Source organism: Chelmon rostratus, chromosome 12, assembly GCF_017976325.1.
Source record: "Chelmon rostratus isolate fCheRos1 chromosome 12, fCheRos1.pri, whole genome shotgun sequence".
NCBI classification, from domain to species: Eukaryota; Metazoa; Chordata; class Actinopteri; order Chaetodontiformes; family Chaetodontidae; genus Chelmon; species Chelmon rostratus.
Genome location: NC_055669.1, coordinates 26,804,282 through 26,876,370, shown reverse-complemented (window position 1 = coordinate 26,876,370; position 72,089 = coordinate 26,804,282). Strand labels below are relative to the sequence as shown.

The following is a 72,089-nucleotide window of genomic DNA, read 5'->3' as shown; positions in this document are numbered from 1 at the left end:
TGGATGACTTGTTAACTTTGTGCTACTCTAGATGGCATTGCTGACTGGCCTCCAGGCCCACTGTAAGGAATCTGGGAGTTAAGTTTGATCAGAATATGTCCTTTAATTCCCACAGAAAACACATTTCAAGGACTGCCTTGTTTCACCTACACAACATTGTAAAAATCAGTGTTAGGGTTAGGGTCAGACAACATCGTATCTCAAAGAGCTCATAATACCCTATTACTCCAAAACAACACCATGTCCAAGAATGCAGGCTGACGAACTGTTCCTCAAAACTCCAAAAGCTGAACTGGAGCCAGAGCCTTCAGCTATCTAGCTCCTCTCCTGTGGAACCATCTTCCAGTCTCGGTCCACGAGGCAGACACTCTGTCTGTGTTGAAGAGTCGGCTTAAAACTTTCCTCTTTGATAAAGCTGACAGTGAGGGCTGGCTCAGGCTTGCCTTGGACCGTCCCCTGTTAATGCTGCTATAGGCTTTGATCACAAGACAACCACATGAGTCACAAACTGCAGCAACAACAAGCGTGTCCAAGCCGTGTTCAGCACTTTCAGAGTCCTCTGGAAACTCTTCTGCTGTCATTTTGTGGATCTGCAGCATGTTTTCTAAATGCTGCAAATGTGTTTCAAATCAATGATGTTTTCTTGATTTGAATGAGTTTTCTGAGGTTGCAGCACGTTGAGCTCTCTCAGCCACCGTACTTCTTCCCTGATGGAAATGATGTGATTTAGTGAATAACAGCACCACAGCACTGACAAACACACCATTTGTCAGAGTTGTGAGAGGAAGGAGGGAGGGATTCAGGGAGGAGCAAAACTGGGACTCAACAACAGAAGAGACACAAACTTTCACAGTGGTGTTTCATACAAAACACAGACAGATTCTCTTTATCTTTAAGATGCTGTCAGTCAACTTCAGTCTGTTTGTCACTTTGTTTCTGCTCACAATAAGAGGTAGGTGACATGATTAACATTAAAAGAGCTTCACTCATTCAAACCTTCACATCATAAAGTTACAGACTTATTTTTTCCTTTAGGTGTCAGCTGTGAAGACCTCAGTCCAGTCAACAATGAAGAGTCCAGTTTAGAAGACAGCACTGTTACTCTGTCCTACAAATACTCCAAACAAGCAGCTGTTGGTGATTATTTCTTCTGGTATCGACAATATCCAGGAAAACCACCAGAGTTCCTCATCTCTCACTCGGCAACAGGAAAAGTAACATCTAATCCAGTCTCCAGACTGACTGTGAAAGTGAGTGAGGATCAAACCCAAATGGATCTGCAGATCTCCTCTGCTGCAGTGACTGACTCTGCTCTGTACTACTGTGCTCTGCAGCCCACAGTGACAGGAAACAGCAAAACTCTGCACAAAAACCTCTGCAGCAAACACAACACAACACAATACTCCACAACGTCCACTAGAGGGAGTCACACACCATGAAGCCTTTTCGGTCTGAGCCAGCGTCACTGCACTGATGACAAATCCAACAAAGAAAAAAGAAGCAATACAGATTAGAGACAGAGCTACTGTGAACAGAGGAACAATTTATTGGTTGAGCTGAACTGACAAAATAACATCAAGAGGTGACTGGCCCCGCCCACTGAGCTTCAACTCAACCAATCACATGATTTCTTACTCATTCTCCTGCAGTGGAAGAACATTGCTGCTCTGCTGTCTGTTGGACTTTGACGACTCCAAAGACATGTTGCTTCACCTCTTTTTCCTCTTCTGTCACTTTATAGGTGAGTGTTACAACAGAACAGCAGCTGAAGTTTGCTTTCACCTGCTGCATTAACCACATACACACAACCTGTATTTCACAACGTTTCTCATTTCTTTGCTGGGACACAATGCACCTCACCTTTTCATCATCTTGGAACAATGAATGTTCATGGAACTGTAGCGTTTGTCTTTTACTGTCAGTGTCCATACAATCACACTGTACACTTGACATTTTCCACTGTCTTCTCCTCTCAGCCTCATGAACAATGTTCGTCTAATGGCTTCATTTTCTCCACTTTTTCCAGGACCAACAGCTGGAGACAAAATCTCTCCTGAACGAGATGAAGTCAGTGGAAGAGAAGGAGAATCTGTCACACTCACATGTCGATATGAGACAACTTACAGGTATATTGACCTTTACTGGTACAGACATCATTCTGACCTTCAGGCGCCTCAGTTTATACTCTGGAAAGGTGCAAGATCAAGGAGTGGTCAGAAATATATTCCTGATGATCGATATGACAGTCAAACATCAAGAGCATCAACTGAACTGACCATAAGAAAGCTAACCCTGGCAGACACAGCTCTCTACTACTGTGCTCTGGAAACACAGTGATACAAAGTGTAGAAGAGGCTGCACAAAAAGCTGAACACACATATCTGACGACTCTTCAAAGAGGAGGGAAGTGGGATTCAAACCACAGCTTCAAATCAGATGGATTCTGCTAATTCCTGTTTGATCAGAGTCACTGTGGTTACAGCTGCTCATCAAACACTGTGGGAGGATTCACATGAGCAGCAAATCAATGACAAACCAGCTGGATGATGCTTCAAACTCAAGAAACTGTGACAACAAAAAGCAAATGAAGACAGAAATAACTGGGGATCAAACACACTGAGACATCAAGTCTGGATTTACTCACAATTTGTATTTTCAGGCATTAAACATCCAGCCCACAACGTCCACTAGAGGGAGTCACACACTGCTCAACTTCAATGGGATGTGATGGTCGTGTCGATTCTTGCCAGTGGTGATAAAAACAACACAAAATAAAGCACTAAAGTTAAAACACACAGGGCCAGACTGACTAAGAAAATGTCTTTGCACAAATGTGCTGCTGTTTTCATTGAGTTTGCAGTCGTAATCTGTGTTTATTCAGCACCTCAGTTACTAAGACAGCAACTCATTATGCAGTCAGGTCCTGGACTGAGCCTCGGACAACCCTCCAATTATGACAAAATTTCCAACAAATGTCTCAGAGGATAAAATGATGAAGTGTTGATAGTTTATACCAAAAAGGTCAAAGGTCAACTTCACTGTGACATCATTATGTTCCACAAAAACACTTTTCTGGACATGACTCAACACCGTAACTCAGGAACAGAAGGTGTGAGAGACCATATTTTCACATTTGGTCAGACATTAAAATGGTGATACTAATCTTGGCTGTCCACCTTAAAACTGTGCTGATCGTACTAGGAACAGAGATCATATTTCTCTCATATCAGCCTCTCTGCACTGGCTCCCTGAAAAATCCACAATAGAATTTAAAATCAAAATTCAAAAAGCTTGAAATGGTCAAACACCATCTGATCTGAAAGACCTCATGGCACCCTCCTACCCCACTACAACACCGTGTCCCTGAATGCAGGCTGACTTCCAAAATTCCAAAAGTGTTCCAAAAGTGTTCAAAAACAGTACGAGAGTCAGAGCCTTCAGCTGTCAAGCTCCTCTCCTGTGGAACCATCTTCCAGTCTTGGTCCATGAGGAAGACACCCTCTCTGTGTTGAAGAGTCGGCTAAAAACTTTCCTATTTGACAAAGTAATAGTTAGGGCTGGCTCAGGCTTGCCTTGGACCAGCCTCTAGTTGTGCTGCTTTAGGCTTTGACTGCTGGGGGGCGTTCTATGATGCACTGAGCTCCTCTCTCCTCCTCTCTCTCTATCTCAATCAGTCCACATTCATGACCCATCAATACATGTATCAAACTTAGCTTCTTCCCTGGAGTCTTTGTGCATTCTCATCTCACAGGTTAACATGGATCGTAGCTGAATGTGTGTTATGCATCGTGCTTGAGCCGACTATCGTTGTCCTGCTTGACTGCAACTGTTATTATTATTACTCATTTTGCAAGTATAATGACATATATATTATTGTTATTATGTAAATATAAATGTCTTTATATTATATTTAGATATTTTTATATTATATCATTATATTTCTATTATATTTTTTAACTTGAACACACAAACTTGTTTTTTGAATCTGCGTGGTCTTTCGAGGTCAGTGAACGCTGCAGATCACACTGAGCACAACAAAATAACAGAAAAACAGTGAACAGATGACACATAGAACAACGTCAGTAACTTCATGAGTCACAAACTGCAGCAACAACAAGCATGTCCAAGCCGTGTTCATTGTTAAAAAGAAAAAAAAAAAAAAACAGGGTTAGGGTCAGACTGGATCTTCCAGTCTCGGTCCACGAGGCAGACACTCTCTCTGTGTTGAAGAGTCGGCTTAAAACTTTCCTTTTTCTGAGGTTGCAGCACGTTGAGCTCTCTCAGCCACCGTACTTCTTCCCTGATGGAAATGATGTGATTTAGTGAATAACAGCACCACAGCACTGACAAACACACCATTTGTCAGAGTTGTGAGAGGAAGGAGGGAGGGATTCAGGGAGGAGCAAAACTGGGACTCAACAACAGAAGAGACACAAACTTTCACAGTGGTGTTTCATACAAAACACAGACAGATTCTCTTTATCTTTAAGATGCTGTCAGTCAACTTCAGTCTGTTTGTCACTTTGTTTCTGCTCACAATAAGAGGTAGGTGACATGATTAACATTAAAAGAGCTTCACTGATTCAAACCTTCACATCATAAAGTTACAGACTTATTTTTTCCTTTAGGTGTCAGCTGTGAAGACCTCAGTCCAGTCAACAATGAAGAGTCCAGTTTAGAAGACAGCACTGTTACTCTGTCCTACAAATACTCCAAACAAGCAGCTGTTGGTGATTCTTTCTTCTGGTATCGACAATATCCAGGAAAACCACCAGAGTTCCTCATCTCTCACTACGGAACAGGAACAGTAATATCTAATCCAGTCTCCAGACTGACTGTGAAAGTGAGTGAGGATCAAACCCAAATGGATCTGCAGATCTCCTCTGCTGCAGTGACTGACTCTGCTCTGTACTACTGTGCTGTGAGGCCCACAGTGACAGCAAACCCACAGTCTCTGTACAAAAACACAAGCTGACACACTGACGAGCTGCTGGAAGCCTTTTTTCCACACTGTTCCACTCAACTTTTTACCTCCACTAGAGGGCCACATTATCAAGCAGGCGCTGCACTACTTCTGCACTGTGTTCAACCATCTGTCAATAATAACTGCTGCTGTGAAGAGAACCATTCTCACTCTGAATGCTGAACATCAGCTACTTTCTCCTCTTCATTTCAGCCTCGTTGTACACATGGAACATTGGCTGTGGATTATTCTTGCTGCTCTTTGCTTTGGTGAGAAATAAAACACATCATGTTTCCTTTGAAAACTCTTCAACATATTTCTGAGCTGCACATTCACACATTTTAATGTTCATTGTAGAAAAAGCAGAACAGATTGTTTCTGTCAGCACTTGTTACCTTGTAGAAATCACTGAAATGGTTCAATCTGATCACGGTCAGTGAACGTCACAACTATTCTACATGTCTGTGTGTCTGACTCTGACCAGGTAACTTTAATCAATCATCTTCATTGATTCATGTCTTCCTCTGCATGTTCTCTTCTTCCTCAGAGTGTAAAGGAGAAGACAGAGTGATCCAGCCAACAGCAGATGTCATTGCTACTGAAGGAGACACAGTTACACTGGACTGTACATTTGAGACCAGTTCTACAATTCCCTATCTGTTCTGGTACAAACAAGAAGAAAATGGTTTCCCAAAGTACATGCTGAGACGTTTCTCAACAACAGCAGAAAATGCTGCAGAGTTCCAGAAAGACAGATTTAATGCTGCAATCAAGAATAAGTCAGTTCCTCTGAAGATCCAGAAGCTTCAGCTGTCTGACTCTGCTGTGTACTACTGTGCTCTGCAGCCCACAGTGACAGGAAACAGCAAAACTCTGCACAAAAACCTCTGCAGCAAACACAACACAATACTCCACAACGTCCACTAGAGGGAGTCACACACTGCTCAATTTCAACGGGATGTGATGATACAGCCTGGAATCACTGTCCTCTCAGACATGATTATGATGGATAGCTGAGTTGAGTTCAACAAATAAATCTGACCTTGAGCATTATCCTGCTTGTACCATGGTCACCTGCCCCCCCAAACAGAATCTATTTAGAATTTCTTGAGTTGAGTTTCACAAGCCATAAATCAGTTTCCTTGGTAACACCTGATGCCTGGAACAATCTTAACAATCCCATGTAGTCTCACAGCTGCAGACACCGCATCCCCAGGCCCTCCTCCTCATTTCTGGAGATTTCAACCACACTTCCCTGTCTTCAACTCTCCCCACCTTCACCCAGTATGTCAAATGCCACACCAGAGACAACAAAACACTGGACTAACTTCTGCAAACACAAAGGATGCTTTCAGCTCCTTTCCCTTCCCATCAACCTCTGCATATCTGACTTCAGATATAACATAGACAGCTGCCACATCCAAAAGTTCTCCAATGATACAGACATCAACGCAAGCAAGACAAGGGAGATAGTGATAGATGTCTGCAGGAAGGGGTCACAGATCCCACCAGTGAGCATCCAGGTTTGGACATTGACATCGTGGGAGAGTACAAACACCTGGGTGTCCACCTCAACAATAAACTGGACTGGACTACCAATACAGATGCCCTGTACAGGACGGGCCAAAGTCATCTGCATCTGCTAAGAAAGGTCCTTTGGAGTTTGTAGGACACTGTTGAAACATTTTATGACTCTGTGGTTGCATCTGCAGTCTTTTACGCAGTGGTCTGCTGGGGCTGTGGAAGCTCTGATAGGTACAGAAAGAGACTTAACAAACTGGTCAGGAGAGCTGGATCTGTCCTGGACTGCCCTCTGGACACCAGTAGATAGATAGATAGATAGAAAGATAGATAGATAGATAGATATACTTTATTTATCCCAAGCTGGGAAATTGCAGTGCAGCAGCAGCATTACACACAGTGAAATAAGTGAAAATAAGACTATAAAGAACAAACTATACATAATAAAAATATAAAAGTAGCGAGCAGTAAAACGATTATATACATAACAATAATAATAAAATAGCCAAATAGTAAACAGTAGTAAAAGTATTGCACGAAAGAAATATAAAATGCAAATGAATATCAAATAAGAATATCAAAAGCGAATGGCAGTGAAAATAAAGTGTACCGTGACTGTAAGAACAAACTATATATCATAAAATATCGAAATAACAAGCAGTAAAAAATTATATACATAATAATAAAATATCAAAAGCAAACAGTAGTGGTAAGAAGTATTGTATTATTATTATTATCTTCAGCTGTTATTCTACAGTGTAATGGCATGTGGCAGGACAGATTTCCTGTATCTGTCCCTTCGACAGCGGAGCTGCAGCAGCCTGTGGGAGAAGCTGCTCCGCTGTCTGTCCACTGTGTGATGGAGAGGGTGCTGATCATTGTCCATGATGGATAGCAGTTTATTCAGCGTCCTCCTCTCCACCACAGTCTCAAAAGACTCAAGTCTGAGTCCGAGTACAGAGCCGGCCTTCTTGATGATCTTATCAAGTCTGTTGGTGTCGCTGGCTCTGATGCTGCTGCCCCAACATACAACAGCAGAGAAGATGGCGCTGGCAACAACAGACTGGTAGAAGATCTCCAACATTTTGCTGCACAAGTGGAAGGATCTCAGTTTCCTCAGGAAGTAGAGTCTGCTCATCCCCTTCTTGTACACAGTCTCTGTGTTGGATTTCCAGTCCAGTCTGTTGTCGATCACCACTCCAAGGTATTTGTAGTCCTCCACCTCCTCCACCACCTCCCCTTTGATCCGTAGTGGCTGTGAAGGCGTCTTCTTCCTCCTGAAGTCGATCACCATCTCTCTGGTCTTGCTGATGTTCAGCCTCAGGTGGTTCTGTTCGGACCACTCGACAAAGTTGTCTATCAGTGTCCTGTACTCCCCCTCCTCTCCCTCTCTTATACACCCGACAACAGCTGAGTCATCAGAGAACTTCTGCAGGTGACATGACTCAGAGTTGTATTTAAAGTCAGTGGTGTATAAGGTGAAGAGGAAGGGAGAAAGCACAGTCCCCTGCGGAGCTCCTGTATCACTGACCACCACATCAGACAGCCCGCTGCCCAGACGGACAAACTGTGGCCGGTAGGTGAGAGGAGGATGTTAGCCAAGCTGACATCCATCATTGACAACCCCTCCCACCCCCTGCATGACACAGTGGTGGCCCTTAGCAGCTCCTTCAGTACAGACTGCTGCATCCACCCTGTAAGAAGGAACACTACTGCAGGTCGTTCATTCCAACAGCCATTAGGTTATTTAACTCAGGCATTGTATAATGTAGCACTGTGTTCACACATATACTGTTTTTCTTTGCACTACTGTAAACATCCTTTTACCTCATACATGCTCCAACCTGTGCAATATTATATTCCTTCTTCCTTAAATATTACACTAGGCATACATTGTTTTATTTCCCCTGTGACACATATATATATATTTGTAACTGAATTTGTCCATAACAACCACGTGCAAGTGTTGTTTCAATCCTTGTGCAATTTTTCAGTATTTATCGAGGTCTTTCCATTTGCCAATATAATTTATATAGTCTTTTGTATAAAATGTACATATAGTCAACTTCTTATTTTGTATTTTTTCTTTTCCATTGCCATTGCTGTTGCTCGTTTTATTGATGCTGCCTGTAACACCAAATATATAAATAAATAATAAAGTTGATCTAATGACTCGGCAGCAGGAGATATTTGTAGTCCACTCAGCTCACAGAACCTTTGGCTCAGCTGCTAGCTTAAAAGCTAACGTTATGCTGTCAAGATCCAAAGTCAATAACATTGCGTACGGTTGACAAACAGTAAATATAATTTGACAGTATGTTTAAGAACAAGACTAGCCGGCTATCCGGCCTCGTCATGGTCCCCAAATCAATATCCAGACGCTCAGGAACAGCTGATGGGCCACGTGTCCGCTACAGTCTGAAGCAGCCAGTTGAACAGCAAATGAGATGTGAGATGATCGTTGATGTGATACAAAGGATCAGTTAGTTTAGGGGGCAGCATACTTTATGGTTACTCAATATAGATACAGGCTGAATAGAACAGTGAACAGACAGTGTCACTGGAACTACGTAGGTATAAGGTATCAACGGACACCCTTCCATGAACTGGTTGCATCTCAGACTCAGGCTTTGATTGATTTTGTTCTTTTCTGTATAAAAGAAATTTCTCTGTAGTTTTCTCAGCCTGTGATGTTTTGTGGTGAACCACAGGGTTTAATCCTGGGTCCTCTCATGTTCAAATTACTTGTTTCTTTCATCATTGAAATTGTGTCAGTTGGTTTAATATATGTGAAGTGTTGCTGTTCCAGACCTTACTACAACTGACTGAGTCTAGAACTGAGATCATAACCAGGAGGAAGAGTCACAGAGAGAAGTGAAAATACAGATCGAAGAGGAGACGGAGAGATTGAGGGAGGAGCTGAGCTGTTTCTCAACTATAGAAGAGAGAGAAACTTCCATATTCAGCAGAGTTCAACACACAGACCACAAACATTACTTTTATTCAACATGCTGTCACTGCATCACTGTGTGTTTTCTCTACTGTTTCTTTCCATTCTAACAGGTATGTTAGATCATGCAGCATGAAAAAGCTTCAGTCACATGTTTGTTGGATGTGATTCATTCAGTCACACTTTGACAACATGGTATAACAGAGTTATCTCTTTGTTTAGGTGTCAGCTGTGAAGACCTCAGTCCAGTCAACAATGAAGAGTCCAGTTTAGAAGACAGCACTGTTACTCTGTCCTACAAATACTCCAAACAAGCTACTGGTGGTGATGAGTTTTACTGGTATCGACAATATCCAGGAAAACCACCAGAGTTCCTCATCTTTCACATGGGAACACAACGTGCAACAAACTCCAGACTGACTGTGAAAGTGAGTGAGGATCAAACCCAAATGGATCTGCAGATCTCCTCTGCTGCAGTGACTGACTCTGCTCTGTACTACTGTGCTGTGAGGCCCACAGTGACAGCAAACCCACAGTCTCTGTACAAAAACACAAGCTGACACACTGACGAGCTGCTGGAAGCCTTTTTTCCACACTGTTCCACTCAACTTTTTACCTCCACTAGAGGGCCACATTATCAAGCAGGCGCTGCACTACTTCTGCACTGTGTTCAACCATCTGTCAATAATAACTGCTGCTGTGAAGAGAACCATTCTCACTCTGAATGCTGAACATCAGCTACTTTCTCCTCTTCATTTCAGCCTCGTTGTACACATGGAACATTGGCTGTGGATTATTCTTGCTGCTCTTTGCTTTGGTGAGAAATAAAACACATCATGTGTCCTTTGAAAACTCTTCAACATATTTCTGAGCTGCACATTCACACATTTTAATGTTCATTGTAGAAAAAGCAGAACAGATTGTTTCTGTCAGCACTTGTTACCTTGTAGAAATCACTGAAATGGTTCAATCTGATCACGGTCAGTGAACGTCACAACTATTCTACATGTCTGTGTGTCTGACTCTGACCAGGCAACTTTAATCAATCATCTTCATTGATTCATGTCTTCCTCTGCATGTTCTCTTCTTCCTCAGAGTGTAAAGGAGAAGACAGAGTGATCCAGCCAACAGCAGATGTCATTGCTACTGAAGGAGACACAGTTACACTGGACTGTACATTTGAGACCAGTTACCCAAGTCCATCTTTGTTCTGGTACAAACAAGAACAAAATGGTTTCCCAAAGTACATGTTGAAACGTTTCTCAACAACAGCAGAAAATGCTGCAGAGTTCCAGAAAGACAGATTTGATGCTGCAATCAAGAATAAGTCAGTTCCTCTGAAGATCCAGAAGCTTCAGCTGTCTGACTCTGCTGTGTACTACTGTGCTCTGCAGCCCACAGTGACAGGAAACAGCAAAACTCTGCACAAAAACCTCTGCAGCAAACACAACACAATACTCCACAACGTCCACTAGAGGGAGTCACACACTGCTCAACTTCAATGGGATGTGATGATCCAGTGTTGAATCTTTTCACTCATGAGACACAGCTGTGATGATGAGCTTCACAAATGAAGACCAGTCTCCTCCTACTGACTGCAGAAGTGTTTCATGAGAACTGTTTGTTTCCAGCTGTGAACATCAGACCAACAACTCACAGAACTCATTCAGACTGAACGTTCACTGACAACTTTTCACCTCTGCAAAGATGGAAACACTCACTGCAATTTTGTTCTTCTCAACTCTCATAGGTTTGTATGTTTTTGACTAGAAAACCAGAAATATAAAGATATTTTAAAGCAATAAAGATCCTGAATGAATAAGTTCATAATTTAACAATTAGAATTCCAGATGTGATGACTTCATCACTAATAACTGATCACTAAACTGTTCACAGCTTCATTTGTTTTCACTGAACAACGTTGATGTGTGATGTTTTTCAAATGATGGATTTCTCACTTTGGGACAGAACTCTCAATATAACATGTCGTTTCCCTCAGTAGGTTCCACCATGGAAGATGACATCACTGCCAGCAGAGCTGAAGAGTTTTCATCAGAGGGCCGGAGTGTTACTCTGTCCTGTAGCTATTCAATTAAAGGTGAAAATCTCCAGTGGTATCGACAACATCCTGGATCAGCTCCTCAGTTCCTTCTCCTGATCACTGATACAAAAGAGCCGTCAGTGGTGAAAGCAACACCTCCAAACCCTCGACTGACTGCTCAACTGAATGAGGAGAGAAATCGAGTCGATCTGCAGATCTCCTCTGCTGCAGTGACTGACTCTGCTGTGTACTACTGTGCTGTGAGGCCCACAGTGACAGGAAACAGCAAAACTCTGCACAAAAACCTCTGCAGCAAACACAACACAATACTCCACAACGTCCACTAGAGGGAGTCACACACTGTTCAACTTCAATGGGATGTGATGGTCGTGGCCAGTGGTGATAAAAACAACACAAAATGAAGCACTAAAGTTAAAACACACAGGGCCAGACTGGCTAAGAAAATGTCTTTGCACAAATGTGCTGCTGTTTTCATTGAGTTTGCAGTCGTAATCTGTGTTTATTCAGCACCTCAGTTACTAAGACAGCAACTCATTATGTAGTCAGGTCCTGGACTGAGCCTCGGACAACCCTCCAATTATGACAAAATATCCAACAAATGTCTCAGAGGATAAAATGATGAAGTGTTGATAGTTTATATCCAAAAGGTCTAAGGGCAGCAGTATTCTCAGTATTACCATGTGCAATTCGTGTAAAACGTGTTCATTTGTTGCAGTATATTTCTATGGCTATTTTTCCACACTTATTGGGGGAATGCATATTTTTTCATTCTTTTATATCATTGCTTGTATAATATGTTAATATATATCATCAACTTTTATATTTGTATTTTGTTTTTGTTTTTTTTTATTTCTCGTTGCCTTTTTTCTTTCCAACTGTTATTACACGCTGCTGTAATACTCAAATTTCCCAGCTGGGGATTGATGAAGTTGATGGAGCCATCTTCCAGTCTCGGTCCACGAGGCAGACGCTCTCTCTGTGTTGAATAGTTGGCTTAAAACTTTCCTCTTTGATCAAGCTGACAGTTAGGGCTGGCTCAGGCTAGGCTTGCCTTGGACCGTCCCCTATTTATGCTGCTGTAGGCTTTGATCACAAGACAACCACATGCCCCAACCTGATTGTCTCCACCTGTTCCTTGTTACCTCGTGTACAGTACAGGCCAAAAGTTTGGACACACCTTCTCATTCAATGTGTTTTCTTTATTTTCATGACTATTTACATTGTAGATTCTCACTGAAGGAATTGAAACTATGAATGAACACATGTGGAGTTATGTATTTAACAAAAAAAGGTGAAATAACTGAAAACATATTTTATATTGTAGTTTCTTCAAAATAGCCGCCCTTTGCTTTGATTACTGCTTTGCACACTCTTGACATTCTCTGATGAGCTTCAAGAGGTAGTCACCTGAAATGGTTTTCCAACAGTCTTGAAGGAGTTCCCAGAGGTGTTTAGCACTTGTTGGCCCCTAAGTTTGGGCGCATGCGCACGCAGCGACCGGCAGTGGAAAAGTTGGTGTCTCTGTTCGAGTCTTTTATGTTTGTTTTTAATGTCCTGAATGTGTTTATGTCAACCCAGTGGGTGCCTTTGTGAGTGAGAGGACTTGCCTAACGCAAATCTGACATGGATCTCTTTTATTTTGCCCTGTTGGAGCTTTTATCGTTAGTGAGCTATGTCAGCAGGGCTGTCATCCCACGACATGTATACTCTCGTGACATGTTGCTGCAAATGAACTGTGCAAGCACTCAAATGGCGGATGTCATATCACGGTTGCCGGTAGCGTTTATACGGAGGGACCAGGATTACCCTACAAGCGGCGTGAGGAAGAGAAGGAAGCGAGGGAAACGAGGAGGTGTCAAACTGCGCCTAAGGAGGCAGCAGCTCAGCAGGACTCCTCTGCCCTCGGTTATCATGGCAAATGTCCAGTCCCTTAGGAATAAAGGGGATGAGCTTCAGAGGAACGTTCGTTTCCAAAAGGATTTTAAGGACTGCTGCGTCCTGGCGTTCACAGAAACATGGCTCAGTGAGCATGACCAGGACTCTGATCTCTTCCTGGATGGCTTCGGAACCCCGTACCGACTCGACCGCGATGCTGAGGTGACGGGGAAAGCACAAGGAGGCGGGGTATGTGTGTACATGAATAACCGATACTGCAGCTCTGTCACTATCAGAGAGCAGATATGTGCACCAGACGTTGAACTCCTGTCTGTGTCGCTGCGCCCGTTTTATTTACCCCGCGAGTTTCCTCAGATATTCATAACGACTGTTTACATTCACCCCAAGGCAAACGCCGCCTCTGCCTCCCGTACCATACATGACGTCATACAGAAACTGCAGACTATGTCTCCAGAGGCTCCAAACTTTATACTGGGTGATTTTAATCATGTCTCTTTGGAAAAGACCCTAACAAACTTTTATCAATATGTCTCCTGTCCAATCAGACGTGGTAAGACACTGGATCTGTGTTATGGGTCTATTAAGGATGCTTTTAAATCTCTCCCTCTCCCCCCTCTGGGCTCTGCAGATCACAACTGCGTGCATCTTCTCCCCACTTATAAGACTGTTCTAAAGAGGGAGAAAGTCCAAACCAAGACTGAAAATATGGACAAATGATGCTGTGTGTTCCCTGCAGGGGTGCTTTGATTGTACAGACTGGGGAATGTTTGAGGAATCATGTAAGGACTTAGACGAACTGACTGATGTTGTATGTTCATATGCAGCTTTCTGCAGAGATATGCTCATACCCAGTAAGAGTGTGAAAATATACCCTAACAATAAGCCATGGGTAAACAAATCTGTTAAGTCCTACATAAAGAAAAAGAGACAAGCATTTCAACAAGGAGTATCATCAGACCTACAGACAGCCACCAAAGAGCTGAAAGTCGAAATCTTAAAGGCAAAGCAAAGCTATAAAACCACACTGGAGAACAAAATGGCTTCAAACAACCTTGGCTCAGCCTGGTCCAGTATGAAAATGATCACTGGCCTCCAGAATACCAGAAGTAGCAGCACCAGTATCACGTTAAATGGCTTCAGCTCAGATACCGATCTTGCCAATGCTCTTAATGGCTTTTATAATCGTTTTAACAGGTCAGATTTTAGCAAAGAAATACAGACACTGAGCATTGAATTGTGTGACAACCAGCATTTCTCTGTAACACAGGAGGATGTTGAAAAAGCCTTTTATGGCACAAAGATGAACAAAAGTCGGGGACCAGACAATGTCTGTGGACGGTTACTGAAAACCTGTGCAAAAGAACTAAGTCCTGTTTTCCACAGAACTTTTAACAGATCCTTGGAAAAGCAGCATGTCCCCAGGATCTGGAAGGATGCTGTTGTTGTCCCAGTCCCCAAATCCAGTCGCCCCACGACACTGAATGATTTTAGGCCGGTGGCTCTGACTTCAATAATTATGAAAGTCTTTGAAAAACTAGTTTGTCTAGAAATTCTCAAAAACACAAAGAATGCAATCGATCAATTGCTGTTCGCCTACAGGCCGAAAAGGGGAATAGAGGATGCCACACTCACTTTCCTTAACTTGCTTTTCAAACACCTTGAAGGGAGTGGGTGTCACACACGTCTTTTATTCATTGACTTCTCCTCTGCTTTGAACACAATTCAACTGCACATTTTAACACAGAGACTTTTAGAGCATTTTAACTTGAGCAATAACCTTGTGGGCTGGATTTTAGATTTTTTAACAAACAGGACACAGAGGGTCAGAGTTAATGGCTTTTTATCTGACAAGGTGTGCTCCTCCACTGGCTCACCACAAGGGTGCGTGCTCTCACCCTTGTTATTTATACTGTACACTAATATGTGTCAGAGCACTTTCAAGAACCGTTTCATTTTGAAATACGCAGATGATTCGGTTATTGTTAGCCTGCTCCAAGGAACAGAAAACAGTCACGGCCCTGTCGTTGACAACTTTGTCAAGTGGTGTGAGGACTCACACCTACAGGTCAATGAAGCCAAGACAAAAGACATGGCCATTGATCTTGCCAAAAAAATGCCAATACACCTGAACTCATCACAATCAAGGGACAAGCCATTGAGCAAGTGCAATCTTATAAGTATCTTGGGACTATCATCGACTCCACTTTGAATTTTAAATTAAACTGTGAAGCTGTGAGCAGGAAGGGACACCAGCGTCTATTCTGTCTGCGGAAGTTGTCCCGCTTCCACGTTGATAGGACCATGATGACACTTTTTTATCGTGCTTTTATTGAGTCGGTTTTAACTTTTTCACTTGTGTCATGGTTTGGAAACCTGCCTGTAAAAGAAAGGAACTCACTAAACCAGATTATTAAATGGTCTGATTGGCTCATTGGGGAGTCACAGCTGTGCCTACCGTCGCTGTACACTCGGCAGGTACAGCGACTGGCCAGCTCCATCTCCACTGACGACTCCCATCCCCTGGCAAGTGAGTTCCAGCTGCTACCATCAAAAAGGAGATTAGTCCCGAGAGTTAGGACCACTCGCAGCAGGAACAGCTTTGTTCCTGCTGCGGTTTCTCTTTTAAATAGGAGGTCTGTCCTATTTTAATGTGGTCTTAACTTGCTTACTTATTTATTTACTTATTTCTGTTTTACTGTCCCTTGGATCATGCTCTTATGTTTTCTTAGCATGCTCTTAACAGGTCTTATATTGGCATTTTTAGTGATATTTAATGACTTTTATTTATTTTATTTATTTTAGTCTTTTAACCATGATCAGTGAGCTGCTGGGAGTACATGTCAATGTCTGCTGTTAATCTGTCTTCTATATGTGTCCTGCTCCTAAATGTTGTGCATAATGTTTGAGATGCCCTCTCCAGACTGCAAAACAAATCTACCTTCGGGTATCAATAAAGTTACCTTGACCTTGACCTTGCCTTCACTCTGCGGTCCAGCTCACCTCAAACCATCTCGATTGGGTTCAGGTCCAGTGACTGTGGAGGCCAGGTCATCTGCCGCAGCGCTCCATCACTCTCCTTCTTGGTCAAATAGCAAATAGCAATTAACAGTTGTTCTAGAGATGGGTCTGCTGCTAGAACTCTGTGTGGTCTTCATCTGGTCTCTGATCTGAGCTGCTGTTAACTTGGGTTTTCTGAGGCTGGTGACTCAGATGAACTCATCCTCAGAAGCAGAGGTGACTCTTGGTCTTCCTTTCCTGGGTCAGTCCTCATGTGTGCCGGTTTCGTTGTTGTGCTTGATGGTTTTTGCGACTCCACTTGGGGACACATTTAAAGTTTTTGCAAGTTTTCCAGACTGACTGACCTTCATTTCTTAGAGTAATGATAGCCACTCGTTTTTCTTTAGTTAGCTGATTGGCTCTTGCCATAATATGAATTTTAACATATTATGGCAAGAGCAGTCCAATAGGGCTGTCAGCTGTGTATTAACCTGACTTCTGCACAACACAACCGATGGTCCCAACCCCATTGATAAAGCAAGAAAACCCACTAATTAACCCTGACAAGGCACACCTGTGAAGTGAAAACCATTTCAGGTGACGACCTCTTGAGCTCATCGAGAGAATGCCAAGAGTGTGCAAAGCAGTAATCAGAGCAAAGGGGGGCTATTTTGAAGAAACTACAATATAAAACATGTTTTCAGTTATTTCACCTTTTGTTGTTAAGTACATAACTCCACATGTGTTCATTCATAGTTTTAATGCCTTCAGTGAGAATCTACAATGTAAATAGTCATGAAAATAAAGAAAACACATTGAATGAGAAGGTGTGTCCAAACTTTTGGCCTGTACTCTATATATTGTCTGCGTTTCCCCTGTGCTGTGCCAGATTGTCTTGTGTACTTCGTGGTCCTTGTCAGTCCAGCCTTGCTGCCTTGCTAAACCCAGTCCTTGTTACTTTTTCGTTCATTTTTTGTAGGCATAGAATTTAACCGTAGCGTCACTGAACACCTTTTGTTATATTTTTGTAATTGAGGGATTTTTGTTTTCTACTTTTCTACTTTGTGCATGTTAATGATTCCTCTGTGTATGCTAACGTTAGTCACGTTAGAGTTCCTCAAAGTTCTGTGGTTGGACTGATTCTGTTCACCCTGTTTATGCTTCCTTGAGGCAATTTGTGAGTACATCTTGACAGGATATCTTTTCTGGCAACATAAGTTCTTTTGTCGCAAAATATTTTTTTGACAGTTGTTTTGCATAAAATGTACATATACATACAGTAGATAACTTTTATTTTGTATTCTGTTGTTATTTCTATGACTATTGCCTTCTGCCTGTAACACCCAAATTTGCCGTGCTGGGGATGAATACAGATTTATCTTATCTGACCATAGGAAAAACAAAACTTCAAGCATGTCTGAAGGACATAAAGACCTGGACAACCTTTAACAATCTGCTACTAAACTGAGACAAAACTGAAGTGACAGTAGAGGTGTTTAACTGAAGAAACGTACAATTTGATGACATAAGTACTCTGGATGGCATTGTGTTGGCCTCCAGCTTCACTGTCAGGAATCTGGAAGTTTTGTTTCACCAGGACATGTCCTTTAACACAGAAAACACATTTCAAGGACTGCCCATTTCACCTATGTCACATTGTAAAAAATCAGACACATCCTGTCTCAAAACAATGAAGAGAGACTAGTCCAAACATGTGTTTCTTCCATGCTGGATTATTGCAAGTTCTTATTATCAGGCTGCCTCAATAAGTCACTGAAGACTCTCCATCTGATCCAGAACACTGCAGCACGTGTTCTGACAAACACTGGGAACAGAGATCATATTTCTCTCTAAAATCAAAACTCAAAAAGCTTGAAATGGTCAAACACCATCTGATCTGAAAGAACTCATTGTACCCTCCTACCCCGCTACAACACCGTGTCCCAGAATGCAGGCTGACTTATGGTTCCAAAAGTATTCAAAAAATAGTACGAGAGTCAGAGCCTTCAGCTGTCAAGAGGCAGACACCGTCTCTGTGTTTAAGAGTTGGCTTAAAACTTTCCTATTTGACAAAGGTTACAGACAGGGCTGGCTCAAGCTTGCTTTGGACCAGCCTCTAGTTGTGCTGCTGTAGGCTTTCTATGATGCACTGAGCTCCTCTCTCCTCCTCTCTCTCTCTCAATCAGTCCACGTTCATGTCCCATTAATACATGTTTCAAACTTAGCTTCTTCCCTGGAGTCGTTGTGCATTCTCATCTCACAGGTTAACATGGATCATAGCTGCATGTGTGTTATGCATCATGCTTGAGCCGACTATCGTTGTCCTGCTTGACTGCAACTGTTATTATTATTACTCATTTTGCAAGTGTAATGACATATATATTATTGTTATTACGCAAAAATAAATGTCTTTATATTATATTTATACATATTTGAAATTATATCATTATATTTTTATTATATTTTTTAACTTGAAAACACAAACTTGTTTTTTGAATCTGCGTGGTCTTTGGAGGTCAGTGAACGCTGCAGATCACACTGAGCACAACAAAATAACAAATAACAAAATAACAAACAAAATAACAATAACAAAAAAACAGTGAACAGATGATACATAGAACAACGTCAGTAACTTCATGAGTCATAAACTGCAGGAACAACAAACGTGTCCAAGCCTGATTCATTGTAAAAAAAAAAAAAAACAGGGTTAGGGTCAGACTGGATCTTGCAGTCTCAGTCCACGAGGCAGACACTCTCTCTGTGTTGAAGAGTCAGATTAAAACTTTCCTCTTTGATAAAGCTGACAGTTAGGGCTGGCTCAGGCTTGCCTTGGACCGTCCCCTGTTAATGCTGCTGTAGGCTTAGATCACAAGACAACCACATGAGTCACAAACTGCAGCAACAACAAGCGTGTCCAAGCCGTGTTCAGCACTTTCAGAGTCCTCTGGAAAAACTTCTGCTGTCATTTTGTGGATCTACAGCATGTTTTCTAAATGCTGCAAATGTGTTTCAAATCAATGATGTTTTCTTGATTTGAATGAGTTTTCTGAGGTTGCAGCACGTTGAGCTCTCTCAGCCACCGTACTTCTTCCCTGATGGAAATGATGTGATTTAGTGAATAACAGCACCACAGCACTGACAAACACACCATTTGTCAGAGTTGTGAGAGGAAGGAGGGAGGGATTCAGGGAGGAGCAAAACTGGGACTCAACAACAGAAGAGACACAAACTTTCACAGTGGTGTTTCATACAAAACACAGACAGATTCTCTTTATCTTTAAGATGCTGTCAGTCAACTTCAGTCTGTTTGTCACTTTGTTTCTGCTCACAATAAGAGGTAGGTGACATGATTAACATTAAAAGAGCTTCACTGATTCAAACCTTCACATCATAAAGTTACAGACTTATTTTTTCCTTTAGGTGTCAGCTGTGAAGACCTCAGTCCAGTCAACAATGAAGAGTCCAGTTTAGAAGACAGCACTGTTACTCTGTCCTACAAATACTCCAAACAAGCAACTGGAACTGATTATTTCTACTGGTATCGACAATATCCAGGAAAACCACCAGAGTTCCTCATCTCTCACTACGGAACAGGAACAGTAATATCTAATCCAGTCCCCAGACTGACTGTGAAAGTGAGTGAGGATCAAACCCAAATGGATCTGCAGATCTACTCTGCTGCAGTGACTGACTCTGCTCTGTACTACTGTGCTGTGAGGCCCACAGTGACAGCAAACCCACAGTCTCTGTACAAAAACACAAGCTGACACACTGACGAGCTGCTGGCAGCCTTTTTTCCACACTGTTCCACTCAACTTTTTACCTCCACTAGAGGGCCACATTATCAAGCAGGCGCTGCACTACTTCTGCACTGTGTTCAACCATCTGTCAATAATAACTGCTGCTGTGAAGAGAACCATTCTCACTCTGAATGCTGAACATCAGCTACTTTCTCCTCTTCATTTCAGCCTCGTTGTACACATGGAACATTGGCTGTGGATTATTCTTGCTGCTCTTTGCTTTGGTGAGAAATAAAACACATCATGTTTCCTTTGAAAACTCTTCAACATATTTCTGAGCTGCACATTCACACATTTTAATGTTCATTGTAGAAAAAGCAGAACAGATTGTTTCTGTCAGCACTTGTTACCTTGTACAAATAACTGAAATGGTTCAATCTGATCACGGTCAGTGAACGTCACAACTATTCTACATGTCTGTGTGTCTGACTCTGACCAGGTAACTTTAATCAATCATCTTCATTGATTCATGTCTTCCTCTGCATGTTCTCTTCTTCCTCAGAGTGTAAAGGAGAAGACAGAGTGATCCAGCCAACAGCAGATGTCATTGCTACTGAAGGAGGCACAGTTATACTAGACTGTACATTTGAGAGCACTTACACCACCACACCAACTTTGTTCTGGTACAAACAAGAAGAAAATGGTTTCCCAAAGTACATGTTGAAATGTTTCTCAACAACAGCAGAAAATGCTGCAGAGTTCCCGAAAGACAGATTTAATGCTGCAATCAAGAATAAGTCAGTTCCTCTGAAGATCCAGAAGCTTCAGCTGTCTGACTCTGCTGTGTACTACTGTGCTCTGCAGCCCACAGTGACAGGAAACAGCAAAACTCTGCACAAAAACCTCTGCAGCAAACACAACACAATACTCCACAACGTCCACTAGAGGGAGTCACACACTGCTCAATTTCAACGGGATGTGATGATACAGCCTGGAATCACTGTCCTCTCAGACATGATTATGATGGATAGCTGAGTTGAGTTCAACAAATAAATCTGACCTTGAGCATTATCCTGCTTGTACCATGGTCACCTGCCCCCCAAAACAGAATCTATTTAGAATTTCTTGAGTTGAGTTTCACAAGCCATAAATCAGTTTCCTTGGTAACACCTGATAGTCTGACTGATGCCTGGAACAATCTTTACAATCCCATGTAGTCTCACAGCTGCAGACACCGCATCCCCAGGCCCTCCTCCTCATCTCTGGAGATTTCATCCACACTTCCCTGTCTTCAACTCTCCCCACCTTCACCCAGTATGTCAAATGCCACACCAGAGACAATAAAAAACTGGACTTACTTCTGCAAACACGAAGGATGCTTTCAGCTCCATTCCCTTCCCATCAACCTCTGCATATCTGACTTCACATATAACATAGACAGCTGCCACATCCAAAAGTTCTCCAATGATACAGACATCAACGCAAGCAAGACAAGGGAGATAGTGATAGACGTCTGCAGGAAGGGGTCACAGGTGACCAGTGAGCATCCAGGTTTGGACATTGACATCGTGGGGGAGTACAAACACCTGGGTGTCCACCTCAACAATAAACTGGACTGGACTACCAATACAGATGCCCTGTACAGGAAGGGCCAAAGTCATCTGCATCTGCTAAGAAAGGTCCTTTGGAGTTTGTAGGACACTGTTGAAACATTTTATGACTCTGTGGTTGCATCTGCAGTCTTTTACGCAGTGGTCTGCTGGGGCTGTGGAAGCTCTGATAGGGACAGAAAGAGACTTAACAAACTGGTCAGGAGAGCTGGATCTGTCCTGGACTGCCCTCTGGACACCAGTAGGTGAGAGGAGGATGTTAGCCAAGCTGACATCCATCATGGACAACCCCTCCCACCCCCTGCATGACACAGTGGTGGCCCTTAGCAGCTCCTTCAGCAACAGACTGCTGCATCCACCCTGTAAGAAGGAACGCTACTGCAGGTCGTTCATTCCAACAGCCATTAGGTTATTTAACTCAGGCATTGTATAATGTAGCACTGTGTTCACACATATACTGTTTTTCTTTGCACCACTGTAAACATCCTTTTACCTCATACATGCTACAACCTGTGCAATTTTATATTCCTTCTTCCTTAAATATTACACTAGGCATACATCGTTTTATTTCCCCTGTGACACATATATATATTTCAATCCTTGCGCAATTTCTCAATATTTATCGAGTTCTTTCCATTTGCCAATATAATTTATATAGTCTTTTGTATAAAATGTACATATAGTCAACTTCTTATTTTGTATTTTTTCTTTTCCATTGCCATTGCTGTTGCTCGTTTTATTGATGCTGCCTGTAACACCAAAATTCCCTAGCTGGGGCTTAATAAAGTTGATCTTATCTTGTCTAATGACTCGGCAGCAGGAGATATTTGTAGTCCACTCAGCTCACAGAACCTTTGGCTCATCTGCTAGCTTAAAAGCTAACGTTATGCTATCAAGATCCAAAGTCAATAACATTACGTACGGCTGACAAACAGTAAATATAATTTGACAGTGTGTTTAAGAACAAGACTAGCTGGCTATCCGGCCTCGTCACGGTCCCCAAATTAATATCAAGACGGTCAGGAACAGCTGATGGGTCACGTGTCCGCCACAGCCTGAAGCAGCCAGTTGAACAGCGAATGAGATGTGAGATGATCGTTGATGTGATACAAAGGATCAGTTAGTTTAGGGGGCAGCGTACTTTATGGTTACTCAATATAGATACAGGCTGAATAGAACGGTGAACAGACAGTGTCACTGGAACTACGTAGGTATAAGGTATCAACGGACACCCTGCCATGAACTGGTTGCATCTCAGACTCAGGCTTTGATTGATTTTGTTCTTTTCTGTATAAAAGAAGTTTCTCTGTAGTTTTCTCTGCCTGTGATGTTTTGTGGTGAACCACAGGGTTTAATCCTGGGTCCTCTCATGTTCAAATTACTTGTTTCTTTCATCATTGAAATTGTGTCAGTTGGTTTAATATATGTGAAGTGTTGCTGTTCCAGACCTTCCTACAACTGACTGAGTCCAGAACTTAGATCATAAACAGGAGTAACAGAGAGAAGTGAAAATGCAGATCGAAGAGGAGACGGAGAGATTGAGGGAGGAGCTGAGCTGTTTCTCAACTATAGAAGAGAGAGAAACTTCCATATTCAGCAGAGTTCAACACACAGACCACAAACATTACCTTTATTCAACATGCTGTCACTGCATCACTGTGTGTTTTCTCTACTGTTTCTTTCCATTCTAACAGGTATGTTAGATCACGCAGCATGAAAAAGCTTCAGTCACATGTTTGTTGGATGTGATTCATTCAGTCACACTTTGACAACATGGTATAACAGAGTTATCTCTTTGTTTAGGTGTCAGCTGTGAAGACCTCAGTCCAGTCAACAATGAAGAGTCCAGTTTAGAAGACAGCACTGTTACTCTGTCCTACAAATACTCCAAAGCAACTGGAACTGATTATTTCTTCTGGTATCGACAATATCCAGGACAACCACCAGAGTTCCTCATCTTTCACTCAGGAACAGGAACAGTAATGTCTAATTCAGTCTCCAGACTGACTGTGAAAGTGAGTGAGGATCAAACCCAAATGGATCTGCAGATCTCCTCTGCTGCAGTGACTGACTCTGCTCTGTACTACTGTGCTGTGCAGCCCACAGTGACAGGAAACAGCAAAACTCTGCACAAAAACCTCTGCGGCAAACACAACACAATACTCCACAACGTCCACTAGAGGGAGTCACACATCATGAAGCCTTTTCGGTCTGAGCCAGCGTCACTGCACTGATGACAAATCCAACAAAGAAAAAAGAAGCAATACAGATTAGAGACAGAGCTACTGTGAACAGAGGAACAATTTATTGGTTGAGCTGAACTGACAAAATAACATCAAGAGGTGACTGGCCCCGCCCACTGAGCTTCAACTCAACCAATCACATGATTTCTTACTCATTCTCCTGCAGTGGAAGAACATTGCTGCTCTGCTGTCTGTTGGACTTTGACCACTCCAAAGACATGTTGCTTCAGCTCTTTTTCCTCTTCTGTCACTTTATAGGTGAGTGTTACAACAGAACAGCAGCTGAAGTTTGCTTTCACCTGCTGCATTAACCACATACACACAACCTGTATTTCACAACGTTTCTCATTTCTTTGCTGGGACACAATGCACCTCACCTTTTCATCATCTTGGAACAATGAATGTTCATGGAACTGTAGCGTTTGTCTTTTACTGTCAGTGTCCATACAATCACACTGTACACTTGACATTTTCCACTGTCTTCTCCTCTCAGCCTCATGAACAATGTTCGTCTAATGGCTTCATTTTCTCCACTTTTTCCAGGACCAACAGCTGGAGACAAGATCTCTCCTGAACGAGATGAAGTCAGTGGAAGAGAAGGAGAATCTGTCACACTCACATGTCGGTATGAGACAGCTGAGACCATTATTGTGCTTTACTGGTACAGACATCATTCTGACCTTCAGGCGCCTCAGTTTATACTCTGGAAAGGTGCGAAAGGATACACATCGAAATATATTCCTGATGATCGATATGACAGTCGAACATCAACAGACTCAACTGAACTGACCATAAGAAAGCTAACCCTGGCAGACACAGCTCTCTACTACTGTGCTCTGGAAACACAGTGATACAAAGTGTAGAAGAGGCTGCACAAAAAGCTGAACACACATATCTGACAACTCTTCAAAGAGGAGGGAAGTGGGATTCAAACCACAGCTTCAAATCAGATGGATTCTGCTAATTCCTGTTTGATCAGAGTCACTGTGGTTACAGCTGCTCATCAAACACTGTGGGAGGATTCACATGAGCAGCAAATCAATGACAAACCAGCTGGATGATGCTTCAAACTCAAGAAACTGTGACAACAAAAAGCAAATGAAGACAGAAATAACTGGGGATCAAACACACTGAGACATCAACTCTGGATTTACTCACAATTTGTATTTTCAGGCAATAAAATTTACAGCATACGTCCAGCCCACAACGTCCACTAGAGGGAGTCACACACTGTTCAACTTCCATGGGATGTGATGGTCGTGTCGATTCTTGCCAGTGGTGATAAAAACAACACAAAATGAAGCACTAAAGTTAAAACACACAGGGCCAGACTGATGAAGAAAATGTCTTTGCACAAATGTGCTGCTGTTTTCATTGAGTTTGCAGTCGTAATCTGTGTTTATTCAGCACCTCAGTTACTCAGGCAGCAACTCATTATGCATTCAGGTCCTGGACTGAGCCTCAGACAACCCCCCAATTATGACAAAATTTCCGACAAATGTCTCAGAGGATAAAATGATGAAGTGTTGATAGTTTATATCCAAAAGGTCAAAGGTCAACTTCACTGCAGCACAACAATGTTCTGCAAAAAAAAAAATATTCTGACCATTACTCAGGAACAGAAGGGGAGATTGTGACCATATTTCACATTTGGTCAGATTCTGAAATGGTGACACTAATCTTAGCTGTCCACCTTAAAACTGTGCTGATTGTATCGGCTATGGCAGTTGTGGTTCTTGGAAGGAAGCTGGATCTTCTCACCCTGTTTGATGAACCCAAACCATTAACCTGTCTCTCAGACACCATCCCTGTAAATGACCTAAATGGTGACGTTTGTTCAATTTATTCATGTTTTCTTGTGATCTTTGTTGATTTGTCTCATTTGGTTAAGTTCTAAAAATTGATGCTTTTATTTTGAAGGTGGAATGCGGTAGGAAGTACAAAAGATGTATATGACGGAAAACATGTGCAAGTGCTTCTTCCAAATGAGGGAAAACGTCACGCTTTTGTTTACTTAGCACCTGGTTGAAAAGGGCACAAGGTTTGTCTGTGTTTGTGTCATTTGTGCAGCTTTGAGTCACGTTATAATGCCTTTTCTGAGAAGTTGTTCAGAGTTTATATCAGGGGTCACCAACCAGGTGCCCGCGGGCACCAGGTCCCCCAGCAGCATTCACATCAGTCGCCCGTAAGCCAGTTCTAAAAATAGCACTAATCACGAATTAGCTCTGTCTAAAATTTTATTTAATTGTGTTGCTATTCTTTTTGAATTACATTTACAGTGATGTGATTTAAAAACGAGTACATAAAAATGTAAAAAACATGTATATCACAAAAAAAGTTTAATATAAGAACTCTGACGTAGTACGGGTCGGAGGTCAGTCTAGTGCGCGTGACAAACCAGCTTTGCTGAGATGAGCTCGTGAGCGCTGCAAAGATGAGGAGAAGAACGCGTTTTCTACCCACAAAAACAGCAGAAAAAAGGAAGAAAACTTCTCATTTTCACAGTGAATGGGAGGAAGAGTTCTTTTTTACTAACATGAAAGAAAACTGTGTGTGTCTCACTTGCGGTGCGACTGTGGCGACGGCTGAGCGGCACAATGTGGAGAGACACTAATAATATAAAATTAAAGGTACACTGTGTAACTTTGTTATTTCAGAAGTGTATTATCAAAGTGGTAGCCCTTTGCATTACTCAGTGCCCTTGAAGTAGCTCTTGGTTTCAAAAAGGTTGGTGACCCCTGGTTTATATTGAGTAGGCTCGTAAGTGTAGGCTTGCTAAATTGCTATATTAGCCATGATACATTGAGATTTGTTGTCATTGCTCTTCTTTGGTTGAATTTGGTTATATGTGCTTGCTTACATCATAGTACTCTATCAGAGATTAGCAGTAATTGTCAGAACAGGTTAAAAAAGGGTCATTTCATGATTTTACTTAAATAGCAAGGTTAATTCATTTTTCAGATTTCAGCTTTAAATTAAAGTAAAATGCATTTGAATTGTGGTTAAATATTGGATGATTGTAAGGCTCAAAGGGACGGAAGTAAGACATTCATATTTTAAAATGAGAATGGTAAAGTAATATTTCTGTTGTGTTTATTTACTTCCTAGCTCTTATGGTGTGTTCAGAACAAGTTTTGGAGCAACAGTTATAATTAAAGATGTTGTGAACCATCAGTTGGAGAGTAAGACCATCATTCAACCGGGGATGCTACAATCCCAACTAGGCTGTAACAAGACGTTTCTGTATTCTTTGCCAACAACTGTTGTTCTAAACAGGCTACGGACCACAGTCCTTTAAAGTAGCTTTAATTACAAATGACCTCCTAATTACATCAGACGAAGGACTTGTCTTGTTCCAGTTTCGTTCTGCATTCCACACCACTGACCATCACATCTTATTACAGAGACTGGGACACTCGAATCTAGTTTGTACATGTAAGCCATGATTCCTCTGTGCATGCTAACGGTAGTCACAGAATTCCTCAAGGTTCTGTGCTTGGACTGATTCTATTCACCCAGTATAAGCTTCCTTGAGGCAATATTATCAGGAAACACTCCAGAAACCTTCAATGCTATGCAGATGACACCCACATATATTTATCAATGAAGCCAGATGAAGCCAAGCACTAAACAAAACTTCAAGCTTGTCTTATGGACACAAAGACCTGGATGACCGTTAACTTTGTGCTACTGTAGATGGCATTGCTGACTGGCCTCCAGGTCCACTGTAAGGAATCTGTGAGTTAAGTTTGATCAGAATATGTCCTTTAATTCCCACAGAAAACACATTTCAAGGACTGCCTTGTTTCACCTACACAACATTGTAAAAATCAGAGTTAGGGTTAGGGTCAGACACCATCGTATCTCAAAGAGCTCATAACACCCTATTACTCCACAACAACACCGTGTCTCAGAATGCAGGCTTACGAACTGTTCCTCAAACCTCCAAAAGCAGAACTGGAGCCAGAGCCTTCAGCTATCGAGCTCCTCTCCTGTGGAACCATCCTCCAGTCTTGGTCCACAAGGCAGACACTCTCTCTGTGTTGAAGAGTTGGCTTAAAACTTTCCTCTTTGATAAAGCTGACAGTTAGGGCTGGCTCAGGCTTGCCTTGGACCGTCCCCTGTTAATGCTGCTATAGCCTTAGATCACAAGACAACCACATGAGTCACAAACTGAAGCAACAACAAGCGTGTCCAAGCCGTGTTCAGCACTTTCAGAGTCCTCTGGAAACTCTTCTGCTGTCATTTTGTGGATCTGCAGCATGTTTTCTAAATGCTGCAAATGTGTTTCAAATCAATGATGTTTTCTTGATTTGAATGAGTTTTCTGAGGTTGCAGCACGTTGAGCTCTCTCAGCCACCGTACTTCTTCCCTGATGGAAATGATGTGATTTAGTGAATAACAGCACCACAGCACTGACAAACACACCATTTGTCAGAGTTGTGAGAGGAAGGAGGGAGGGATTCAGGGAGGAGCAAAACTGGGACTCAACAACAGAAGAGACACAAACTTTCACAGTGGTGTTTCATACAAAACACAGACAGATTCTCTTTATCTTTAAGATGCTGTCAGTCAACTTCAGTCTGTTTGTCACGTTGTTTCTGCTCACAATAAGAGGTAGGTGACATGATTAACATTAAAAGAGCTTCACTGATTCAAACCTTCACATCAAAAAGTTACAGACTTATTTTTTCCTTTAGGTGTCAGCTGTGAAGACCTCAGTCCAGTCAACAATGAAGAGTCCAGTTTAGAAGACAGCACTGTTACTCTGTCCTACAAATACTCCAAACAAGCAACTGGTAGTGATCAGTTTTTCTGGTATCGACAATATCCAGAAAAACCACCAGAGTTCCTCATCTTTCACTTGGGAACACAACGTGCAACAAACTCCAGACTGACTGTGAAAGTGAGTGAGGATCAAACCCAAATGGATCTGCAGATCTCCTCTGCTGCAGTGACTGACTCTGCTCTGTACTACTGTGCTGTGAGGCCCACAGTGACAGGAAACAGCAAAACTCTGCACAAAAACCTCTGCAGCAAACACAACACAATACTCCTTAATGTCCACTAGAGGGAGTCACACACCATGAAGCCTTTTTCGGTCTGAGCCAGCGTCACTGCACTGATGACAAATCCAACAAGGAAAAAAGAAGCAATACAGATTAGAGACAGAGCTACTGTGAACAGAGGAACAATTTATTGGTTGAGCTGAACTGACAAAATAACATCAAGAGGTGACTGGCCCCGCCCACTGAGCCTGAACTCAACCAATCACATGATTTCTTACTCATTCTCCTGCAGTGGAAGAACATTGCTGCTCTGCTGTCTGTTGGACTTTGACGACTCCAAAGACATGTTGCTTCACCTCTTTTTCCTCTTCTGTCACTTTATAGGTGAGTGTTACAACAGAACAGCAGCTGAAGTTTGCTTTCACCTGCTGCATTAACCACATACACACAACCTGTATTTCACAACGTTTCTCATTTCTTTGCTGGGACACAATGCACCTCACCTTTTCATCATCTTGGAACAATGAATGTTCATGGAACTGTAGCGTTTGTCTTTTACTGTCAGTGTCCATACAATCACACTGTACACTTGACATTTTCCACTGTCTTCTCCTCTCAGCCTCATGAACAATGTTCGTCTAATGGCTTCATTTTCTCCACTTTTTCCAGGACCAACAGCTGGAGACAAAATCTCTCCTGAACGAGATGAAGTCAGTGGAAGAGAAGGAGAATCTGTCACACTCACATGTCAATATGAGACAACATCAGAGTATGTTTACCTTAACTGGTACAGACATCATTCTGACCTTCAGGCGCCTCAGTTTATACTCTGGAAAGGTGCAAGATCAAGTCGTTATGAGAAATATATTCCTGATGATCGATATGACAGTCAAACATCAACAGCATCAACTGAACTGACCATAAGAAAGCTAACCCTGGCAGACACAGCTCTCTACTACTGTGCTCTGGAAACACAGTGATACAAAGTGTAGAAGAGGCTGCACAAAAAGCTGAACACACATATCTGACGACTCTTCAAAGAGGAGGGAAGTGGGATTCAAACCACAGCTTCAAATCAGATGGATTCTGCTAATTCCTGTTTGATCAGAGTCACTGTGGTTACAGCTGCTCATCAAACACTGTGGGAGGATTCACATGAGCAGCAAATCAATGACAAACCAGCTGGATGATGCTTCAAACTCAAGACCACTTTAAGACGACTGGACCATAAAGAGTTTTGTGAGTCTTGTTGTTGTTCCAGAGACATGATGTGTCTCTTCAACTTTTTCTCCCTTGATCACTCAGTTGTCTCTTTCTGTCTGCTCCAGCGCCGGCTCGAACCATTCTGGTGTCACAGGGGAGATTAGCTTTGATTTGAATTGAGAGTCAGAGAATGGTCAACAATATACCTCTTCTTTTTCCACCAACTGGTTTTTATATAATAAAATAATAAAAATGTTTATGTCATCGTCTTCGTTCAGGTTTGTGAGCAGTTCAAATATATATCTTTCTAAACAAAACTGACAGCATCAGGTCAAAGAGCAGTGGCCTAAAGCTATTGAGTCTTGAGGACCCTCCTGCTTCCAACAATGTCCACCCAGTCACAGGCATGAAGCCCACTCACAGTCAGCTTGATATCATTTCAACAGAGCTCCTAAAACAGTGATCTGAAGCAGTTGTCCCAGCACACTGATGACTGTAAACAGTTCTCTCACCACAGGTACAGTCCTATTTTAAGCATGCCATAGCTCAGCCACTCCTCAAGAAGTCTGATCTTGACCCAACTAGTCCACATGAGTCCAGGCCAATCTTGAAATTCTCCATCTTATCGAAGGTTTAATAAAAGGCTCCTTTTAATCAGATTCTGTCTTTGTTAAACCAACACAATATTCTTGAGAAATTCCGGTCAGGGTTCCATGAACGCCACAGCACAGAAGCAGCTCTCCTCAGAGTCATAAATGACCTCCTCTGTGCTGTGGATGCCAGTACACCTCAATTCTTCCAGATCTCAGTGCAGCTTCTGACACTGTCGACCACACGATTCTCCTCGATGGCTTGACGCCCCGGGTCGGCATCCCTTGATTGGTTCCATTCTTCCATTTCAAACAGAGGTGTCACTGTTTGCATTGGCAGCTCGTCCTCCACGCCTGCAAAGAGTTCATGTGGGGTTCTGTAGGGTTCAGTTCTAGGTACAATTCTTCAATGTCTTTATATGCTCCCATGCAGAAGAATCATCCAAACTCATGACACAACACTCTTTTCAATGTGATGCAGATATTAGTCAGATCAACCAGCCCCTCAATCCCCAAAACCAAGCAAAATACTAAAGACTGGTTGGTTCAGAATTTCCTCCAGTCAAATGAGAACTGCACAAAACCTCACTCACCTTTCAAATCTGAAACTGTGGTATGGAGAAGATCCCGCCTGTTCCCTGTGTTGAGCATCAGCATCCCTTGAGCACATCCTGCCAGGATGCACTACAAGTCTTACCCAAGGGCGCTATACTTGGAGACATAACCAAGTACTCAGAAAAATGGCATCTACACTGGAACAGAAGCGAATCACCACAAATCAGCTTCCACAAACAGCAAAGGGAAAGGTCCACTTCCTACAGTTTGTACCACCAGGCCAAACTCTAGAGCACCAAACAACACCAAAGGAGCCAGCATCCTGCAGTGCCTGGGACGCTGGGTACATCGTTGAGCCCTCTGGAGACGTTGTGGGTTTCAATCAACGAAACGTCGATGAAGCAGGGTACCCACCTGTTGACCCCAATGAAATACATACCCTCCCTTTCACCACTTCACACCGACTGCTATGTTCAAGAGTTACCTACTGACCAAGGGATTAAAACATCGAGTCCTATTAGCTTTACTGCCTACATCAGACTAAATGTAAAGAACCAGGAAGCTATATTTGATGCCGGCTGAACCTGAAGACCCAGTTTGATTCTCAAGTTTTTCATTGTGTTTAATCTGTTTTTATTCACATTTGATTGCTTGAGTTTTAAATTATGTTTGAACTTGTTTCTATTTTAATCGTGTTTTACGTCCACAACTTCTGTGATGCACATACACTACACTTGTTGCTCTTGTTTTTAGCTGCAGGTTATTTCAGATGAAACTGTGGGTAACAATGAGACAAATTTTAAAATGGAGTCAAACTCGCTGTATGTGATTACATACTTGGTCCATAAAGCTGACTCAGTTCAGTTCAGATCTTTATTGTCCCACAAGAACAAAGGATGTGACTGCTGCATTGTGGGAGTGTTTGCTGTATCATGGAACACTGACGCCTCAACACTCACGGTGGTAAACTGGTGCTATCCTTGCTAACGACGAGCTCTCAATAGAATATCCCATTTGGAGCCATCGACATGTCCAAGCAGGTTGTGAATAGGCTTCATATTGCACCCCATTATCTGCAGAAGCTCTGGACAGGCGGACCAACTGACAGTCTCTATAATATGACACTGACACCATATTAAACAACACAACAACTCATTGTTGAGTCCAACGACAGAGTGGAGGTTTTTCTGGTGAGTTACATTGAAACCAAGATGAAGTTACAAAAAATCAGGAGGTGTAAATGTGACAATGATCACAGAAATATCAAAAGTTGGGACAGGATTCTTTGTTAAAATATTCACACACGACACAATACTCCACATCGTCCACTAGAGGGAGTGACACACTGTTCAACTTCAATGGGATGTGATGATGCCGTCTGGAACCACTGAAAAATGAAGAAATTAAACCACTGGCAACTCATTCACTCACAATTACATTTAACAAGGTAACCATGGCAACATGCGACAAATTATTTTTTCAAATCTTATTGATATGAAACATTTTCATCAGACCTGAAACAGGAAACATTGAGGAAGGATTTTAACTTTTACATATAATAAAGCACAATGTTCTTTTGACCAAAATTCAGTTGTTCATGGAATTTATCTTTTGGAATGAAGATTAATTCACGTACTGACAGAATAACTGAAATAAAATATGAAAGAGGTGTCAGTTAGCAGGAATCAATGGACAAAACAGAGGACGGACGAGTCCATTAACTCCTGATGAAGGATTATCCTGCTTTTACCATGGTCACCTGCCCCTCAAAAATAAAACAAGAAGACCATTAATTTAGATTTTCATGAGTTCTCAAATCAAAATCTTAAGTTTTTCACAAGCCATAATTTAGTTTCCATGGTATCCATTTCCATCATTGTGATCCCATAATGTTGTGTATGGAAACAGAGACATTTGTAGTCCAATCAAGTATTCACCCATGTCCATGAACTGGTTGCATCTCAGACTCGGGCTTTGCTTTATACCAAAAAGGTCAAAGGTCAACTTCACTGTGACATCATTATGTTCCACAAAAACACTTTTCTGGACATGACTCAACACCGTAACTCAGGAACAGAAGGGGAGATTGTGACCATATTTCACATTTGGTCAGATACTGAAATGGTGACACTAATCTTGGCTGTCCACCTTAAAACTGTGCTGATTGTATCGGTGATGACAGTTGTGGTTCTTGGAAGGGAGCTGGATCTTCTGACCCTGTTTGATGAACCCAAACCATTTACCTGTCTCTCAGACACCATCCCCAATAGGCTGTTCAAAGACGTTTTTGTCTTCTTTGGCATTTCTTTACTTGATATGATCAACCTGTTGTTGTCAACAGGCTACGGACCACAGTCCTTTAAAGCAGCTTTCATTACAAATGACCTCATAATTACATCAGACGAAGGACTTGTCTTGTTCCAGCTTCGTTCTGCATTCCACACCACTGACCATCACATCTTATTACAGAGACTGGGACACTCGATTCCAGTTTGTACATGTTAGCCATGATTCCTCTGTGCATGCTAACATTAGTCACAGAGTTCCTCAAGGTTCTGTGCTTGGACTGATTCTATTCACCCAACACAAGCTTCCTTGAGGCAATTTTGTCAGGAAACACTTCAGAAACCTTCATTGCTATGCAGATGACACCCACATATATTTATCAATGAAGCCAGATGAAGCCAAGCACTAAACAAAACTTCAAGCTTGTCTTATGGACACAAAGACCTGGATGACCGTTAACTTTGTGCTACTCTAGATGGCATTGCTGACTGGCCTCCAGGCCCACTGTAAGGAATCTGGGAGTTAAGTTTGATCAGAATATGTCCTTTAATTCCCACAGAAAACACATTTCAAGGACTGCCTTGTTTCACCTACACAACATTGTAAAAATCAGTGTTAGGGTTAGGGTCAGACACCATCACATCTCAAAGAGCTCAAAATACCCTATTACCCCACGACAACACTGTGTCCCAAAATGCAGGCTTACGAACTGTTCATCAAACCTCCAAAAGCAGAACTGGAGCAAGAGACTTCAGCTATACAGCTCCTCTCCAGTGGAACCATCTTCCAGTCTCGGTCCACGAGGCAGACACCCTCTCTGTGTTGAAGAGTCGGCTTAAAACTTTCCTCTTTGATAAAGCTGACAGTGAGGGCTGGCTCAGGCTTGCCTTGGACCGTCCCCTGTTAATGCTGCTATAGGCTTTGATCACAAGACAACCACATGAGTCACAAACTGCAGCAACAACAAGTGTGTCCAAGCCGTGTTCAGCACTTTCAGAGTCCTCTGGAAACACTTCTGCTGTCATTTTGTGGATCTGCAGCATGTTTTCTAAATGCTGCAAATGTGTTTCAAATCAATGATGTTTTCTTGATTTGAATGAGTTTTCTGAGGTTGCAGCACGTTGAGCTCTCTCAGCCACCGTACTTCTTCTCTGATGGAAATGATGTGATTTAGTGAATAACAGCACCACAGCACTGACAAACACACCATTTGTCAGAGTTGTGAGAGGAAGGAGGGAGGGATTCAGGGAGGAGCAAACTGGGACTCAACAACAGAAGAGACACAAACTTTCAAAGTGGTGTTTCATACAAAACACAGACAGATTCTCTTTATCTTTAAGATGCTGTCAGTCAACTTCAGTCTGTTTGTCACTTTGTTTCTGCTCACAATAAGAGGTAGGTGACATGATTAACATTAAAAGAGCTTCACTGATTCAAACCTTCACATCATAAAGTTACAGACTTATTTTTTTCCTTTAGGTGTCAGCTGTGAAGACCTCAGTCCAGTCAACAATGAAGAGTCCAGTTTAGAAGACAGCACTGTTACTCTGTCCTACAAATACTCCAAACAAGCAACAAGTGGTGATTATTTCTACTGGTATCGACAATATCCAGGAAACCCACCAGAGTTTCTCATCTCTCACTCGGCAACAGGAAAAGTATCTAATCCGGTCTCCAGACTGACTGTGAAAGTGAGTGAGGATCAAACCCAAATGGATCTGAAGATCTCCTCATCTGCACTGACTGACTCTGCTCTGTACTACTGTGCTGTGCAGCCCACAGTGACAGGAAACACCAAAACTCTGCACAAAAACCTCTGCAGCAATCAAAACACAATACTCCACATCGTCCACTAGAGGGAGTCACACACTGTTCAACTTCAATGGGATGTGATGATGCAGTCTGGAACCATTGAAAGATGAAGAAATTAAACCACTGACAACTCATTCACTCACAATTACATTTCACCAAGGTAACCATGGCAACATGTGACAAATTATTTTTTCAAATCTTATTGACATGACACATTTTCATCAGACCTGAAACAGGACACATTGAGGAAGGATTTTAACTTTTAGATATATTAAAGCACAATGTTCTTTTGACCAAAATTCAGTTGTTCATGGAATTTATCTTTTGGAATGAAGATTAATTCACGTACTGACAGAATAACTGAAATAGAATATGAAAGAGGTGTCAGTTATCAGGAATCAATGGACAACACAGAGGACGGACGAGGCCATTAACTCCAGTTGAAGGACACCTGGTTGGGCATTATCCTGCTTTTCCTCACCCGCCCCTCAAAAATAAGACAAGAAGACCATTAATTTTGACTTTCATGAGTTATCAAATCAAAATCTTCAGTTTTTCACAAGCTAAAACTCACTTTCCATGGTTTCCATTTCCATCTTTGTGATCCCATAATGTTCTTACACAATGGAAACAGAGATATTTGTAGTCCAATCAAGTATTCACCCATGTCCATGAACTGGTTGCATCTCAGACTCGGGCTTTGACTGATTTTGTTCTTTTCTGTATAAAAGAAGTTTCTCTGTAGTTTTCTCAGCCTGTGATGTTTTGTGGTGAACCACAGGGTTCAATCCTGGGTCCTCTCATGTTCTTTTTTTTTTTTAAATATTTTTATTAGGAGGAAGGCACATTAGAGCAGAAACCAATGTCATAATTACATTGAATATCACATCACGCCTGCATCACAGTTTAAAATGTTGATACAATAGAAACACTGTGCATCAAGAGGAATGAAAAGCAAGGCACAGAGTCCGCCTCCTAGAAAGTTTTCTTTTTTTGTATTTGCGGCCTAACAGGAACATGGGGCAGCAAACAAAAAATGTACAAGTAAAAATAATGATAGTGATAAAAAAATATAATAATAATAAAATAAAAACAACAAAAAACAAATAAATAATAATAATGATAAAGATAAGAAGAAAAGGAAGGAAAGGAGGTTGGGGTCCATCAATCAGGAGGCATAGACTGCAGAGAGTGAAAGAATGTGGAAAAGGGAAGCCACTTGTTATAAAATTTATCAGAATTCCCTTTCAAGGAATATCTGATCTTCTCCAGCTTTAGAAAAGACATGATGTCATTGAACCACTGAGTGCTGGAGGGAGCTTTGATTGACTTCCAGTGAAGAAGAAGATGGTGCCAGTAAGGAGGTAAAGGCTAAAATATCTAATTGGTTAGAGGTAAACCGGTTGTGGTCTTCAGGGAACCCGAATATAGCGACATGGGGGGAGACTGTTATGGTCATTGAAAATATTTTTGACATGGTATCAAAATAATTCTGCCAGAAACGAGAAAGTAATGAACAAGAATAAAACATATGAGTTAAGTTACAAGGTGAAGCATGGCATTTGTCACAATTATCTGCGATGCTGGGATAGATTTGTGACAATCTAGTTTTGGAATAATGGACTCTAAACAATACTTTAAACTGTATAAGTGTGAGACAAGCACAGGCTGAGCTAGTGTGAATTTTCTTAAGAGCAGTGTCCCACCAGTCATCTCCCAAATGTAGACCCAGTTCTTGTTCCCAAGCAATCTTGACTTTGGTAATTGGTGAACAATCAAAAAACAGGATTTCATTATAAACTTTGGAGATGAGTGACTTCTGAAGTGGATCGCGAGTTAGAAGTTCCTCCCACTGTAAATTTGGAGGTAGAGATGGAAAAGCTGGAAACAAAGCATTGGCACAGTGTCTAATTTTAAAGTAACGGAAGAGATGGGAGGGTGGGAGATGAAATTTTCTTGAGAGATCTGTAAAGCTGCAAAAACTGCCATCCTTGTAAAAGTCTTTAAAACATTTCAGGCCCTTATTATGCCATGCAAAAAAGGTTGAATCTGTAAATGCAGGTTGAAATAAATGATTCCTCAATAAAGGAGCTAATGTAGATGCTGACTTAAATTTGAAGTGCTTCCTAAATTGATACCAAGTTTTAAGCGTGGAATGAACCACTTGGTTACTTGTAAAGCCAGAGAGGTTGGATGGAATAGAAGAGGTAAGCAAAGCAGTTAGGGAGGATGAATCACATGACTGCGACTCTAAATCACACCATGGCAGATCAACTGATTTGAACCAAAATGAAATCTTGTGAATATGTGCTGCCCAGTAATACAGTTGAAAATTTGGGAGTGACAATCCACCATTAAATTTACATCTCTGAAGTGTGGATTTGCAGATCCTGGGTGCCTTTCCACACCATAGGAAGTGAGAAGTAGTCTGATCAATTGTTTTAAAGAACTGCTTTGGGAGGAAAAGTGGGAGACAGTGGAACAAAAATAGAAATCTAGGCAAAATATTCATTTTGATTGCATTAATTCTTCCAATTAATGGGAGAGGTAAGCTTCCCCATCTTTGGAGGTCAGATTTAATATTAGACATTAAAGGCAGGAAATTAGCAGAAAAAAGAGAGTTTAGCGTTCTGGTTACGTTGATCCCTAGATACCTAAAGCCAGACAGACTAAATTTAAAAGGGATGTCAGATTGTTTGAGTAGTAATGCTGAAGCATTGACAGGGTAGCATTCAGTTTTAGAGATGTTTACTTTGTAGCCTGAGAATGATCCAAATCTCTGAAAAGTAGATAAAATTATTGTTTGTTTTCAGAGGCTAAATCTTTGAATCTCTTAGGGAGAGATGAAAGGACAGAATTGTATGTGGGAGATAGGTGGTGTCTCTGACCTCCCCCTCTGTTCAGAGATGTTTTTAAAAAAAAAAAAAAAAAAACCTTCTCTGAAAGACAGGTCCTCTCCTGCTTTACTAAGTCCTCAAATGTGACACAAATGGACAAATGGAAGAAGAACGGTGTGAAGGACCGAACCTGGACATCCAGAAAACATTTCTCTGAAGCAGAGCTGCTCTGGATCAACCAATCATCTCACTGGTTGAACTGAACTTTGGTCGGCAGAGAGGCTCGAAAAAGCTGCTCTCTGGCCCCGCCCACTGACATTCAACTCAACCAATGAGATGATTTCTATCTCCAGAGCAGAAAGGTTTGAGGAACTAAAAGCACAGTCAGCTTGATGTTGAGGAGAAGGGCTGTGCAGCAGAGAGGCGCTTTAGTTTTACATTCTCCTGCAGTGGAAGAACATTGCTGCTCTGCTGTCTCTTTGACTTTAACAACTCCAAAGACATGTTGCTTCACCTCTTTTTACTTTGCTCTCACTTTATAGGTGAGTGTTACAACACAGATCAAAGTCTCATTTAACCTGCTGTATTAACCAGATATTTGCTCTACATTTCAGAACTGCAGCTTTATCTGTGTAAGATAACAATTTCCATGATAGAAAATACTTTTGCTTCATTGAATGCATCTGAAAAAGGTCAAAGATGACAGAAAAAGTCCAGAACCTCCTCTGAGTCTCTTCATGTGAGAATCTCTTGCAGACTAACTGACATGAATAAAACTCATTTTGCAGCCCTGAGTTCCATGAACAGCATAAAGCCAGAAAGGACTGAAGAACATGTTGCAGAGGGAAGAAACATCAACCTGGCCTGTAAATATGAGGGTGTTATCTCCAATATCCAGTGGTACCGACAATACCAGAGATCCAGACCAGAGTTCCTGCTCTCCATCACAGAGGGAGGATCGATCCATCCAACTGGTTCTGGTTTCTCAGCTCACATCAACAAAACAGAGAAACGTGTAGATGTGGAGATCATCTCAGCTAAAGTGACTGACTCTGCTGTGTACTACTGTGCTCTGCAGCCCACAGTGACAGGAAACAGCAAAACTCTGCACAAAAACCTCTGCAGCAAACACAACACAATACTCCACACGTCCACTAGAGGGAGTCACACACTGTTCAACTTCAATGGGACGTGATGGTGATGTCGATTCTTGCCAGTGGTGATAAAAACAACACAAAATGAAGCACTAAAGTTAAAACACACAGGGCCAGACTGACTAAGAAAATGTCTTTGCACAAATGTGCTGCTGTTTTCATTGAGTTTGCAGTCGTAATCTGTGTTTATTCAGCACCTCAGTAACTAAGACAGCAACTCATTATGCAGTCAGGTCCTGGACTGAGCCTCGGACAACCCTCCAATGACGATAAATTTCCGACAAATGTCTCAGAGGACAAAATGATGAAGTGTTGATAGTTTATATCCAAAGGGTCAAAGGTCAACTTCACTGCAGCACAACAATGTTCTGCAAAAAAACCTTTTCTGACCATTACTCAACACCGTAACTCAGGAACAGAAGGGGAGATTGTGACCATATTTCACATTTGGTCAGATACTGAAATGGTGACACTAATCTTGGCTGTCCACCTTAAAACTGTGCTGATTGTATCGGTGATGGCAGTTGTGGTTCTTTGAAGGAAGCTGGATCTTCTGACCCTGTTTGATGAACCCAAACCATTTACCTGTCTCTCAGACACCATCCCAACTTGGCTGTTCAAAAACATTTCTGTCTTCTTCGGCACTTCTTTACTTGATATGATCAACCTGTTGTTGTCAACAGGCTACGGACCACAGTCCTTTAAAGCAGCTTTCATTACAAATGACCTCATAATTACATCAGACGAAGGACTTGTCTTGTTCCAGCTTCGTTCTGCATTCCACACCACTGACCATCACATCTTATTACAGAGACTGGGACACTCGATTCCAGTTTGTACATGTTAGCCATGATTCCTCTGTGCATGCTAACGTTAGTCACAGAGTTCCTCAAGGTTCTGTGCTTGGACTGACTCTATTCACCCAGTATAAGCTTCCTTGAGGCAATGTTATCAGGAAACACCCCAGAAACCGTCATTGCTATGCAGATGACACCCACATATATTTACCAATGAAGCCAGATGAAGCCAAGCACTTAACGAAACTTCAAGCTTGTCTTATGGACACAAAGACCTGGATGACCGTTAACTTTGTGCTACTCTAGATGGCATTGCTGACTGGCCTCCAGGCCCACTGTAAGGAATCTGGGAGTTAAGTTTGATCAGAATATGTCCTTTAATTCCCACAGAAAACACATTTCAAGGACTGCCTTGTTTCACCTACACAACATTGTAAAAATCAGTGTTAGGGTTAGGGTCAGACAACATCGTATGTCAAAGAGCTCATAACACCCTATTACCCCACAACAACACTGTGTCCCAGAATGCAGGCTGACGAACTGTTTCTCAAACCTCCAAAAGCAGAACTGGAGCCAGAGCCTTGAGCTATCTAGCTCCTCTCCTGTGGAACCATCTTCCAGTCTCGGTCCACGAGGCAGACACTCTCTCTTTGTTGAAGAGTCGGCTTAAAACGTTCCTCTTTGATAAAGCTGACAGTTAGGGCTGGCTCAGGCTTGCCTTGGACCGTCCCCTATTAAAGCTGCTATAGGCTTAGATCACAAGACAACCACATGAGTCACAAACTGCAGCAACAACAAGCGTGTCCAAGCCGTGTTCAGCACTTTCAGAGTCCTCTGGAAACACTTCTGCTGTCATTTTGTGGATCTGCAGCATGTTTTCTAAATGCTGCAAATGTGTTTCAAATCAATGATGTTTTCTTGATTTGAATGAGTTTTCTGAGGTTGCAGCACGTTGAGCTCTCTCAGCCACCGTACTTCTTCCCTGATGGAAATGATGTGATTTAGTGAATAACAGCACCACAGCACTGACAAACACACCATTTGTCAGAGTTGTGAGAGGAAGGAGGGAGGGATTCAGGGAGGAGCAAAACTGGGACTCAACAACAGAAGAGACACAAACTTTCACAGTGGTGTTTCATACAAAACACAGACAGATTCTCTTTATCTTTAAGATGCTGTCAGTCAACTTCAGTCTGTTTGTCACTTTGTTTCTGCTCACAATAAGAGGTAGGTGACATGATTAACATTAAAAGAGCTTCACTCATTCAAACCTTCACATCATAAAGTTACAGACTTATTTTTTCCTTTAGGTGTCAGCTGTGAAGACCTCAGTCCAGTCAACAATGAAGAGTCCAGTTTAGAAGACAGCACTGTTACTCTGTCCTACAAATACTCCAAACAAGCAACTGGTAGTGATGAGTTTTACTGGTATCGACAATATCCAGGAAAACCACCAGAGTTCCTCATCTTTCACTTGGGAACACAACGTGCAACAAACTCCAGACTGACTGTGAAAGTGAGTGAGGATCAAACCCAAATGGATCTGCAGATCTCCTCTGCTGCAGTGACTGACTCTGCTCTGTACTACTGTGCTGTGAGGCCCACAGTGACAGGAAACAGCAAAACTCTGCACAAAAACCTCTGCAGCAAACACAACTCAATACTCCACAACGTCCACTAGAGGGAGTCACACACTGTTCAACTTCAATGAGATGGGATGGTTGATGACATGATGAATGATGAATAAAAGCCTAATGGCTTCACCTTTAATGCTGGAGACAGTCGTCCATCCGAAAGTCCCATTCTCATCAACACCATAACTCCAGAACACCTTCAGGGATTTTCTTCACATTTGGCACAAACGTCCACTTGGACTCAAGGACGAACTTATTACAATTTGGTGGTGGAAGGTCAAAGGTCAAAGTCACCATGACCTCACAAAAGATATTACTGCCCATTACCAAAGAATTCATGCACAACTTCTGAAAAAAATCCAACAAATGTCTCAGAGGATGAAATGATGAAGTGTTGATGTTTATACCAAAAGGGTCAAAGGTCAACTTCACTGTGACAAAAACACTTTTCTGGCCATTACTCAACACCATAACTCAGGAACAGAAGGGGAGATGGAGACCATTTTTTCACATTTCAGACATTGAAATGGTGACACTAATCTCTGCTTTCCACCTTAAAACTGTGTTGATTGAATTAGTGATGGCAGTTGTGGTTCTTTGAAGGAAGCTGGATCTTCTGACCCTGTTTGATGAACAAAAACCATCAATTTTTCTCTTCATTGGCACTTCTTTACTAGATATGATCAACCTGTCGTTGTCAATAGGCTACGTCCCACAGTCCTTCACAGTTGCTGATATTAAACCTCTTCTGAAAAAGCACAGTGTTGATCCAGGGGCTTTAGACAACTATAGACTTATATCTGACCTCCCCTTTCTCTACGAAATGCTTGACAGAGCAGTCACCAATCAGTTGTTATTGACTTTGTACAGTACAATTGTTTATTTGAGGACTTCCAGTCAGGACTTAGACTGTATCATAGCACAGAGACAGCACTTGTCAAACTAACCAATGAACTTGTCTCTGTACTTGTTGTTCCAGCTTCGTGCTGCATTCCACATCATTGACCATCACATCCTACAACAGAGACTGGAAACTTAATTGGTATTAAAGGAACTGCACTGAGATGGTTTAAGTTCAACTCTTCAGATTCCAGTTTGTGCATGTTAATGATTCCTCTGTGTATGCTAACGTTAGTCACGTTAGAGTTCCTCAAGGTTCTGTGGTTGGACTGATTCTGTTCACCCTGTTTATGCTTCCTTGAGGCAATTTGTCAGTACATTTTGACAGGATATCTTTTTTGGCAACATAAGTTCTTTTGTCGCAAAATATTTTTTTGACAGTTGTTTTGCATAAAATGTACATATACATACAGTAGACAACTTTTATTTTGTATTCTGTTGTTATTTCTATGACTATTGCCTTCTGCCTGTAACACCCAAATTTGCCGTGCTGGGGATGAATACAGATTTATCTTATCTGACCATAGGAAAAACAAAACTTCAAGCATATCTGAAGGACATAAAGACCTGGACAACCTTTAACAATCTGCTACTAAACTGAGACAAAACTGAAGTGACAGTAGAGGTGTTTAACTGAAGAAACGTACAATTTGATGACATAAATACTCTGGATGGCATTGTGTTGGCCTCCAGCTTCACTGTCAGGAATCTGGAAGTTTTGTTTCACCAGGACATGTCCTTTAACACAGAAAACACATTTCAAGGACTGCCCATTTCACCTATGTCACATTGTAAAAAATCAGACACATCCTGTCTCAAAACAATGAAGAGAGACTAGTCCAAACATTTGTTTCTTCCATGCTGGATTATTGCAAGTTCTTATTATCAGGCTGCCTCAATAAGTCACTGAAGACTCTCCATCTGATCCAGAAAACTGCAGCACGTGTTCTGACAAACACTGGGAACAGAGATCATATTTCTCTCTAAAATCAAAACTCAAAAAGCTTGAAATGGTCAAACACCATCTGATTTGAAAGAACTCATTGTACCCTCCTACCCCGCTACAACACCGTGTCCCAGAATGCAGGCTGACTTATGGTTCCAAAAGTATTCAAAAAAAGTACGAGAGTCAGAGCCATCAGCTGTCTAGAGGCAGACACCGTCTCTGTGTTGAAGAGTCGGCTAAAAACTTTTCTCTTTGACAAAGTTACAGTTAGGGCTGGCTCAGGCTTGCTTTGGACCAGCCTCTAGTTGTGCTGCTGTAAGCTTTGACTGCTGGGGGCTTTCTATGATGCACTGAGCTCCTCTCTCCTCCTCTCTCTCTCTCAATCAGTCCACATTCATGACCCATCAATACATGTTTCAAACTTAGCTTCTTCCCTGGAGTCTTTGTGCATTCTCATCTCACAGGTTAACATGGATCGTAGCTGCATGTGTGTTATGCATCATGCTTGAGCCGACGATCGTTGTCCTGCTTGACTGCAACTGTTATTATTATTACTCATTTTGCAAGTGTAATAACATACATATTTTTGTTATTACGTAAATATAAATGTCTTTATATTATATTTATACATATTTGAAATTATATTATTATATTTTTATTATATTTTTTAACTTGAAAACCCAAACTTGTTTTTTGAATCTGCGTGGTCTTTCGAGGTCAGTGAACGCTGCAGATCACACTGAGCACAACAAAATAACAGAAAAACAGTGAACAGATGATACATAGAACAACATCAGTAACTTCATGAGTCACAAACTGCAGCAACAACAAGCATGTCCAAGCCGTGTTCATTGTAGAAAAAAAAAAACAGGGTTAGAGTTAGGGTCAGACTGGATCTTCCAGTCTCGGTCCACGAGGCAGACACTCTCTCTGTGTTGAAGAGTCGGCTTAAAACTTTCCTCTTTGATAAAGCTGACAGTTAGGGCTGGCTCAGGCTTGCCTTGGACCGTCCCCTGTTAATGCTGCTAAAGGCTGTGATCACAAGACAACCACATGAGTCACAAACTGCTGCAACAACAAGCGTGTCCAAGCCGTGTTCAGCACTTTCAGAGTCCTCTGGAAACACTTCTGCTGTCATTTTGTGGATCTGCAGCATGTTTTCTAAATGCTGCAAATGTGTTTCAAATCAGTGATGTTTTCTTGATTTGAATGAGTTTTCTGAGGTTGCAGCACGTTGAGCTCTCTCAGACACCGTACTTCTTCCCTGATGGAAATGATGTGATTTAGTGAATAACAGCACCACAGCAGTGACAAACACACCATTTGTCAGAGTTGTGAGAGGAAGGAGGGAGGGATTCAGGGAGGAGCAAAACTGGGACTCAACAAGAGAAGAGACACAAACTTTCACAGTGGTGTTTCATACAAAACACAGACAGATTCTCTTTATCTTTAAGATGCTGTCAGTCAACTTCAGTCTGTTTGTCACTTTGTTTCTGCTCACAATAAGAGGTAGGTGACATGATTAACATTAAAAGAGCTTCACTCATTCAAACCTTCACATCATAAAGTTACAGACTTATTTTTTCCTTTAGGTGTCAGCTGTGAAGACCTCAGTCCAGTCAACAATGAAGAGTCCAGTTTAGAAGACAGCACTGTTACTCTGTCCTACAAATACTCCAAACAAGCAACTGGAACTGATTATTTCTACTGGTATCGACAATATCCAGGAAAACCACCAGAGTTCCTCATCTCTCACTACGGAACAGGAACAGTAATATCTAATCCAGTCCCCAGACTGACTGTGAAAGTGAGTGAGGATCAAACCCAAATGGATCTGCAGATCTACTCTGCTGCAGTGACTGACTCTGCTCTGTACTACTGTGCTGTGAGGCCCACAGTGACAGCAAACCCACAGTCTCTGTACAAAAACACAAGCTGACACACTGACGAGCTGCTGGCAGCCTTTTTTCCACACTGTTCCACTCAACTTTTTACCTCCACTAGAGGGCCACATTATCAAGCAGGCGCTGCACTACTTCTGCACTGTGTTCAACCATCTGTCAATAATAACTGCTGCTGTGAAGAGAACCATTCTCACTCTGAATGCTGAACATCAGCTACTTTCTCCTCTTCATTTCAGCCTCGTTGTACACATGGAACATTGGCTGTGGATTATTCTTGCTGCTCTTTGCTTTGGTGAGAAATAAAACACATCATGTTTCCTTTGAAAACTCTTCAACATATTTCTGAGCTGCACATTCACACATTTTAATGTTCATTGTAGAAAAAGCAGAACAGATTGTTTCTGTCAGCACTTGTTACCTTGTACAAATAACTGAAATGGTTCAATCTGATCACGGTCAGTGAACGTCACAACTATTCTACATGTCTGTGTGTCTGACTCTGACCAGGTAACTTTAATCAATCATCTTCATTGATTCATGTCTTCCTCTGCATGTTCTCTTCTTCCTCAGAGTGTAAAGGAGAAGACAGAGTGATCCAGCCAACAGCAGATGTCATTGCTACTGAAGGAGACACAGTTACACTGGACTGTACATTTGAGACCAGTTCTACAATTCCCTATCTGTTCTGGTACAAACAAGAAGAAAATGGTTTCCCAAAGTACATGCTGAGACGTTTCTCAACAACAGCAGAAAATGCTGCAGAGTTCCAGAAAGACAGATTTAATGCTGCAATCAAGAATAAGTCAGTTCCTCTGAAGATCCAGAAGCTTCAGCTGTCTGACTCTGCTGTGTACTACTGTGCTCTGCAGCCCACAGTGACAGGAAACAGCAAAACTCTGCACAAAAACCTCTGCAGCAAACACAACACAATACTCCACAACGTCCACTAGAGGGAGTCACACACTGCTCAATTTCAACGGGATGTGATGATACAGCCTGGAATCACTGTCCTCTCAGACATGATTATGATGAATAGCTGAGTTGAGTTCAACAAATAAATCAGACCTTGAGCATTATCCTGCTTGTACCATGGTCACCTGCCCCCCAAAACTGAATCTATTTAGAATTTCTTGAGTTGAGTTTCACAAGCCATAAATCAGTTTCCTTGGTAACACCTGATGCCTGGAACAATCTTAACAATCCCATGTAGTCTCACAGCTGCAGACACCGCATCCCCAGGCCCTCCTCCTCATCTCTGGAGATTTCAACCACACTTCCCTGTCTTCAACTCTCCCCACCTTCACCCAGTATGTCAAATGCCACACCAGAGACAATAAAAAACTGGACTAACTTCTGCAAACACAAAGGATGCTTACAGCTCCTTTCCCTTCCCATCACCCTCTGCACATCTGACTTTAGATGGACAGCTGCCACATCCAAAAGTTCTCCAATGACACAGACATCAACGCAAGCAAGACAAGGGAGATAGTGATAGATGTCTGCAGGAAGGGGTCACAGATCCCACCAGTGAGAATCCAGGTTTGGACATTGACATCGTGGGGGAGTACAAACACCTGGGTGTCCACCTCAACAATAAACTGGACTGGACTACCAATACAGATGCCCTGTACAGGAAGGGATCTGCATCTGCTAAGAAAGGTCCTTTGCAGTTTGTAGGACACTGTTGAAACATTTTATGACTCTGTGGTTGCATCTGCAGTCTTTTACGCAGTGGTCTGCTGGGGCTGTGGAAGCTCTGATAGGTACAGAAAGAGACTTAACAAACTGGTCAGGAGAGCTGGATCTGTCCTGGACTGCCCTCTGGACACCAGTAGATAGATAGATAGATAGATAGACAGATAGATAGATAGATAGATAGATAGATAGATAGATATACTTTATTTATCCCAAGCTGGGAAATTGCAGTGCAGCAGCAGCATTACACACAGTGAAATAAGTGAAAATAAGACTATAAAGAACAAACTATACATAATAAAAATATAAAAGTAGCGAGCAGTAAAACGATTATATACATAACAATCATAATAAAATAGCCAAATAGTAAACAGTAGTAAAAGTATTGCACGAAAGAAATATAAAATGCAAATGAATATCAAATAAGAATATCAAAAGCGAATGGCAGTGAAAATAAAGTGTACCGTGACTGTAAGAACAAACTAGAAAATTCCCCCTGGGAAATTTTGAAAGGGACACAGGGTGTGTTGGAGCCGACAAAATTATCTACGTTTTAAAGTTTGAATGAAGTCTCTAGGAGAAACTATGGCGAAGCAGCGGACAATTGAAAAAGGCTGCAATTTGAGAAAACTGCAGATATCAGAGGTAGTCAGTCCCTGATTAATGAATTGCTCTCAGCTGTGTTTCTGTGGATTTCTCCTTGTCTGTCTCTGTTGATCACCTCAGCTGTCTGTGTCTGCTTCTCTCCTCTGCTTCATGTCTCTGTTAACATGAATTAATGAACTGAATCAATAAACATGAATGGAGCTAATGCGAACGGAGCTAACAGAGCTAACACTAACGGAGCGAACAGCTAACGGTGCGAATAGAGCTAACGGCGCTAATGCTAACAGAGCTAACTGTGCTAACAGAGCTAATAGAGCTAACGGCGTTAACAAGGGGGCGGGGGGATGGGGTTTTCATTATGCATTTGTCTGTGTGTGTGTTTATGTATCTGTCATTGTGTGTGACTGCGTATGTGTGTGTCTTCGTCTGTTTGTGTGTGTGTGTCTGCTTGAACTACACAAGCAGCCCAACCAGCTCCTACATGGAGATGTGTCTGGTATATGTGTGTCTGAATGTGTGTGTGTGTGTGTGTGTGTGTGTGTGTGTGTGTGTGTGTGTTTGTGTGCGTGTGTAACTTCTGCCCCACCTGCTGATAATTACCTCTCTACCTCTCCCACTTTTTACCTGTTCCTGTTCAGTTTTGACGTGCTTGTTTTTAATCACTTTTTAGCTGTTGGTTAGCCCTGCTTGTGTGTGTGTTTGTGTGACTACTTTCTCAACCTTTTTGGCAAAGCGCTTGGTGAAGCTGAGTTTAACTGTTTGTTGGATGGAGATTGTTTTCAAACAATGCCCTTGTTTTGACTGAGCTCGTTAAGATAATCATTCTCAGGCTTGTTGTCCTGCAGATGTGTGTGCGTGGGTTATTGACCGGTGTGTGTGTAAATGACAGTTGCACCTGTTAAACTCCTCCCTTGAAAAGCGGCTTTTTCGCTGTCGGTTTCTTCCGAACAACTTGCGATTGTGTCAAAACCGTAGCTGCTATCAAAAAACCGATTACACTGTGAGATGCGGACAAGTCTGGGCCAGATGTACGTGTGTTTTATGTCCAGATATTCTTTAGAAAAATGACAAAATGGTCGACTTAAAAAGACTCTGCGACTCAGAGAACAGGAGTTTGTATTGTATGCAGTGAGATTTGGGTTCGGCGAACCTCCTGAACTAAATCCTCTGGTGAGAGAACCGTACCTCGTATCAGAGTGTACTATAGATCATCGGACTCCCGAGAACTTCCTGAGTCCGGCCATCTCCTCGTTTTATTCCTGACACAACAACTTTTCGTTTTATGGCGATCTAAAGACAGGAGGCATTTCTGCTTTGCTCACAAAACAGCTCTGAATTTTAACATGGGACTTAATGGGAGAACAGGAGGGCGCTGGCTGCACAAAACGTCTCACTATTTAAATTCAGTAAGTCTCTCGGCTTTTTCGAGGACATCACACGAAAGAGGACAAGTTTGTCTACAAAATGAGCCCAAAATTATGCGTGTAGAGTGTAATTTGTGGCCGTAGCGACGAGAAAAAGAGAAGATTTTCAGATCGTTTTTAGACTCTGTGCCACTCTAGCACGCACTCTAGCACGAACATTCCGCGCAATACACACCCATTATAATCTCAAAATTTCCCGCCAAACGATCACTGTCATTGAACAGTGACTGATCAAAAACTATAGGACCAATCAAAATGTGGATGAACACACCAATAGACCAGACTTGGGTCTACATTTTAAAGTTGAAATGAAGTCTCTCGGTGAATGTATGCCTGAGCTACAGATGTTTGAAAAACTCCAATTTCAATGTTGTTTTTTTCGCCGGTCCCATTCATTTCTTATGGGAAATTTATCGCAGTTTTTCGCGTCTTACGACGCGAAAAACTGCGATAAATTTGAGAAAAGTAATAGCACACCGATCCCGAACAATACGCACGTTTTGATATATAATTTGCGAGGGTTTTCTCAAAGCTGCGGGGCGAGTTTGAGGACGAAAACTTGGAGGAAGATGAAAAATAATAAGAAGAAGAAGAAGAAGAAGAAACGCGCGGGATAGTAATAAGTGACTCGGGGCTACGCCCCGAGTCACTGGCTCCTGCAGCTATGAAATAGCTGTAGGAGCCAGTGACTCGGGACGTTGCCCCGTGTCCCTAACTAGAAAATTCCCCCTGGGAAATTTTGAAAGGGACACGGGGTGCGTTCGAGCCGACAAAATTATCTATGTTTTAAAGTTTGAATGAAGTCTCTAGGACAAAGTATGGCCGAGCAGCGGACAATTGAAAAAGGCTGAAATTTGAGGAAATTTCCCCATTCATTTCTTATGGGAAATTTATCGCAGTTGTTTGCGTCTTACGTCGGCCTTCGATGGTCATAGCTCGAAAACCGTAAGAGATATCAAAATGTGCCGAGGGTCATTTTGAGCCGACAAAATTATCTACGTTTTAAAGTTTGAATGAAGTCTCTAGGAGAAACTATGGCGAAGCAGCGGACAATTGAAAAAGGCTGCAATGTGAGAAAACGGCAGATATCAGAGGTAGTCAGTCCCTGATTAATGAATTGCTCTCAGCTGTGTTTCTGTGGCTTTCTCCTTGTCTGTCTCTGTTGATCACCTCAGCTGTCTGTGTCTGCTTCTCTCCTCTGCTTCATGTCTCTGTTAACATGAATTAATGAACTGAATCAATAAACATGAATGGAGCTAATGCTAACGGAGCTAACAGAGCTAACACTAACGGAGCTAACAGCTAACGGTGCGAATAGAGCTGACGGCGCTAACGCTAACAGAGCTAACTGTGCTAACAGAGCTAATAGAGCTAACGGCGTTAACAAGGGGGCGGGGGGATGGGGTTTTCATTATGCATTTGTCTGTGTGTGTGTGTTTATGTATCTGTCATTGTGTGTGACTGCGTATGTGTGTGTCTTCGTCTGTTTGTGTGTGTGTGTCTGCTTGAACTACACAAGCAGCCCAACCAGCTCCTACATGGAGATGTGTATGGTATATGTGTGTCTGAATGTGTGTGTGTGTGTGTGTGTGTGCGTGCGTGTGTGCCTGTGTAACTTCTGCCCCACCTGCTGATAATTACCTCTGCACCTCTCCCACTGTTTACCTGTTCCTGTTCAGTTTTGACGTGCTGTTTTTAATCACTTTTTAGCTGTTGGTTAGCCCTTTTTGTGTGTGTGTTTGTGTGACTACTGTCTCAACCTTTTTGCGAAACTGCTTTCTGAAGCTGAGTTTAACTGTTTGTTGGACGGAGATTGTTTTCAAACAATGCCCTTGTTTTGACTGAGCTCGTTAAGATAATCACTCTCAGGCTGGTTGTCCTGCAGATGTGTGTGCGTGGGTTATTGACCGGTGTGTGTGTAAATGACAGTTGCACCTGTTAAACTCTTCCCTTGAAAAGCGGCTTTTTCGCTGTCGGTTTCTTCCGAACAACTTGCGATTGTGTCAAAACCGTAGCTGCTATCAAAAAACCGATTACACTGTGAGATGCGGACAAGTCTGGGCCAGATGTACGTGTGTTTTATGTCCAGATATTCTTTAGAAAAATGACAAAATGGTCGACTTAAAAAGACTCTGCCACTCAGAGAACAGGAGTTTGTATTGTATGCAGTGAGATTTGGGTTCGGCGAACCTCCTGAACTAAATCCTCTGGTGAGAGAACCGTACCTCGTATCAGAGTGTACTATAGATCATCGGACTCCCGAGAACTTCCTGAGTCCGACCATCATCTCGTTTTATTCCTGACACAACAACTTTTCGTTTTATGGCGATCTAAAGACAGGAGGCATTTCTGCTTTGCTCACAAAACAGCTCTGAATTTTAACATGGGACTTAATGGGAGAACAGGAGGGCGCTGGCTGCACAAAACGTCTCACTATTTAAATTCAGTAAGTCTCTCGGCTTTTTCGAGGACATCACACGAAAGAGGACAAGTTTGTCTACAAACTGATCCCAAAATTATGCGTGTAGAGTGTAATTTGTGGCCGTAGCGACGAGAAAAAGAGAAGATTTCCAGATCGTTTTTAGACTCTGTGCCACTCTAGCACGCACTCTAGCACGAACATTCCGCGCAATACACACCCATTATAATCTCAAAATTTCCCGCCAAACGATCACTGTCATTGAACAGTGACTGATCAAAAACTATAGGACCAATCAAAATGTGGATGAACACACCAATAGACCAGACTTGGGTCTACATTTTAAAGTTGAAATGAAGTCTCTCGGTGAATGTATGCCTGAGCTACAGATGTTTGAAAAACTCCAATTTCAATCTTGTTTTTTTCGCCCGTCCCATTCATTTCTTATGGGAAATTTATCGCAGTTTTTCGCGTCTTACGACGCGAAAAACTGCGATAAATTTGAGAAAAGTAATAGCACACCGATCCCGAACAATACACACGTTTTGATATATAATTTGCGAGGGTTTTCTCAAAGCTGCGGGGCGAGTTTGAGGACGAAAACTTGGAGGAAGATGAAAAATAACTAGAAAATTCCCCCTGGGAAATTTTGAAAGGGACACGGGGTGCGTTCGAGCCGACAAAATTATCTACGTTTTAAAGTTTGAATGAAGTCTCTAGGAGAAACTATGGCGAAGCAGCGGACAATTGAAAAAGGCTGCAATTTGAGGAAATTTCCCCATTCATTTCTTATGGGAAATTTATCGCAGTTGTTTGCGTCTTACGTCGGCCTTCGATGGTCATAGCTCGAAAACCGTAAGAGATATCAAAATGTGCCGAGGGTCATTTTGAGCCGACAAAATTATCTACGTTTTAAAGTTTGAATGAAGTCTCTAGGAGAAACTATGGCGAAGCAGCGGACAATTGAAAAAGGCTGCAATGTGAGAAAACTGCAGATATCAGAGGTAGTCAGTCCCTGATTAATGAATTGCTCTCAGCTGTGTTTCTGTGGCTTTCTCCTTGTCTGTCTCTGTTGATCACCTCAGCTGTCTGTGTCTGCTTCTCTCCTCTGCTTCATGTCTCTGTTAACATGAATTAATGAACTGAATCAATAAACATGAATGGAGCTAATGCTAACGGAGCTAACAGAGCTAACACTAACGGAGCGAACAGCTAACGGTGCGAATAGAGCTAACGGCGCTAACGCTAACAGAGCTAACTGTGCTAACAGAGCTAACAGAGCTAACAGCGATAACAAGGGGGCGGGGGGATGGGGTTTTCATTATGCATTTGTCTGTGTGTATGTGTTTATGTATCTGTCATTGTGTGTGACTGCGTATGTGTGTGTCTTCGTCTGTTTGTGTGTGTGTGTCTGCTTGAACTACACAAGCAGCCCAACCAGCTCCTACATGGAGATGTGTCTGGTATATGTGTGTCTGAATGTGTGTGTGTGTGTGTGTGTGTGTGTGTGTGTGTGTTTGTGTGCGTGTGTAACTTCTGCCCCACCTGCTGATAATTACCTCTGCACCTCTCCCACTGTTTACCTGTTCCTGTTCAGTTTTGACGTGCTGTTTTTAATCACTTTTTAGCTTTTGGTTAGCCCTTTTGGTGTGTGCATTTGTGTGACTCCTGTCTCAACCTCTTTGGCAAAGAGCTTTCTAAAGCTGAGTTTAACTGCTTGTTGGACAGAGATTGTTTTCAAACAATGCCCTTGTTTTGACTGAGCTCGTTAAGATAATCATTCTCAGGCTTGTTGTCCTGCAGATGTGTGTGCGTGGGTTATTGACCGGTGTGTGTGTAAATGACAGTTGCACCTGTTAAACTCTTCCCTTGAAAAGCGGCTTTTTCGCTGTCGGTTTCTTCCGAACAACTTGCGATTGTGTCAAAACCGTAGCTGCTATCAAAAAACCGATTACACTGTGAGATGCGGACAAGTCTGGGCCAGATGTACGTGTGTTTTATGTCCAGATATTCTTTAGAAAAATGACAAAATGGTCGACTTAAAAAGACTCTGCGACTCAGAGAACAGGAGTTTGTATTGTATGCAGTGAGATTTGGGTTCGGCGAACCTCCTGAACTAAATCCTCTGGTGAGAGAACCGTACCTCGTATCAGAGTGTACTATAGATCATCGGACTCCCGAGAACTTCCTGAGTCCGACCATCTCCTCGTTTTATTCCTGACACAACAACTTTTCGTTTTATGGCGATCTAAAGACAGGAGGCATTTCTGCTTTGCTCACAAAACAGCTCTGAATTTTAACATGGGACTTAATGGGAGAACAGGAGGGCGCTGGCTGCACAAAACGTCTCACTATTTAAATTCAGTAAGTCTCTCAGCTTTTTCGAGGACATCACACGAAAGAGGACAAGTTTGTCTACAAACTGATCCCAAAATTATGCGTGTAGAGTGTAATTTGTGGCCGTAGCGACGAGAAAAAGAGAAGATTTTCAGATCGTTTTTAGACTCTGTGCCACTCTAGCACGCACTCTAGCGCGAACATTCCGCGCAATACACACCCATTATAATCTCAAAATTTCCCGCCAAACGATCACTGTCATTGAACAGTGACTGATCAAAAACTATAGGACCAATCAAAATGTGGATGAACACACCAATAGACCAGACTTGGGTCTACATTTTAAAGTTGAAATGAAGTCTCTCGGTGAATGTATGCCTGAGCTACAGATGTTTGAAAAACTCCAATTTCAATCTTGTTTTTTTCGCCGGTCCCATTCATTTCTTATGGGAAATTTATCGCAGTTTTTCGCGTCTTACGACGCGAAAAACTGCGATAAATTTGAGAAAAGTAATAGCACACCGATCCCGAACAATACGCACGTTTTGATATATAATTTGCGAGGGTTTTCTCAAAGCTGCGGGGCGAGTTTAGGGACGAAAATTTGGAGGATGATGAAAAATAATAACTAGAAAATTCCCCCTGGGAAATTTTGAAAGGGACACGGGGTGTGTTGGAGCCGACAAAATTATCTACGTTTTAAAGTTTGAATGAAGTCTCTAGGACAAAGTATGGCCGAGCAGCGGACAATTGAAAAAGGCTGAAATTTGAGGAAATTTCCCCATTCATTTCTTATGGGAAATTTATCGCAGTTGTTTGTGTCTTACGTCGGCCTTCGATGGTCATAGCTCGAAAACCGTAAGAGATATCAAAATGTGCCGAGGGTCATTTGGAGCCGACAAAATTATCTACGTTTTAAAGTAGAAAATTCCCCCTGGGAAATTTTGAAAGGGACACGGGGTGCGTTCGAGCCGACAAAATTATCTACGTTTTAAAGTTTGAATGAAGTCTCTAGGAGAAACTATGGCGAAGCAGCGGACAATTGAAAAAGGCTGCAATGTGAGAAAACGGCAGATATCAGAGGTAGTCAGTCCCTGATTAATGAATTGCTCTCAGCTGTGTTTCTGTGGCTTTCTCCTTGTCTGTCTCTGTTGATCACCTCAGCTGTCTGTGTCTGCTTCTCTCCTCTGCTTCATGTCTCTGTTAACATGAATTAATGAACTGAATCAATAAACATGAATGGAGCTAATGCTAACGGAGCTAACAGAGCTAACACTAATGGAGCGAACATCTAACAGTGCGAATAGAGCTATCGGCGCTAACGCAACCAGAGCTAACTGTGCTAACAGAGCTAATAGAGCTAGCGGCGTTAACAAGGGGGCGGGGGGATGGGGTTTTCATTATGCATTTGTCTGTGTGTGTGTGTTTATGTATCTGTCGTTGTGTGTGACTGCGTATGTGTGTGTCTTCGTCTGTTTCTGTGGCTTTCTCCTTGTCTGTCTCTGTTGATCACCTCAGCTGTCTGTGTCTGCTTCTGTCCTCTGCTTCATGTCTCTGTTAACATGAATTAATGAACTGAATCAATAAGCATGAATGGAGTTAATGCTAACAGAGCTAACAGAGCTAACACTAACGGAGCTAACACGAACGGAGCTAACACTAACGGAGCTAACAGCTAACGGCGCGAATAGAGCTAACGGCGCTAACGCTAACAGAGCTAACTGTGCTAACAGAGCTAACAGAGCTAACGGCGTTAACAAGGGGCGGGGGGATGGGGTTTTCATTATGCATTTGTCTGTGTGTGTGTGTTTATGTATCTGTCATTGTGTGTGACTGCGTATGTGTGTGTCTTCGTCTGTTTGTGTGTGTGTGTCTGCTTGAACTACACAAGCAGCCAAACCAGCTCCAACATGGAGATGTGTATAGTATATATGTGTCTGAATGTGTGTGTGTGTGTGTGTGTGTGTGCCTGTGTAACTTCTGCATTTGTGTGACTACTGTCTCAACCTCTTTGGCAAAGAGCTTTGTGAAGCTGAGTTTAACTGCTTGTTGAACGGAGATTGTTTTCAAACAATGCCCTTGTTTTGACTGAGCTCGTTAAGATAATCACTCTCAGGCTTGTTGTCCTGCAGATGTGTGTGCGTGGGTTCTTGACCGGTGTGTGTGTAAATGACAGTTGCAACTGTTAAACTCTTCCCTTGAAAAGCGTCTTTTTCGCTGTCGGTTTCTTCCGAACAACTTGCGATTGTGTCAAAACCGTAGCTGCTATCAAAAAACCGATTACATTGTGAGATGCGGACAAGTCTGGGCCAGATGTACGTGTGTTTTATGTCCAGATATTCTTTAGAAAAATGACAAAATGGTCGACTTAAAAAGACTCTGCGACTCAGAGAACAGGAGTTTGTATTGTATGCAGTGAGATTTGGGTTCGGCGAACCTCCTGAACTAAATCCTCTGGTGAGAGAACCGTACCTCGTATCAGAGTGTACTATAGATCATCGGACTCCCGAGAACTTCCTGAGTCCGAATATCATCTCGTTTTATTCCTGAAACAACAACTTTTCGTTTTATGGCGATGTAAAGACAGGAGGCATTTATGCTTTTCTCACAAAACAGCTCTGAATTTTTACATTGGAGTCAATGGGAGAGCTAGAGGGAGGTGGCTACACAAAAAGCCTCACTATTTAAATTCAGTAAGTCTCTCGGCTTTTTCGAGGACATCACATGAAAGAGGACAAGTTTGTCTACAAAAGATCCCAAAATTATGTGTCTCCTATTCACCGTTTGTATTTTACGGCAATTTTAGAAACACATTTCAGGCGATTTTTCACCGGCTGTCTCACTCTAACTTATGACATCACCCACTGTAGAGGGAGAGATTCTGAGCATTTTTGTGAGAAACTTGATGGTCTTCAGATGGTCATAGCTCGAAAACCGTAAGAGATATCAAAAAATGTGCCGGTATTAATTTTGAGCTGACAAATTTATCTACGTTTTAAACTTTGAATGAAGTCTCTAGGACAAAGTATGGCCGAGCTGCGGACAATTGAAAAAGGCTGAAATTTGAGGAAATTTCCCCATTCATTTCTTATGGGAAAGTCTTCGCAGTTGTTCGCGTCTTACGTCGGCCTTCGATGGTCATAGTTCGAAAACCGTAAGAGATATCAAAATGTGCCGAGGGTCATTTGGAGCCGACAAAATTATCTACGTTTTAAAGTTCAAATGAAGTCTCTCGGTGAATGTATGCCTGAGCTACAGACGTTTGAAAAACTCCAATTTCCATCTTTTTTTTTTCGCCCGTCCCATTCATTCTTATGGGAAATTTATCGCAGTTTTTCGCGTCTTACGACGCGAAAAACTGCGATAAATTTGAGAAAAGTAATAGCACACCGATCCTGATCAAACCGCACGTTTTGATATATAATTTGCAAGGGTTTTCTCAAAGCTGCGGGGCGAGTTCAGGGACAAAAATTTGGAGGATGATGAAAAATAATAATAATAAGAAGAAACGCGCGGGATAGTAATAAGTGACTCGGGGCTACGCCCCGAGTCACTGGCTCCTGCAGCTATTTCATAGCTGTAGGAGCCAGTGACTCGGGACGTTGCCCCGTGTCCCTAATAAGAAGAAACGCGCGGGATAGTAATAAGTGACTCGGGGCTACGCCCCGAGTCACTGGCTCCTGCAGCTATTTCATAGCTGTAGGAGCCAGTGACTCGGGACGTTGCCCCGTGTCCCTAATAAGAAGAAGAAGAAGAAGAAGAAGAAGAAACGCGCGGGATAGTAATAAGTGACTCGGGGCTACGCCCCGAGTCACTGGCTCCTGCAGCTATGAAATAGCTGTAGGAGCCAGTGACTCGGGACGTTGCCCCGTGTCCCTAACTAGAAAATTCCCCCTGGGAAATTTTGAAAGGGACACGGGGTGTGTTCGAGCCGACAAAATTATCTACGTTTTAAAGTTTGAATGAAGTCTCTAGGAGAAACTATGGCGAAGCAGCGGACAATTGAAAAAGGCTGCAATGTGAGAAAACGGCAGATATCAGAGGCAGTCAGTCCCTGATTAATGAATTGCTCTCAGCTGTGTTTCTGTGGCTTTCTCCTTGTCTGTCTCTGTTGATCACCTCAGCTGTCTGTGTCTGCTTCTCTCCTCTGCTTCATGTCTCTGTTAACATGAATTAATGAACTGAATCAATAAACATGAATGGAGCTAATGCTAACGGAGCTAACAGAGCTAACACTAACGGAGCTAACAGCTAGCGGTGCGAATAGAGCTAACGGCGCTAATGCTAACAGAGCTAACTGTGCTAACAGAGCTAATAACGGCGTTAACAAGGGGGCGGGGGGATGGGGTTTTCATTATGCATTTGTCTGTGTGTGTGTGTTTATGTATCTGTCATTGTGTGTGACTGCGTATGTGTGTGTCTTCGTCTGTTTGTGTGTGTGTGTCTGCTTGAACTACACAAGCAGCCCAACCTGCTCCTACATGGAGATGTGTCTGGTATATGTGTGTCTGAATGTGTGTGTGTGTGTGTGTTTGTTTGTGTGCGTGTGTAACTTCGGCCCCACCTGCTGATAATTACCTCTCTACCTCTCCCACTTTTTACCTGTTCCTGTTCAGTTTTGACGTGCTTGTTTTTAATCACTTTTTAGCTGTTGGTTAGCCCTGCTTGTGTGTGTGTTTGTGTGACTACTTTCTCAACCTTTTTGGCAAAGCGCTTGGTGAAGCTGAGTTTAACTGTTTGTTGGATGGAGATTGTTTTCAAACAATGCCCTTGTTTTGACTGAGCTCGTTAAGATAATCATTCTCAGGCTTGTTGTCCTGCAGATGTGTGTGCGTGGGTTATTGACCGGTGTGTGTGTAAATGACAGTTGCACCTGTTAACTGAAAAGCGGCTTTTTCGCTGTCGGTTTCTTCCGAACAACTTGCGATTGTGTCAAAACCGTAGCTGCTATCAAAAAACCGATTACACTGTGAGATGCGGACAAGTCTGGGCCAGATGTACGTGTGTTTTATGTCCAGATATTCTTTAGAAAAATGACAAAATGGTCGACTTAAAAAGACTCTGCGACTCAGAGAACAGGAGTTTGTATTGTATGCAGTGAGATTTGGGTTCGGCGAACCTCCTGAACTAAATCCTCTGGTGAGAGAACCGTACCTCGTATCAGAGTGTACTATAGATCATCGGACTCCCGAGAACTTCCTGAGTCCGAATATCATCTCGTTTTATTCCTGAGACAACAACTTTTCGTTTTATGGCGATGTAAAGACAGGAGGCATTTATGCTTTTCTCACAAAACAGCTCTGAATTTTTACATTGGAGTCAATGGGAGAGCTAGAGGGAGGTGGCTACACAAAAAGCCTCACTATTTAAATTCAGTAAGTCTCTCGGCTTTTTCGAGGACATCACATGAAAGAGGACAAGTTTGTCTACAAAAGATCCCAAAATTATGTGTCTCCTATTCACCGTTTGTATTTTACGGCAATTTTAGAAACACATTTCAGGCGATTTTTCACCGGCTGTCTCACTCTAACTTATGACATCACCCACTGTAGAGGGAGAGATTCTGAGCATTTTTGTGAGAAACTTGATGGTCTTCAGATGGTCATAGCTCGAAAACCGTAAGAGATATCAAAAAATGTGCCGGTATTAATTTTGAGCTGACAAATTTATCTACGTTTTAAACTTTGAATGAAGTCTCTAGGACAAAGTATGGCCGAGCTGCGGACAATTGAAAAAGGCTGAAATTTGAGGAAATTTCCCCATTCATTTCTTATGGGAAAGTCTTCGCAGTTGTTCGCGTCTTACGTCGGCCTTCGATGGTCATAGTTCGAAAACCGTAAGAGATATCAAAATGTGCCGAGGGTCATTTGGAGCCGACAAAATTATCTACGTTTTAAAGTTCAAATGAAGTCTCTCGGTGAATGTATGCCTGAGCTACAGACGTTTGAAAAACTCAAATTTCCATCTTTTTTTTTTCGCCCGTCCCATTCATTCTTATGGGAAATTTATCGCAGTTTTTCGCGTCTTACGACGCGAAAAACTGCGATAAATTTGAGAAAAGTAATAGCACACCGATCCTGATCAAACCGCACGTTTTGATATATAATTTGCAAGGGTTTTCTCAAAGCTGCGGGGCGAGTTCAGGGACAAAAATTTGGAGGATGATGAAAAATAATAATAACTAGAAAATTCCCTCTGGGAAATTTTGAAAGGGACACGGGGTGTGTTCGAGCCGACAAAATTATCTACGTTTTAAAGTTTGAATGAAGTCTCTAGGACAAAGTATGGCCGAGCAGCGGACAATTGAAAAAGGCTGAAATTTGAGGAAATTTCCCCATTCATTTCTTATGGGAAATTTATCGCAGTTGTTCGCGTCTTACGTCGGCCTTCGATGGTCATAGCTCGAAAACCGTAAGAGATATCAAAATGTGCCGAGGGTCATTTTGAGCCGACAAAATTATCTACGTTTTAAAGTTTGAATGAAGTCTCTAGGAGAAACTATGGCGAAGCAGTGGACAATTGAAAAAGGCTGCAAATTGAGAAAACGGCAGATATCAGAGGTAGTCAGTCCCTGATTAATGAATTGCTCTCAGCTGTGTTTCTGTGGCTTTCTCCTTGTCTGTCTCTGTTGATCACCTCAGCTGTCTGTGTCTGCTTCTCTCCTCTGCTTCATGTCTCTGTTAACATGAATTAATGAACTGAATCAATAAACATGAATGGAGCTAATGCTAACGGAGCTAACAGAGCTAACACTAACTGAGCTAACAGCTAAAGGTGCGAATATAGCTAACGGCGCTAGCGCTAACAGAGCTAACTGTGCTAACAGAGCTAACAGAGCTAACGGCGTTAACAAGGGGGCGGGGGGATGGGGTTTTCATTATGCATTTGTCTGTGTGTGTGTGTTTATGTATCTGTCGTTGTGTGTGACTGCGTATGTGTGTGTCTTCGTCTGTTTGTGTGTGTGTGTCTGCTTGAACTACACAAGCAGCCCAACCAGCTCCTACATGGAGATGTGTCTGGTATATGTGTGTCTGAATGTGTGTGTGTGTGTGTGTTTGTTTGTGTGCGTGTGTAACTTCTGCCCCACCTGCTGATAATTACCTCTCTACCTCTCCCACTTTTTACCTGTTCCTGTTCAGTTTTGACGTGCTTGTTTTTAATCACTTTTTAGCTGTTGGTTAGCCCTGCTTGTGTGTGTGTTTGTGTGACTACTGTCTCAACCTTTTTGGCAAAGCGCTTGGTGAAGCTGAGTTTAACTGTTTGTTGGATGGAGATTGTTTTCAAACAATGCCCTTGTTTTGACTGAGCTCGTTAAGATAATCATTCTCAGGCTTGTTGTCCTGCAGATGTGTGTGCGTGGGTTATTGACCGGTGTGTGTGTAAATGACAGTTGCACCTGTTAAACTCTTCCCTTGAAAAGCGGCTTTTTCGCTGTCGGTTTCTTCCGAACAACTTGCGATTGTGTCAAAACCGTAGCTGCTATCAAAAAACCGATTACACTGTGAGATGCGGACAAGTCTGGGCCAGATGTACGTGTGTTTTATGTCCAGATATTCTTTAGAAAAATGACAAAATGGTCGACTTAAAAAGACTCTGCGACTCAGAGAACAGGAGTTTGTATTGTATGCAGTGAGATTTGGGTTCGGCGAACCTCCTGAACTAAATCCTCTGGTGAGAGAACCGTACCTCGTATCAGAGTGTACTATAGATCATCGGACTCCCGAGAACTTCCTGAGTCCGGCCATCTCCTCGTTTTATTCCTGACACAACAACTTTTTGTTTTATGGCGATCTAAAGACAGGAGGCATTTCTGCTTTGCTCACAAAACAGCTCTGAATTTTAACATGGGACTTAATGGGAGAACAGGAGGGCGCTGGCTGCACAAAACGTCTCACTATTTAAATTCAGTAAGTCTCTCGGCTTTTTCGAGGACATCACACGAAAGAGGACAAGTTTGTCTACAAAATGAGCCCAAAATTATGCGTGTAGAGTGTAATTTGTGGCCGTAGCGACGAGAAAAAGAGAAGATTTTCAGATCGTTTTTAGACTCTGTGCCACTCTAGCACGCACTCTAGCACGAACATTCCGCGCAATACACACCCATTATAATCTCAAAATTTCCCGCCAAACGATCACTGTCATTGAACAGTGACTGATCAAAAACTATAGGACCAATCAAAATGTGGATGAACACACCAATAGACCAGACTTGGGTCTACATTTTAAAGTTGAAATGAAGTCTCTCGGTGAATGTATGCCTGAGCTACAGATGTTTGAAAAACTCCAATTTCAATCTTGTTTTTTTCGCCCGTCCCATTCATTTCTTATGGGAAATTTATCGCAGTTTTTCGCGTCGTAATACGCACATTTTGATATATAATTTGCGAGGGTTTTCTCAAAGCTGCGGGGCGAGTTAAGGGACGAAAACTTGGAGGAAGATGAAAAATAATAAGAAGAAGAAGAAGAAGAAGAAACGCGCGGGATAGTAATAAGTGACTCGGGACGTTGCCCCGTGTCCCTAATAAGAAGAAACACGCGGGATAGTAATAAGTGACTCGGGGCTACGCCCCGAGTCACTAACTAGAAAATTCCCCCTGGGAAATTTTGAAAGGGACACGGGGTGTGTTTGAGCCGACAAAATTATCTACGTTTTAAAGTTTGAATGAAGTCTCTAGGAGAAACTATGGCGAAGCAGCGGACAATTGAAAAAGGCTGCAAATTGAGAAAACGGCAGATATCAGAGGTAGTCAGTCCCTGATTAATGAATTGCTCTCAGCTGTGTTTCTGTGGCTTTCTCCTTGTCTGTCTCTGTTGATCACCTCAGCTGTCTGTGTCTGCTCTGGTATGTTAGATCATGCAGCATGAAAAAGCTTCAGTCACATGTTTGTTGGATGTGATTCATTCAGTCACACTTTGACAACATGGTATAACAGAGTTATCTCTTTGTTTAGGAGTCAGCTGTGAAGACCTCAGTCCAGTCAACAATGAAGAGTCCAGTTTAGAAGACAGCACTGTTACTCTGTCCTACAAATACTCCAAACAAGCAACTGGTAGTGATGAGTTTTACTGGTATCGACAATATCCAGGAAAACCACCAGAGTTCCTCATCTTTCACGTGGGAACACAACGTGCAAAAAACTCCAGACTGACTGTGAAAGTGAGTGAGGATCAAACCCAAATGGATCTGCAGATCTCCTCTGCTGCAGTGACTGACTCTGCTCTGTACTACTGTGCTGTGAGGCCCACAGTGACAGCAAACCCACAGTCTCTGTACAAAAACACAAGCTGACACACTGACGAGCTGCTGGAAGCCTTTTTTCCACACTGTTCCACTCAACTTTTTACCTCCACTAGAGGGCCACATTATCAAGCAGGCGCTGCACAACTTCTGCACTGTGTTCAACCATCTGTCAATAATAACTGCTGCTGTGAAGACAACCATTCTCACTCTGAATGCTGAACATCAGCTACTTTCTCCTCTTCATTTCAGCCTCATTGTACACATGGAACATTGGCTGTGGATTATTCTTGCTGCTCTTTGCTTTGGTGAGAAATAAAACACATCATGTTTCCTTTGAAAACTCTTCAACATATTTCTGAGCTGCACATTCACACATTTTAATGTTCATTGTAGAAAAAGCAGAACAGATTGTTTCTGTCAGCACTTGTTACCTTGTAGAAATAACTCAAATGGTTCAATCTGATCATGGTCAGTGAACGTCACAACTATTCTACATGTCTGTGTGTCTGACTCTGACCAGGTAACTTTAATCAATCATCTTCATTGATTCATGTCTTCCTCTGCATGTTCTCTTCTTCCTCAGAGTGTAAAGGAGAAGACAGAGTGATCCAGCCAACAGCAGATGTCATTGCGACTGAAGGAGGCACAGTTTCACTGGACTGTACATTTGAGACCAGTGACCCAGGTCCAACTTTGTTCTGGTACAAACAGGATGGAAACAACAGCCCCAAATTCATACTGAGTCGCGTTAAACGGGATCAAGGGAACACACCAGACGAGTCCAAGGAGAGATTTTCTTCCACAGTGAATTCCTCCTTAAAATCAGTTCCTCTGAAGATCCAGAAGCTTCAGCTGTCTGACTCTGCTGTGTACTACTGTGCTCTGCAGCCCACAGTGACAGGAAACAGCAAAACTCTGCACAAAAACCTCTGCAGCAAACACAACACAATACTCCACAACGTCCACTAGAGGGAGTCACACACTGCTCAACTTCAATGAGATGTGATGGTTGATGATATGATGAATGATGAATAAAAGCCTAATGGCTTCACCTTTAATGCCGAAGACAGTCGTCCATCCGACCGTTACATTCTCATCAACACCATAACTCCAGAACACCTTCAGGGATTTTCTTCACATTTGGCACAAACGTCCACTTGGACTCAAGGATGAACTTATTCCAATTTGGTGGTGGAAGGTCAAAGGTCAAAGTCACCATGACCTCACAGAAAATATTACTGCCCATTTCATTACTACAAATGTCTCAGAGGATGAAATGATGAAGTGTTGTTTATACCAAAAAGGTCAAAGGTCAACTTCACTGTGACATCATCATGTTCCACAAAAACACTTTTCTGGACATGATTCAACACCGTAACTCAGGAACAGAAGGGGAGATTGAGACCATATTTTCACATTTGGTCAGACATTGAAATGGTGATACTAATCTTGGCTGTCCACCTTAAAACTGTGCTGATCGTACTAGAAACAGAGATCATATTTCTCTCATATCAGCCTCTCTGCACTGGCTCCCTGAAAAATCCAGAACAGAATTTAAAATCAAAATTCAAAAAGCTTGAAATGTTCAAACACCATCTGATCTAAAAGAGCTCATCGCACCCTCCGACCCCACTACAACACCGTGTCCCAGAATGCAGGCTGACTTATGGTTCCAAAAGGGTTCAAAAACAGCACGAGAGCCAGAGCCTTCAGCTGTCAAGCTCCTCTCCTGTGGAACCATCTTCCAGTCTTGGTCCACGAGGCAGACACCCTCTCTGTGTTGAAGAGTCGGCTTAAAACTTTCCTCTTTGACAAAGGTTACAGTTAGGCCTGGCTCAGGCTTGCTTTGGACCGGCCTCTAGTTGTGCTGCTGTAGGCTTTGACTGCTGGGGGGCTTTCTATGGGTGCACTGAGCTCCTCTCTCCTCCTCTCTCTCCCTCAATCAGTCCACATTCATGACCCATCAATACATGTTTAAAACTTAGCTTCTTCCCTTGAGTCTTTGTGCATTCTCATCTCACAGGTTAACATGGATCATAGCTGCATGTGTGTTATGCATCATGCTTGAGCTGACTATCGTTGTCCTGCTTGACTGCAACTGTTATTATTATTACTCATTTTGCAAGTGTAATGACATATATATTATTGTTATTACGTAAATATAAATGTCTTTATATTAAATTTATACATATTTGAAAGTATATCATTATATATTTATTATATTTTTTAACTTGAAAACACAAACTTGTTTTTGAATCTGCATGGTCTTTGGAGGTCAGTGAACGCTGCAGATCACACTGAGCACAACAGAATAACAAATAACAAAATATCAAATAACAAACAAAATAACAATAACAAAAAAACAGTGAACAGATGATACATAGAACAACGTCAGTAACTTCATGAGTCACAAACTGCAGGAACAACAAACTTGTCCAAGCCTGATTCATTGTAACAAAAAAAAACAGGGTTAGGGTTAGGGTCAGACTGGATCTTTCAGTCTCAGTCCACGAGGCAGACACTCTCTCTGTGTTGAAGAGTCAGCTTAAAACTTTCCTCTTTGATAAAGCTGACAGTTAGGGCTGGCTCAGGCTTGCCTTGGACCATCCCCTGTTAATGCTGCTATAGGCTTTGATCACAAGACAACCACATGAGTCACAAACTGCAGCAACAACAAGCGTGTCCAAGCCGTGTTCAGCACTTTCAGAGTCCTCTGGAAACACTTCTGCTGTCATTTTGTGGATCTGCAGCATGTTTTCTAAATGCTGCAAATGTGTTTCAAATCAATGATGTTTTCTTGATTTGAATGAGTTTTCTGAGGTTGCAGCACGTTGAGCTCTCTCAGCCACCGTACTTCTTCCCTGATGGAAATGATGTGATTTAGTGAATAACAGCACCACAGCAGTGACAAACACACCATTTGTCAGAGTTGTGAGAGGAAGGAGGGAGGGATTCAGGGAGGAGCAAAACTGGGACTCAACAACAGAAGAGACACAAACTTTCACAGTGGTGTTTCATACAAAACACAGACAGATTCTCTTTATCTTTAAGATGCTGTCAGTCAACTTCAGTCTGTTTGTCACTTTGTTTCTGCTCACAATAAGAGGTAGGTGACATGATTAACATTAAAAGAGCTTCACTCATTCAAACCTTCACATCATAAAGTTACAGACTTATTTTTTCCTTTAGGTGTAAGCTGTGAAGACCTCAGTCCAGTCAACAATGAAGAGTCCAGTTTAGAAGACAGCACTGTTACTCTGTCCTACAAATACTCCAAACAAGCAACTGCTCAGGATTATTTCTTCTGGTATCGACAATATCCAGGAAAACCACCAGAGTTCCTCATATCTCACTCGGCAACAGGAAAAGTATCTAATCCAGTCTCCAGACTGACTGTGAAAGTGAGTGAGGATCAAACCCAAATGGATCTGCAGATCTCCTCTGCTGCAGTGACTGACTCTGCTGTGTACTACTGTGCTGTGAGGCCCACAGTGACAGGAAACAGCAAAACTCTGCACAAAAACCTCTCAAACCCAACACAATACTCCACAACGTCCACTAGAGGGAGTCACACACCATGAAGCCTTTTCGGTCTGAGCCAGCGTCACTGCACTGATGACAAATCCAACAAGGAAAAAAGAAGCAATACAGATTAGAGACAGAGCTACTGTGAACAGAGGAACAATTTATTGGTTGAGCTGAACTGACAAAATAACATCAAGAGGTGACTGGCCCCGCCCACTGAGCTTAAACTCAACCAATCACATGATTTCTTACTCATTTTCCTGCAGTGGAAGAACATTGCTGCTCTGCTGTCTGTTGGACTTTGACCACTCCAAAGACATGTTGCTTCACCTCTTTTTCCTCTTCTGTCACTTTATAGGTGAGTGTTACAACAGAACAGCAGCTGAAGTTTGCTTTCACCTGCTGCATTAACCACATACACACAACCTGTATTTCACAACGTTTCTCATTTCTTTGCTGGGACACAATGCACCTCACCTTTTCATCATCTTGGAACAATGAATGTTCATGGAACTGTAGCGTTTGTCTTTTGCTGTCAGTGTCCATACAATCACACTGTACACTTGACATTTTCCACTGTCTTCTCCTCTCAGCCTCATGAACAATGTTCGTCTAATGGCTTCATTTTCTCTACTTTTTCCAGGACCAACAGCTGGAGACAAAATCTCTCCTGAACGAGATGAAGTCAGTGGAAGAGAAGGAGAATCTGTCACACTCACATGTCGATATGAGACAACTTACACCAATATTTACCTTTACTGGTACAGACATCATTCTGACCTTCAGGCGCCTCAGTTTATACTCTGGAAAGGTGCGAAAGGATACACATCGAAATATATTCCTGATGATCGATATGACAGTCGAACATCAACAGACTCAACTGAACTGACCATAAGAAAGCTAACCCTGGCAGACACAGCTCTCTACTACTGTGTTCTGGAAACACAGTGATACAAAGTGTAGAAGAGGCTGCACAAAAAGCTGAACACACATATCTGACGACTCTTCAAAGAGGAGGGAAGTGGGATTCAAACCACAGCTTCAAATCAGATGGATTCTGCTAATTCCTGTTTGATCAGAGTCACTGTGGTTACAGCTGCTCATCAAACACTGTGGGAGGATTCACATGAGCAGCAAATCAATGACAAACCAGCTGGATGATGCTTTAAACTCAAGAAACTGTGACAACAAAAAGCAAATGAAGACAGAAATAACTGGGGATCAACACACTGAGACATCAAGTCTGGATTTACTCACAATTTGTATTTTCAAGCGTTAAACATCCAGCCCACAACGTCCACTAGAGGGAGTCACACACTGTTCAACTTCAATGGGATGTGATGGTCGTGTCGATTCTTGCCAGTGGTGATAAAAACAACACAAAATGAAGCACTAAAGTTAAAACACACAGGGCCAGACTGACTAAGAAAATGTCTTTGCACAAATGTGCTGCTGTTTTCACTGAGTTTGCAGTCGTAATCTGTGTTTATTCAGCACCTCAGTTACTAAGACAGAAACTCATTATGCAGTCAGGTCCTGGACTGAGCCTCAGACAACCCTCCAATTATGACAAAATTTCCGACAAATGTCTCAGAGGATAAAATGATGAAGATTTGACAGTTTATATCCAAAAGGTCAAAGGTCAACTTCACTGCAGCACAACAACGTTCTGCAAAAAAAAACTATTTTCTGACCATTACTCAACACCGTAACTCAGGAACAGAAGGGGAGATTGTGACCATATTTCACATTTGGTCAGATACTGAAATGGTGACACTCATCTTGGCTGTCCACCTTTAAACTGTGCTCATTGTATCGGTGATGGCAGTTGTGGATCTTTGAAGGGAGCTGGATCTTCTGACCCTGTTTGATGAACCCAAACCATTAACCTGTCTCTCAGACACCATCCCAACTAGGCTGTTCAAAGACGTTTTTGTCTTCTTTGGCACTTCTTTATTTGATATGATCAACCTGTTGTTGTCAACAGGCTACGGACCACAGTCCTTTAAAGTAGCTTTAATTGCAAATGGCCTCCTAATAACATGAGACAAAGGACTTGTCTTGTTCCAGCTTCGTTCTGCATTCCACACCACTGACCATCACATCTTATTACAGAGACTGGGACACTCGATTCCAGTTTGTACATGTTAGCCATGATTCCTCTGTGCATGCTAACGTTAGTCACAGAGTTCCTCAAGGTTCTGTGCTTGGACTGATTCTATTCACCCAATATAAGCTTCCTTGAGGCAATATTATCAGGAAACACTCCAGAAACCTTCATTGCTATGCAGATGACACCCACATATATTTATCAATGAAGCCAGATGAAGCCAAGCACTTAATGAAGCTTCAAGCTTGTCTTTTGGACACAAAGACCTGGATGACCGTTAACTTTGTGCTTATCTAGATGGCATTGCTGACTGGCCTCCAGGCCCACTGTAAGGAATCTGGGAGTTAAGTTTGATCAGAATATGTCCTTTAATTCCCACAGAAAACAAATTTCAAGGACTGCCTTGTTTCACCAACGCAACATTGTAAAAATCAGAGTTAGGGTTAGGGTCTGACACCATCGTATCTCAAAGAGCTCACAATACCCTATTACCCCACAACAACACCGTGTTCCAGAATGCAGGCTGACGAACTGTTTCTCAACTGTTTCTCTTTGATAAAGCTGACAGTGAGGGCTGGCTCAGGCTTGCCTTGGACCGTCCCCTATTTATGCTGCTATAACCTTAGATCACAAGACAACCACATGAGTCACAAACTGCAGCAACAACAAGCGTGCCCAAGCCGTGTTCAGCACTTTCAGAGTCCTCTGGAAACACTTCTGCTGTCATTTTGTGGATCTGCAGCATGTTTTCTAAATGCTGCAATTGTGTTTCAAATCAATGATGTTTTCTTGATTTGAATGAGTTTTCTGAGGTTGCAGCACGTTGAGCTCTCTCAGCCACCGTACTTCTTCCCTGATGGAAATGATGTGATTTAGTGAATAACAGCACCACAGCACTGACAAACACACCATTTGTCAGAGTTGTGAGAGGAAGGAGGGAGGGATTCAGGGAGGAGCAAAACTGGGACTCAACAACAGAAGAGACACAAACTTTCACAGTGGTGTTTCATACAAAACACAGACAGATTCTCTTTATCTTTAAGATGCTGTCAGTCAACTTCAGTCTGTTTGTCACTTTGTTTCTGCTCACAATAAGAGGTAGGTGACATGATTAACATTAAAAGAGCTTCACTGATTCACATCATAAAGCTACAGACTTATTTTTTCCTTTAGGTGTCAGCTGTGAAGACCTCAGTCCAGTCAACAATGAAGAGTCCAGTTTAGAAGACAGCACTGTTACTCTGTCCTACAAATACTCCAAACAAGCAACTGCTCAAGATTATTTCTTCTGGTATCGACAATATCCAGGAAAACCACCAGAGTTCCTCATCTTTCACTTGGGAACACAACGTGCAACAAACTCCAGACTGACTGTGAAAGTGAGTGAGGATCAAACCCAAATGGATCTGCAGATCTCCTCTGCTGCAGTGACTGACTCTGCTCTGTACTACTGTGCTGTGAGGCCCACAGTGACAGCAAACCCACAGTCTCTGTACAAAAACACAAGCTGACACACTGACGAGCTGCTGGAAGCCTTTTTTCCACACTGTTCCACTCAACTTTTTACCTCCACTAGAGGGCCACATTATCAAGCAGGCGCTGCACTACTTCTGCACTGTGTTCAACCATCTGTCAATAATAACTGCTGCTGTGAAGAGAACCATTCTCACTCTGAATGCTGAACATCAGCTACTTTCTCCTCTTCATTTCAGCCTCGTTGTACACATGGAACATTGGCTGTGGATTATTCTTGCTGCTCTTTGCTTTGGTGAGAAATAAAACACATCATGTTTCCTTTGAAAACTCTTCAACATATTTCTGAGCTGCACATTCACACATTTTAATGTTCATTGTAGAAAAAGCAGAACAGATTGTTTCTGTCAGCACTTGTTACCTTGTAGAAATAACTGAAATGGTTCAATCTGATCATGGTCAGTGAACGTCACAACTATTCTACATGTCTGTGTGTCTGTCTCTGACCAGGTAACTTTAATCAATCATCTTCATTGATTCATGTCTTCCTCTGCATGTTCTCTTCTTCCTCAGAGTGTAAAGGAGAAGACAGAGTGATCCAGCCAACAGCAGATGTCATTGCTACTGAAGGAGACACAGTTACACTGGACTGTACATTTGAGACCAGTTACTCAGGTTCCACTTTGTTCTGGTACAAACAAGAAGTAAATGATTTCCCCAAACTTGTGCTTCAACGTTTCTCTGGAGGAACAAGTAATTATGAAGAGCAAGAAAGAATTGATGCTACAGTCAACAAGACATCAGTTCCTCTGAAGATCCAGAAGCTTCAGCTGTCTGACTCTGCTGTGTACTACTGTGCTCTGCAGCCCACAGTGACAGGAAACAGCAAAACTCTGCACAAAAACCTCTGCAGCAAACACAACACAATACTCCACAACGTCCACTAGAGGGAGTCACACACTGCTCAATTTCAACGGGATGTGATGATACAGCCTGGAATCACTGTCCTCTCAGACATGATTATGATGGATAGCTGAGTTGAGTTCAACAAATAAATCTGACCTTGAGCATTATCCTGCTTGTACCATGGTCACCTGCCCCCCAAAACAGAATCTATTAAGAATTTCTTGAGTTCTGCAAGTTTTTCACAAGCCATAAATCAGTTTCCTTGGTAACACCTGATGCCTCGAACAATCTTTACAATCCCATGTAGTCTCACAGCTGCAGACACCGCATCCCCAGGCCCTCCTCCTCATCTCTGGAGATTTCAACCACACTTCCCTGTCTTCAACTCTCCCCACCTTCACCCAGTATGTCAAATGCCACACCAGAGACAATAAAAAACTGGACTTACTTCTGCAAACACGAAGGATGCTTACAGCTCCTTTCCCTTCCCATCAACCTCTGCATATCTGACTTCAGATATAACATGGACAGCTGCCACATCCAAAAGTTCTCCGATGATACAGACATCAACGCAAGCAAGACCAGGGAGATAGTGATAGACTTCTGTAGAAAGGAGTCACAGATGCCACCAGTGAGCATCCAGGTTTGGACATTGACATCGTGGGGGAGTACAAACCCCTGGGTGTCCACCTCAACAATAAACTGGACTGGACTACCAATACAGATGCCCTGTACAGGAAGGGC

At 42.3% G+C, this 72,089-nt stretch overlaps 1 protein-coding gene and 9 gene segments (V, D, J or C); all 10 read left to right on the top strand.

The window, feature by feature from the left end:
* Positions 1–1,688, top strand: part of LOC121615600 — a 3,947-nt gene extending 2,259 nt beyond the window's left edge. Inside the window, exons 4-6 of the mRNA XM_041949985.1 lie at positions 922–952; positions 1,036–1,325; positions 1,650–1,688. Coding sequence (XP_041805919.1) covers positions 922–952; positions 1,036–1,325; positions 1,650–1,688 — 360 coding nt within the window. The remainder of the gene's footprint in view (positions 1–921; positions 953–1,035; positions 1,326–1,649) is intronic.
* A 66-nt stretch (positions 1,689–1,754) lies between these two features.
* LOC121614635 lies at positions 1,755–4,991 on the top strand. The segment is given in 2 exon segments: positions 1,755–2,126; positions 4,629–4,991. Coding segments are annotated over 2 exon segments (411 nt in total).
* A 27-nt stretch (positions 4,992–5,018) lies between these two features.
* On the top strand, positions 5,019–5,965 carry LOC121614634. The segment is given in 2 exon segments: positions 5,019–5,232; positions 5,511–5,965. Coding segments are annotated over 2 exon segments (423 nt in total).
* Positions 5,966–10,009: 4,044 nt separating this feature from the next.
* LOC121614626 lies at positions 10,010–11,073 on the top strand. The segment is given in 2 exon segments: positions 10,010–10,251; positions 10,530–11,073. Coding segments are annotated over 2 exon segments (423 nt in total).
* Positions 11,074–20,198: 9,125 nt separating this feature from the next.
* LOC121614475 lies at positions 20,199–21,153 on the top strand. The segment is given in 2 exon segments: positions 20,199–20,413; positions 20,692–21,153. Coding segments are annotated over 2 exon segments (426 nt in total).
* Positions 21,154–38,686: 17,533 nt separating this feature from the next.
* On the top strand, positions 38,687–40,810 carry LOC121615599. The segment is given in 4 exon segments: positions 38,687–38,816; positions 39,063–39,413; positions 40,532–40,562; positions 40,750–40,810. Coding segments are annotated over 4 exon segments (483 nt in total).
* Positions 40,811–45,686: 4,876 nt separating this feature from the next.
* On the top strand, positions 45,687–46,559 carry LOC121614623. The segment is given in 2 exon segments: positions 45,687–45,901; positions 46,180–46,559. Coding segments are annotated over 2 exon segments (423 nt in total).
* A 16,492-nt stretch (positions 46,560–63,051) lies between these two features.
* On the top strand, positions 63,052–64,300 carry LOC121615598. The segment is given in 2 exon segments: positions 63,052–63,636; positions 63,915–64,300. Coding segments are annotated over 2 exon segments (429 nt in total).
* Positions 64,301–69,009: 4,709 nt separating this feature from the next.
* LOC121615597 lies at positions 69,010–70,493 on the top strand. The segment is given in 3 exon segments: positions 69,010–69,032; positions 70,045–70,064; positions 70,140–70,493. Coding segments are annotated over 3 exon segments (381 nt in total).
* Positions 70,494–70,600: 107 nt separating this feature from the next.
* Positions 70,601–72,089, top strand: part of LOC121614617 — a 1,832-nt gene continuing 343 nt past the window's right edge. The window contains 2 exon segments of the V gene segment in view: positions 70,601–70,734; positions 71,013–72,089. The exon segment at positions 71,013–72,089 is cut by the window's right edge and continues 343 nt beyond it. Of these exon segments, the coding sequence occupies positions 70,692–70,734; positions 71,013–71,386 (417 nt within the window).